Here is a 72089-nt window from a genome sequence, read left to right as displayed (position 1 = left end):
TAATAAATAAAAAAACAATTCAATAATAACCATAAATTATTTTAAACATTAAAAATGACCTTAATTCAAACCACCCTTCCTCTGGCTATGTAAATTTATTCTTCAAAGTTCATTCATTAATTAGTAAGTACGACTTTAGCATAGAAGCATGTGCTCCTTTGCTTCCTATGTACAATATAAATTGCAGCTACTTCCAGCTTTTTAAGAGGGAACAATGATTTCGAGATTTTTATGGAGCATTTGAGATTTGACACAGAAACAGGACCAAACGCTTAAAATTTTAAAACACCATTCTCTTTTCAAAATTGCTTCATTTTTCTTATTTTAGAAATCTAACTCAATGTTCAAATCATGTTCGAAAATTATAGGGCCCAAATACGGTTGGACATAACAAGTGATAAAACTGGTCCAACACATTTTTTAACTTTTTTCCTTCTTTTAAGACAAATGGAAATAAAAAATACAGGTCCAAAAAAAATAAGGCCCTTAAATGGATTGAGTGCAACGGGTTAGATTGTTTTTGTTATCACAATATTTTTCAGTCCGACAAACTAAAAATTAATCCATCGCAAATTTGAGCTCCATTTATTGGGAATAGATTCTCTTTACAAAAAAATTGAGGGTGTAAAGTGTGATCTCTAACTCTTCATTGTTCTCTCTCTCATATTTATTATTAATCCCACTTACAAAATTAATGGTGAGAGATTACACTTTACTCTTTCAATTGTTAAAAAAAATTGAGAGGATCCATTCTCCCATTTAAAGGGACTACACTGACTAATTAGACGGATTTTTCATTCTAAAGATAGGGTTCTGAGCTATTCCCATCATGCCCAACACATGAACAGTATAACTCAACTAATTATCTGTACTTGTTAGAATTTCTACTCAATTAGTTCAAGGTTTGTGCAATTGCTCCACATTTTATTCTTTTATTTTGCCATCACCATAAATGAAAAACACACAATGAGGATCATATTTATAGGAAATCCTTATTTTAAAACTACCACTTCTTATCTTGCCAATTTAACAGTTAGTTTACTTTACTTCCTTTAACTGTTCTTATTTAATTGATTAAACCACACCAACCTACTTGCAGAAATTGTGAGCTATTGCCTATTGATGCAAACCAGGAACAACCTTTTAGTGGCAGAAACCTTCTACTGTCGATCAAATAAAAGGACCAGAGAGACAATTTGTGATGATTATCTGACATACTCTTTTGTCATCAGATGCCAATTTGCATCATGCTCAAAGGGTCCTTCTATAATGGACCAAACATTCTGATATTTAGATAATTCTTTGGAAAATAATTCATGTCCAATTGAACTTGTGTGTACAGTATTAAAGATCTTCCAGATTATTTTGCTAAATGTCTATTTTTTATTTGGGAAAATAATATACCACAACATTAACCAAAAATTATTTATACTTTTGCTTTTACAATTTCACACGAGATAAGTTTAAAGAGTTTAATTTTGATAGACTAATAGTAAAATTATTTTACATGCAATCAATATAAAAAAGGTAATTATTTTTATTGACGTAACATTATAACTTATATAATTAGATACATGTATAAAATTATTTTATATAAATAGTACATTAAAGTTAAATTCAAGTTTCATATATATGTCTAAATTTAACAGGGTTACCCTTCTGGCCTTCTCCTTTCAAATTATTGTCTACAACTAAATCTTCATGCATGATATGCTTTAAGCACAAAATTATTATAAGAAAATAGTGTAAATTGCTTCATAACCAAACAAATAAAATGCATTAAAACAATCAAAAGAGAGAGAGGGAGAGAGAGAAAAAAAAAAAAGAAGAAATAAAGAACACATGATGAAACTTTAGTTTCTTGGAAATTGCATTACACAAGTAGTCAAATATATTACTAGGCTTTTCTACTTGTGTAACACCAAATCTTGGAGAATACTATATAATATATTAATTAATTAATGACCACACAAATTGATGTCCCTCTTGGAAGGTCTGAAATTCAAAGCATTGAGGCTATATATGCAGAGATTGGATCTCTTAGCTTTGATTGAAATCTGATCAGAAGTGGTTCTGTAACCAGGAACATTGCATGAAGAGGTTGAGCTTCCAATCAAAGTTGCCTTGCAATTAGACACAAAAACTTCAGAGTCTTGTGCACATTTCACACCTTCAACAGAAGGGATTTCCAACCTATAAAGACCATACTTGTTTGTTGTTCTGTTTGCTGAGACTGAAACCTGTTCCTCTGTCTTTGATGACACTGCTTTGAACATGCAATCTATTTTCACCTCAGCACCTGCCATTCTCACTTTTATTCTTCTATTCACAGAATTAAAATATATAAAAAAGACAGCCCAATGCACAAACATCCTGCCTTAACCCAGGTTTAAAAAAGGGGCCGCACTCAAAGGGTGTCACAGCCTAACTTGATAATTACATCAATAGCTGTTTTCACTACTTGAACTCGTAACCTTGAGGTCACATAAAGACAATTCTCTTCGGAGAATTAAAATATATACATAAACTAAAAGAAATATATAAAAAAAAAAGGTGTCATATTCACTAATTACTAAATGATGATAATGGTAGTAATTTCTATCAAAGTTTAACCAGATAGTAGTTAATATCTATCTAACAAATACACTACTAATACATTAACATTGTTATTGAAATCATAGTCACACACAAAGGTCACACTAAAATAACTAAATCTTTGCTCTAAGGTTTAGTAAGTCAAAAAGAAAACTGGAAAAAAAGAATGCAAGTGAAAGGTTTTGGTTATACCTGATAAGAAGTAGCTGTGTCTGGAAAAGGTGTTGTTAGAACACATATCACAATAAACAAAACCCATAACACTGATTTGGGAGGTTAGTGACTTCACTGATGACCTTGATTTTCCTGGAAGCTTGGGCCTTGAAGGCTCAACTCCCAAGAACTGTGCAAACAAAGGTAGAAGAATAACCAAGAGTGTTATGGGATTCATGGCACCAAATTTTGGAGAAATTTGATTGACAATTTACAGCACCAGCACCAGCAGCTTATAACTTTGCTTTCAGAGAAAAAAGATAAATAATAAAAAATAAACTTAGCAGATTAGTAAGAACGAATGAAGATGAGAGGGGGCAGGTAGCTAAGGGTGTTAGTGGAGAACCAACATGAAGATGAAGCAAGAAAAGTTGTGAATAATTTTTATCTTTTTCAGAAGAAACAAAGACATGTGAATGTTATTTGGCATGATGTGGAGCTTATGAGTAGGAAAGAGAAAAGGGTAATTAGATTCTCTATTTCTGTTTGTGTTTTTTGGGTGAGATTGTATGTAGTAGCACCTTAAATAGAGAGATGCCAGATGAGTAAAAAACTCCCACAAGTTAGGCTCATAAAAAAGGTGGGCTGTGGAGTTAATGAAAACTGAAAAAGGGGTTATGGATATCACATTTTTCTTCACTTATCTGTTTTGATGCAATAACTTTTTGGTTCAATAACGGTAAGCTTGAACCAACTTTTGTGCACCTGAGGCTTTAGTTTAGCCGTAAATTTTAGTGTTTTTTTTTTTTTTTTGTAGTTCGCCTCATGTGTAGGCAAATTGCATTATACGTTTTTCAGTTTGTCTAGGTATTAGGCGAATTGTATCTTGTACACTTCAATTTGTTTAAATATTAAACGAATTGTATCTTATACACCTTGACATTAGTGAATGGTCATAAATTTCAATAATATATATACAGCAGGTACGAGTGAATTTATTCATATTATTGTCTAAAAATTCTATTTTTTACCTTTTTTACCTTCATCTCTTATTTTTTGTATTTGTAAAATGGCTCAAACACTAGTATTAACAATTCATTATGATGGAAAAATATTAATAGATTATAATAAATGTTATATTTAGTTTTTTCATCCTATATTTATTGATGTTGATGTGCCACCAGATGTGAGATGTTTGGCGATGCTGAATGATCTTGTTCTGCATGTTATTTATTAACAATACAGAAAGTCAGTGAAAAAAATTTATTACAAATATCTAGTAGAAGCAGATAATACTTTTATTATAAAAGGTATTATTTAAATAAATATCAATTAATTAACGATTTTTTTTGCTGTTTGATAATATTATTTCTATTTGTTTATCACAGGTATCGACTACGTGATGATGATGACGTAAAATTAATCAGGGACCGGAAAAATCATTGATGGTAATCAATGGCTAAGAGAATGGCAGAGGCGGGGGGAGGGGTTGAATCATAGCCTCCCTTTTTGCTGAAAATTACTTTATGACTTTTAAAGGAACTTCAGGAGATATTTTTACTTTTTGTCTCATAACAAGTTAAGAGACATTTTTGTTTTGTCTCGTAACAAGTTGAGAGACATTTTCATTTTGTCTCCTGCAAACCAGAAACAGAGAAGAAGCAGAAAGAGAAAATCACACCAAGAAGTATCCTGGTTCAGCTGTTAAGTGCAATGCAGCCTACATCCAATCTCCATCACAACAATGATGGAATTTTACTATCTTTTACAAGATTACAAACACTAATTCTTTCCCTAGGATCTACCCAATCCTATCAGGGACAAACCCAGATTCTACACCCAATCTGAATTTGATTAGGACTCAAAACCTAGCTTTCAACCGCAAAGTGTTAACCCAACTTGTAAGGGAATCCCTACAGCATCATGAAACACAACATACAGATGTACAAAGAAACTCTGAAACATCTATGGATTTTTCTCTAATATTGATCACTGTCTTTTTTCTCTCACTGGCTTTTTCTTACAAACCTCACCATGTTTGCCTTTTTCACCATGAGACTCAGACAGACAATACTAAGAAAAAGAAAACAAAATGAACATCTTTGAAGGAGAAGAACTCAGGAAGCTTGGGTAGCTATGAGAACTCTGTGCTTCCACTTTCTCTCCTTGATCTCAACCCTTAGTCGTTCACTCTTAATATAGAAGGGGAAGCTTCCAAGGTTGAAACCGGTTCAACTAAGCAACTTCTTCTCCAACCAAAAAACAACAGCGGTTCGGATAGAGAGAAGAGAGAGGGAAAACCAAAAACCAACATGCATGTACCTCTCTCAACCTTTTTCATCAAACTTCTTCAATTTGAGCCTTTCATCTTGACTTTGGCCCCAAGAATGAATTCGGACCCTTGATGAACCTCTGACCCAGGACAGCTCCTTACTTTCCATTTTTGCTTCTTCTTACATGTAACTCGGCGGCTAGCTTCTTTCTTTGATGAACAAAAATGGAAATGAACTTTTGCAACTGAGATCTTCTTCTCTGGCAGAGGCAGATTGCTTCTAATTTTGGCTTCGAAAATCTTGAAGCCCTTCTTCAAATCTTGCCTTCAATGGAAAAAATCTTACCATGCCTTTCTTAAGATCTTCCTTCTTCATAGCCTTTTCTTCCATAGACTTCTCTGTTACTTTACTTTTTCTTTTGATAACTTCTTCTTTCTTCCATCTTCTTCTCTGACAAATGATATGATCGAAAACAAAGAGAGAGGAGAGAGAAGAGAGAAAGAAACTTTCGAAGGAAGCAATGAATGAAATTAAAACAAATTTAATTTCCACTTCCATTCCCCTATGCATAAAGTAACGTGTGGGGCTATTAATGCAAATAAATCAAATTGAATTTTATCTTTTTAGTTACCAAGGCATGAACTTAATTGAATTGAAATTTGAAATCCATTAGTCCATGGAGTAGGTAACCGAAGCTAACCCTTGATCCATTCTTTTCTTCTTCTTATTTGATATATGCTTTGTTGGATCAAGAGAAGAATTGTCTTGGGCTGAGCATATGTTTCTTGGCCCAAATATGTTTAGCCATTTGATTTAAATAGATTTGCACAAGGCTCGACTATTTAATCAAATTTGGGCTTGTTTTAATTTGGCCCACTACAAAATCTGCACACTAACAAATATATCAACCAAACCATTGGAACAATTTAATAATAATTCTCTAACTAATATTTTAATAATATTTGATCATCATTTTTATAAGTTTTTCAAACTCAACAATCATTTTTCCATAATTCATATTTTGGAATTGTTGTTTATCTAATTAATCTGTGTGATGGGAGTTCTTCAATTGATGACACTCGGTCAAGTGGGACCGTAAAAAGAAACATTACGGAATTGGACATTGATCTAAACAGGCCACCTGGAATAGCAATGATGGGCCAAATCATGAAGATCGGAATATACAGTCAGAGGACATACGGCAAGCAGATGTTAAAAGTCATGAGGGTTCTACAATTGGAGATCCAATGATTAATCTATATCTAGTTAACCCTGTATCCAATAGTGAGGAGGTAGAAGCTGAAATAGTTAATATACCTAATGATGAAGAGGAGGAGGACGATGTTGAGATGAACTAATTCAGAGACTCGCAACTTGTACTGACCCAGCCTGCTATTTCCCAACCATATGATCATTTGTAAATCCCGCAAAATTAATAAATAATTATCCAATAAATTAATTATTATTCAAAGAAATTAGGAAACTAAATTTTATAGTTTAGAGAAGTAGAAATATTAAAATATGAATTTTAACACTAATTTTAAAAAGTTTGCCCAAAATTGGGCCAACGGGTTAAATCGAATGAACCGGGCTCAAGTGGGCCCAAGGCCACACACTTACCCATGTATATAAGCTTCATTCAGCTCCCTCTCCCCCTTCCATTAAGTGAAACACGCTACATATTGAGGGGAGGAATGAAAAACATAAATCCTCTTCCACTTCAATCTTCTATCGACCATAACTTTCAATCCGGAGTTTCGATTGACGAGCCGTTTATGGCCACGCATTCGATTTGGAGTCCTCTTCATTTCTATTTGAGCAAAGTGGTAAAAAACTTTATAAATTATGTCCAGTTTCTTCCCCCTTTCTGAATTTGTGCTTTAGTATGAATCTTGAGTGATTTTGATTATTTTGGTGGTTTAGGTACAATCTAACACTAGATAATTGTTGGGTTTTGCTCCAATCATCAATGGATAAGGTAAAAAAATTCTAAATCCTTGTGATTTGTCCAATTTAGTGTGCCCTAGTACTAATTTGAGTAAATTGTATGAACTAGCTTAGTTTATGTTGAATTGGAGTTGAAGTGGCAAATTAGAGCTCTTGGGACAAACCTTTAGTGGCTGGAATCATTGGGTGTGACTTGGAGTCTTGAAAGTTTGAATTGTGGCATTTTGAGTTTAGAGAGAAATCAGCCAGGGATAATGTAACGTGAAAACTTAGGCTAGATAACCTAGGATAGGTTGAATTGTGTGTTTGGTGTTTGATATGTTAAGTTGATGTGTATGGTTGGCTTGATGGTTATTGATTTGCAAGATGATATTGCTAGTGCAATAGTAATTTTTAGTATTGATAATGTATTTTGAGGATTATATGTAAGTTGTATTGAATGTGAATTATTGAATTAGAACTTGATGGAAATGGTGATTTGGAGTGTTATGGGATGAATGAGAAGGGTTGAGATATGATTGAACTTAGTTTATTGCAATTTTGGTAAGTTTTGAAAGGTTTTTATTGGAATGTTTTGAAAGTTGAGGTTTGGTAAATTTTGAGAAAAATTTAATTTTTGACCAACTTCAGTGGGTCATAATTTGATTTCTGAATCTCAATTTTGGTCAAACTTATTTTAAATGAAAATTGGATCTGTGAAGTTTATGTCATTCGAAAAACGGAGGAAAAATGTTTAAAACGAAAAAGTTATGCTCGTTCGAAGTTAGGTGTGCAAAACAGAAAATTCTAGACTTAGTAGCTTTTTGCCTTTGCTACTAAGCCCGCATATGCGGACACACATATATGCGGTAGGGTGGTGCATATGCGGGATGGGAAATTTTTCCAAGGATGCGTATGCGACCACATGGATGCGTACGCAGAACCCTATTTTCCTGAAATGTGAATTTCATAGTTTTAAACCATTCATCTAACTTTCTAAACCTTTATAACTCTTGTTTAAAACCTGGTAGGTGGTTTTTGGATAGTAGAGTATGAGTAGGACTGTTGAAGAAGGTAACTTGTTGACGAAGAAAGAGGTAAACTGGTTGATGATGATTAAGGAAGTGCTGAAATATTATATATGCTATGATTGATGGTTGAATACGTAATGTATGATGATTGGATGATTGAAATTTGATGAACATGTGGCTTATGCATGTCAAAACTATCTAAGATATGGGTTTTCCTGGATAGATGCAGTGGCTTGCCACCACTTGCTCTAGGTTGAGACCTGATACTCCATATATTGACCCTGCGTCGTAAGGGTGGCTGGACACTTATACTTTTTCGGATGAGCTCTCCCCCAAGGATATATATGTAATGAATGATTGTGAATGATTATGATTCTTTGAGTTTGGAGTTTGACTCCATGGATATTATTTTGGGCTTGGGGATGCGCGCATGCAGGGACTGTCCACGGTTAGCTACCAGGACATGTCAAATTGACTTTATAACCGACAGATGAGATTCATCAGCCATAGGATAGGCATACATCATATGCATTTATGTGTTTGTTTGGTGTATTTTGTTTTGGAATGCCTAAGTGCTTATATATATGCCTACCTGCTACCTGTTTTACTTGCTGTATCTGTTTTCTATGTGTGACTTTCTTGTATGCATTATCTGTGATTATAACTGAGAGATTCTTCGGGCGGAAGGAGGTGATGTCGAGGGTGGTTCTACCAATGATTGGGAGGTTCGGATGAGTAGGAAATGAGAGTGTTAGATTAGAAGGAAGATCCTTAGCTAGTCGCCTAAATTTCTGGTTTAGTTTGTGTTTTATAAGTTTGAATCAAATGTCGAAAGTTATAGGATCGCCTATGGTTTTCTCGGGACCTTATATGTTAGTTATGTGTGCACCATTACCATGCAGAGAACCCCCGATTCTCATTCCATACGTATTTGTTGTTTTTCAAATACAGGACGTGACATGCCTCGCTGAACGTGATGGGTTTGCTTTATTGGAAATGAAGACTTGTATTTTGGGCTTTTTATATTATGTACTTAGCTATATATGTACCTTCTCCGATTTTGTATAAAAACATGTTTTGTCCCTCTTAAAGGTTGACTTTAGAGAACTAGGATTTGTATTCTGTCTTTTGGATATGGTTGGGTTTTATATATATTTATATGTATATGTATACTTTGGCTGGCCTTTATTTCGTAGGTCGAGTCTGGAGCTCGCTATTTGTATCTTTGGCACTCTATATCATATGTATCCTATGCTTCCTTACACAGTTATCTGTTTCTTTTACGCTTAACGCTTTTTGAGTGTGACATTTTGTTTGGTCTTGGTTTTTACTTAACGTTTTCCTTCAAGGCTCCTAGATATATTATCCTTATTATATTTATATGTATATATTTTGTTTTTAGAGGTCGTAGCGTCTTATCACCTTTGATTTACGACCTAGGCGTAAAGCTCAGCGTGGTAGGGTGTTACATCATCTGACTCACTTTATCATGTTGAATCTGGATCCAATGGACCAAGATTGGTCTTTTGGTCAGGGAGGTCCAGATGATGATCCGATCAATGAGTTATAGTTGGACAACAATTTGAGAATAATGAAGAAGTTCTTATGGCAATAAAGACGTATATCATCAGGAGGGCCCTAGAATATAAGATATTAAAGAATGACCATTTGAAGTATTTAGTTCAGTGCACTCAGTTTGGAGCAGGTTGTCAATGACGCATACGTGTTTCATATCCCAAAGGTAGGAAAAATAGGAGGTGAGGAGATATAATGGTCCTCATTATTGTTTGCAAACATCGACGGGACAAGACCGTAGAAGGTTGGACTCGAAAGTAATAGCTCAAGTGATCTTCACAATGGTAGGTGAAATCCGATCCGACCATTAACATAAGGATTTTGCAAGGATCTGTTGAGATCCACTTTGACTACAAAGTATTTTATAGAAAGGTTTGGCTTGTAAAGTAGAGGGTAATCGTTTCAATATACGGAGATTGGCAGGAATCATACAATGAGCTTCTTAGGTGGGTATTTACAATGCAAATGTACTTACCAGGTGTGTGTTATTACGTTGTCTTTAGTTTTAATCACAAAGTTCATTTAAATCATGTTTTGCTATTCAATCTTAAAGAAACCATCCATTCCAAGTGTTATATCAAAAATATCTTTGATGGGTTAGAATTTGACAAATTTAGACTTCGATCAGCTTCCAAATACATATTGGAATCACTTTGGAAGCGTTTACATATTCAGAGTTCTAAGTGCAGATTAAAACCAACTTTAAAAACAATTACGTACTCTCTCATAATGGAGTTACAACTGTCCAAGTGTGTGGAACAAATCTTCTACCAGCAGTTTTTGAAAGTTATTAGATATAATTATAATTTTTAATTATAGAATTCTCTATAAATAGGAGTTTTATGATCAGAATAAAGGGTTGAAATTATTCTTCAAAAAAAAAAAATCACACACGTTCATATCTCTAGCAACTTTCTGAGTCTATCACGAGTTCTTTTTCTTTAATACAGGTTCGTTCCACATCTTTTATACTTTCTTCTTTATAATTTTTGTAATTTTTTTTATGTAATTTATTCTTCCAGCACGTTTAAGTTCAGTCATTTTATATTCAAAGTTTGTTTTTATTCTCTTTTATTTTAATTTGCAACAAACTTTATGTATTAGTCAAGTTTATTTACTTTTGAAGTATTTCAATTTGCAAGTCAATTTCATTTTGATCTTATTTAAAGAAAAATATAAAAAAATCTTTGCTTTTTTATCATGACAAAAAATAGAAGACTTTGATACATGGTAAAACTGATATCTGCAAAAGAGGAGTAGGTTTTGCTCCCAGATATTAGATATCGAACCAACCCAAATTCTTTCTTACGACAAATAAATTTAAATCTACGAAAAATTTGCATAAGAAATTGGCACGTTCGATGGGATATTTTTTTGTTGATTGCGTCAAAATTATTTTTCTTCGTAGTGTCATGCATAAAATTTTTTATCATTATTGCATGATGTTGCGCAATAATAAAATTATTAACATGGTTGAAGAAGTTCCTAGTGATAATATAGAATCGATTAGTAGGAAAAATTATGTGCCTCCAAGTCGATTTGGAGATGCCCCAGTTGTAGTAATTAACCAACCACCATTCTCTTTTCCTGACATAAGTCGGAATTATCAAGGTGGTTCGACATCAAATAGTATAAGATCGATGACTGCTTTTCGACAATACAGATGAAACCCATTATAATTTGGTAAATTTGCTAACACAATAAATGACTACCATCTTAAATTCTGTTATGGTAGTGATGAGGTTATTTCCCATATTGTTCAACGGGGTCAAAATGCTGATGAGAAAGATGTCCTCAATCGAGTAAGGATAAATATAGGCTTTATGAATCGACCTTGTTTTATGTCTACATTTCCAAACTCAATTCAAATGGATGAGGTGCCAAGAGGGGTAAAGAATCCCAAAATTGCGACGAAATTTGCTGGAGAAGCACGAGAATCAGCTGTCAAGCGTATTGCTCGATACTTGGTCGAACTTGGAAATTTAGCAAATAATAAAGATTTGAAAATGAAGTTTTTCCCTTCTTCTTTAACAAAAAATGCTTTTACATGATTTTCGAATTTAAGGTCCAATTCAATTTTAACATAGGCTCAATTGAAAAATACTTTTCATAGTCAATTTTACAGAGGAAAATTGACAGTAACTTTAATAGATTTGTTTGCTTTAAAAAGAGATGATGATGAATCGATAGATGACTATATAATTCGATTAAAAAATGCTCGCAATCAATGTTATGTATCGATTCCTGAAAGCGAGATCGTCAAAGTAGCCATTAAGATCTTGGCTTTAATATGCGTTGAAAGTTAGTCAATGTGCATATCCCTGACCTTGCTCATCTGGCTGAAAGAGTTCGACAAATTGAAAATATAAAAGAAGAAAAGAGGAAAGAAAGAGAAATAGTTGAGTATGAGTTTGTCGAAAATAATATTCAATGATGATAAGTTTTTATGCTTTTGTCCTTCTAGTTAAAAATATAATACTTGGGGCATTTGTTACATCGAAGATAATTTTTCTTCGATAAATTAAAAGAAAATAGAAAAATATGGTTGAAACCTGGGATCATATTTATCCATTTTATTATCTTTGGTTTTTCAATGATAACATGATACTTCACTAACATTTTGTCATGCACTACATAAAAGTATTTATGAAAGTTTATATAAGGTAACAATAGAAGTTGATTAAACAATTATTTGAAAATGATTGTCAAATTAATCAAGCTATCGAAAAGCAACTTCAACAGAGAGGAACATATGATATTTGATGATGGAAATGGTTATTAGAAAAATAGTTGATGACTTTAATATCCTCAAAAATATTGAATAATATTAAGTATTTATATTTTTTTCTTCTAATCAAAAAATAAATACTTACGGGCATTTATTATGTCAAAAATAATATTTTCAACAAGACATTATTGAACTCTTTGACAGACCAGTGTTTGAGAAGTTTAAACTTTGTAGAGAATGGAGTTGCTATCTTAATTATTCAAGACAAGCTTGACGGTGCCAAGATTTGTAATTTTTTTTTCATTGGAGGAAACTAAGGTCACAAATTGTCCGTCAAACATAGAAACTCGTAATGCTTTTGCCATTACTCCAGTAGTTGATGTGTCCTTGTTATCTAGATTATTTTTTATTAGTTTAATGTTAATGATAATTAATTATACTAGGAGTATATGAGGAATCATAAAATATTTTTTCAAGTTTTTGTTTTAATTCATTTTGAAATTTTTAAAATAATAACAACCAATTTTTTTTTCATTTTCAAGAAAACATATTTTGTAGTTAACCTTATATATTCTTTATGTACTCCTACTTTAATTAATTACCATCAATATTAAACTAATTTCATGTTCTTTTAGCAGAAATTATAAACCATCCAAAATTTTTAAATGTTGAAATCAACATCCACATATGCGTTTAGACCTTATAAAGAAGAGTGAGAGTATAAAGAAGAGTGAGAGAGCAGTAGCGGAAGAAGCGAAGATAGAGAGAGTGATGGATGAAAGAGTGGGTGGACATGAAAATTGATTTCACTAATTTCATTAGGTAGAAAATTAGAAAATTTCAAACAATAATAAAATATCTTGAAACGAGTTCAATTTCTTTAACATTTAAAAAATTTAATTTTAAAAATTACTACTAACATTTTTCAAGCATCTTAGTATTTGAAGGGAATGAAGTTGCTATCTTAATTATCCAAAGCAAGCTTGACAGTGTCAACATTTGCAATTTTCTTCTCATTGGAAGAAACCAAAGTCACAGATTGTCCGTCAATATAGAAACTCTAATGCTTTTGCCATTACTCCAGTAGTTGATGTGTCCTTATTATCTAGATTATTTTTTTATTAATTTAATATTGATAATAATTAATTATACTAGGAATACATGAGGAATTACAAAATTTTTTCAATTTTTTGTTTTAATTCATTTTAAAATTTTTAAAATAATAAGAACTAATTTTTCTCTCACTCTCAGAAAAAAATATTTTGTAGTTAACCTTATGTACTTCTTATATACTCCTACTATAATTAATTACCATTAACATTAAACTAAATAGTCCTGTTTTATATTCTTTTAGCAGAGATTATAAACTATGCAAAATTTTTGAAGGTTGAAATCAACATCCACATATGTGTTTAAATCTCATAAAGGAGAGTGGGAGAGTAACGGTGGAAGAAGCGATTAAGGCAGTATAGGAGTAGGTGGACATGAAAATCGATCTCAGTAATTTCATGACGTAGAAAATTAGAAAACTTTAAACAATAATAAAATATCTTGGAACGAGTTCAATTTCTTTAAAATTTAAAAAATTTAATTTTAGAAAATTACTACTAACATTTTTCAAGCATCCTAGTATTTGTAGGGAGTCAAGTTGCTATCTTAATTATCCAAGGGAAGCTTTACAACGTCAAGATTTGCAATTTCTTTCTCATTATCCAAAGGTCACAAATTGCCCATCAATATCGAAACTTCAGTAGTTGATGTTGTCCTTATTACTTGTTCCTGTCCAGTAATCTGAGCCGAGGTATAACTCCTTCTGGTGTCGAGGGATAACTCCTTCTTCCGTGTGTATGAAGTTTTCTGTCCTAAGAGGACAGACGCCGAGCTATACTTCAGCCGTCGAGGAACAACTCTAACGCTCAAGTCAGAAAGAGTGTTTTAGCTTTCTTTGAAAAAGAAAATAAAAGGGAGAGTTCTCTGTGTACTTATCCTGCTATGTTTACTTGGTTCTATTTACATAAAATTTGTATATGACTTGATTATGGTATGTTCTCCTCATTCTGAGATATGAGGCATAGATACGGTCCGAGAATCTCGCAGAGAATCGTTTGTTGGCCTATTTGAAAAGGTCTTTTTAGGGTTATCAACAAGTAACCGTTCTCTTTTTGAATTTGCTGCACATGGCCGAGTTATAGCACATGCGATGACTTATACAAATGGATCACGATTTGCTCTGTTTTGAATTTGCAAGTGGCCGAACTATAACTTACGTGACCAACTTATAAGGATAGATCAGATCTAATATCCGAATTATAGTTTGTATCTGTCGAGTTATAATGACCAGATCATTACTTATATTTTTTTTATTAGTTTAATATTTATGGTAATTGTTCCGTCCGAGTAATCCAAGCCGATCTTCCTGCAATCCGAGATTTTTGTAATCACAGGTGAGTGGTGCTGCTATTTATCAAGGCGAGGTATAGGTCGGCTGTCTTCAAAACACCGCGGGTGGAACACCTGCAAAAGAATCTCCGACACTCAAGTCAGAAGAGGTATTTTAAACAAATCGCGGATAAAGTAAAAGAAAAAGAAAGAAGTAGTGATGCTGTGTGTTGTGTTTATGTCATCCTCTTGAGTTCTTTTTAAAGTGGAGATTCCTCCCGTTAAGAGGTTGGCCTCCGAGATATTCTCGGCCTCTCCTGGAGTGGTTGTTTTCAGGATCTTTTACCTGGTCTTATCCGACGTTTTAGGAATGTGGGTAACGCCGACTTTACTGCTTTCTGGGCCGAGGTTAATGGTCCATATCATAGCCCCAAGCTTGGTCTTGGTGGGAAGGAAATAGGCCAAGCTTTTGTAATAACCTCGGCCGTTATAGTGTTATCTGTGTGATGTATTTATCTAGCCCCCAAGGTTGGACTGTTTCCGAGTTTACCCTTGGTTTTGAATAGGGAGTTTATTTTGTTGACGTTCCACTTTCAGACGTGGGTCTTGGTTACTGAACCCACTAACATTTAATTGTTAATAAAAAAGCAAAGATCAAATATCTATAGTAGAGAAATTTATTTCCCAATCTTCCCACTAACATTTTTCCTATTGACATGACTTGATTGCACGTTTCTTAATGTTTTTCCACTCGTTGATTTATTTTTCAACGGTAAAGATGCATTATGGTGATTTATTGAAAAAATCAACCATTCCTTATGTCTTAAAAATTGTTGTTGCATAAGAAATGCATTTGTTGATTGTTGAAAATAGAATACCTGTGTTTCTTCTTCTGAAAAAAATGAGTAAGAAAGGTTAGTGTATGCTATTCTCCTTTGTTCAGGCATTTTCTTTTTTTTGTCGTCCCCCGCGCTTTTGCATCTTACTGGTTTTGTTTGGAAAAAATAATGGAGAAACCTCGTATTAAGGTTTCGGAAGATGATCCATATGAGTGGGTTGATCCTAGTGTTAAGTCGTTTGTATCTTGTTTTGATGATACCGAGTCTGTGAAAGTACTAAGGTCAGATGTCTGGTTAGGGAAGGTAGTGGTCTTCGGGTGGAGATTCTGCCATGCGAGAAGGGTGACTCTGTGTGTGAAAGATTATGTGATAGGCCATATTTCTATGTTTATAGCTGTCTTCTGACAGAACTGGGAGTGCGTTTCCCTTTTTCGGAGTTTCAATGCAGTGTATTGTTCTGGCTGAATTGTGCTCCATTGCAGCTGCATCCCAACTCCTGGGGGTTTGTGCGAGCATTTGAAATTCTAATGGTTGTTTTGCAACATCCGTCTTCTTTAAGAATGTTCTTCTCCTTGCTTGTTCCAAGATAAGGGAGTTTGTAGGGGCTTGTGGGTGAACCTGAGTAGCCACCCTGGTAGGTCGTTGTTTGCGCTTTATAAATCATCCTTTAAAGATTTTAAAAGGATGTTTGTTAAGGTTAGAGCTGCTCCGGATTAGTTTCCGTTCTATGTTAACGAGAATTTAGAGGGGAGGTTCCCTATTTGTTGGTGTGCTGAGCCGAACCAAATTTTAGATGTTGAGGATAGGCTCCCTATGGATGAGTTGTTGCTAGAATTTCTAATTACGGAGATGATAGATAAGGAGCTTCTTTCAGTTGTAGAGTTATTGAAATGGGATTCAGACGAGCAGGCTGTGTTAGATTATTTGGGTAAAGATTTGGATTTTGTGTGTTTATACTTTATTGGCATAAATCCTTAATTTATTTGATCTAAGTTGCCTCTGTTTACCATTTTCAGGGGAGAAGGTTCCCACTATCACTACGGCTGGTCTGAAATCGTTTTTTAGTCAGAAAAAAAAAGGCTGAGAAAGAGAGTTTCACAACAAATGTTGACAAGGAAACTATTCATGCTGCGGTTTAGTCTGAGCCGAAGGGGAAGGGAAAAGAAAGAGGGATGTGTTTTCAAAGACTGTTGACCTGAGGGATGAGGATGAAGTTCGGTTTGATTTGGGGGAGTCATCCTATGAGTCTCAGAAGGTCCTCCATGGCTATTTGGTTGAGGATCATGCAAAATCTCTCTAGAGTAAGTTGTTTCCTTTTATGACCTTGGCCGACCAATGTACTCAGTTTCCCAAGGACGTGGAGATGGTTAGTAAGGTCGGCCCTTTGGGAGTTAGCCGATTCTTGCAGGTATGTTTGTTTTGAATTTTGTTTCTTTTCAATATTATCTGTTTATTTTCTGAGTAGTTGTGGTTTTATAGGTTATTAGAGCTCGTCTTGTGTCCATTGGCCGGACACAAGAGCTTATTTTTTAGGCTGAGAAGATGAGCTCTATCACTATTGCTGAATTGACTAAAGAGGCTGGGGAGAAGGATAAGAAAATTAAAAAACTTACCTTATCACTTGAATCCAAGAGTTCTGAATTTAAGAGTCGAAAAGAGGCTCTTGACAAAGAGGTGGATGACCTGAAAATTCAGAATGGTCAATTGCTTGCTCGGGTGGGGGAATTGGAGATGGAGGTCTATGAGTCGTTTGCTCAAGGTTTTGATCGAGCCGTGTCGCAGTTGAAAGCATTGTTTCCTGAGGTTGATGCTGGAAAATTGGATGCTATGAAGATTGTGATTAATGGGAATCTGGTTGATGATGAGGCTCCTGATGAAGAAAAAGATGATGGTTCCAGCATTGGGGAAAGAGATGATTGAACTTTGTAACAAATGTTATTTCACTTTTTTGTCTTTTGGAAAAAACTGTCTGGAATTTGCTGTCGTTTTTGTTTTGTCGATTTGACTTTGGCTTTGTATGTATTGTTTATCCGAGTATGAAGCTCGGTTATATTTTGTAGGAACTATTGACAGTGTAATGGTTATGACCTGATATTTGCTATGATTCGTTTTTCATAGAAAAATGTATTGTTTATTCATGTAAGAGAAAGAATGTTTACAGGAAGCTTGTAGTTGGCATCCGGCCTCATTAAAACCTTCTCTTGAGCAAAAACCCAATGTGGGTGAAAAAACTCATGAGGAGGAAAAAGAGTACCATCACTTGCCGAGCTATATTCGCTAAGAGAAATATTGTTTGATGATGAGACGTTCCATGTTCCTGAGATGGGTTCCCCACTGAGTTTTTGCAGTGAGTAAGCCCCCTTTCTGAATGCTCTGGTGACTCTGTAAGGTCCATCCCATGTGGCTAATAACTTGCCATGTCCAAGTTGTCGTCGAGCTTCTTCTGTCTTTCTTAGTACTAGATCTCCTTCTGTAAATCCTCTGGGGATGACTTTTTTATTGTATCTTCTCTGCACCACCTGCTGCAATGCCCGTTGTTTGAGGGATGCCTCTTCTCTAGATTCTTCAATTACATCAAGCTCGGCCTTCCTTCTATTTTCATTGTTGTCGTCATCTCGTAGCTGGACTCTAAGCGTTGGGTTGGATACCTCTACCGGGATCACTGCTTCTGTTCTGTATACTAATCGGAAGGGAGTTTTCCCTGTGGAGGAGTGTACTGTAGTGTTGTAGGCCCATAGTACTTCTGGGTCTAGCTCTGTCCATTCACCTTTTGCATCGCCCAGTTTTTTCCTCATAGCTTGTAAGAGGACCTAGTTGGCGGCTTCTGCCTGACCATTTGTCTGAGGGTGCTCGACTGAGCTAAAGTGATGTTTGATGTGAAAATTCTGTAAGAATGAAGCAAGCTGAGAATCAGTGAATTGTCTTCCATTATCAAATATGAGTTCACCTGGTATACCATATCTGCAGATTATGTTCTTCCAAAGGAAAGATTGTACCTTGTCTGCTGTGACTCGTGCTAATGGTTGTGCCTCTATCCATTTGGAGAAGTAATCTATGCAAACTAAAAGAAATTTTACCTGACCTGGTGCCTTTGGGAAAGGTCCTAGGATGTCCATTCCCCATTTGTAAAAAGGCCAACTTACTTCCGAGCTATGTAAGACTTTGGCTGGGCTGTGTTTCACCTTTCCATGCTTTTGACAATTGTCACACTTTTGGACCTTGCTTGTGCAATCTCTTTTTATGGTTGGCCAGTAGTACCCAGCCCTGGTCAGCTTTGCTGCGAGTGCTCGGCCACCAATATGGTTACCGCAGACTCCTTCGTGGATCTCGTCTATTGCCAGGTCTGCCTCTTCCTTGCTAAGGCATTTGAGGAGTGGTCTGGAGAATCCGCGCTTGTATAGCTCGGTTCTTAGCATTGTGTAGAAACTAGCCCGTCTCTTGAAGAGTTTTAGATTAGCTTCGCTTGACAGGAGTATTCCGCTGCTGATGTATGTTATTATCGGAGTCCTCCAGTCTTCATCCTGCGAAATGCTCAGTATATGTGTTAGGTTTACGCTAGGGTTTTCTAGCATCAGTTGCGTGAGTTTTGGTATATTTTTTTCTTGTTGTTGCCAATTTGGATAAAATATCAGCTCTACTGTTATTTTCTCTTTGTATGTGAATAATTTCAAATTTTTTGAATTTTATAATGAGTTCCTTCACTAAATGCCAATACCTTTCTAATAGAGCATCTTTTACCTGAAATGTTCCTTTTACCTGTTGTACCACCAGAAGGGAGTCACAATGTACTGTGATTCCAGGAGCATGAAGTCTTAGTGCGAGGGTCATTCCCGCAATAAGAGCTTCGTACTCTGCTTGGTTATTACTAGCTTTGAAGCAGAATCGTATTGATTGTTCTACTGTTATGTTCCTTCCATCATCCAATATAATTCCTGCTCCTGTTCCGTCATTGTTAGAGGCTCCATCCACATTTATAACCCAGTTCTTCGGTTCAGGCTGTTCGCATGGGTTGGTCCACTCTGAGATGAAGTCGGCTAGGATTTGTGATTTCAGTGCTGGTCTTGGTTTGTACTGAATGTCGTATTCTGATAACTCAATAGACCACTTTATTAGTCTTCCCGCTACTTCCGGTCTTGTTAAGATTTGCCGGAGGGGTTGGTCTGTCCGAACTATTATGGTATGACTTTGGAAATAATGTTTGAGCCTTCGAGCAGTGATCACCAAGGCCAGAGCCAATTGTTCCAACTTCGGGTATCTTTTTTCGGCTGGTTGCAAGACTTTGCTGACGAAGTATACTGGCTTTTGTGCTTTTCTTGTTTCAACTACAAGAGCTGAACTTATAGCTTAGTCAGCGACAGATAAATATAAGTATAATGGCTTACCGAACTCTGGTTTCTGTAGTATCTGGGGAGATGTTAACATGACCTTTAATTCTGTAAAAGATTTTTTGCAATCCTCGATCCACTCGAATTGTTTACCTTTTGATATGGTTTGAAAGAAATGGTATGACCTATTTCCTATTGTTGGCAAGAACCGAGACAGGGCTGCAATTCTACCAGTTAGTTTTTGAACTTCCTTCACAGTCCTCGGAGTGGCCATGTTGAGGATGGCGGCGCATTTTTCAGGATTTGCCTCAATTCCTCTGGATGTTAACATGAAGCCTAAAAATTTTCCTCCTTGTATGCCAAAGGTTCACTTTTCGGGATTGAGTTTCATGTTGTATGCTCGGACTTGGTGGAAGACTTCGGTCAGGTCAGTGCAGTGGGAGTTTCCTATTGGGGTCTTGACCACCATGTCGTCGACATAGACCTCCATATTTCGTCCAATCTAAGACTTTGTCCATTAGGCGTTGATACGTTGCACCGACATTCTTAAGGCCAAAAGGCATTACTTTGTAACAAAAATTGTCAAATTCTGTTATGAAGGCTGTCTTATGTTAGTCCTCTGGATGCATTAGGATCTGGTTGTACCCAGAATATGCATCCATGAAGCTCAAGCATTTGAAGCCTGAAGCGTTGTCCACTAGTTTGTCAATACAAGGTAACGGGTATGCATCTTTAAGGCATGCTTTATTGAGATTAGTGAAGTCGACGCACATGTGCCATTTACCTGTGCTTTTTCTTACCATGACGACGTTTGATAACCATATTGTGAATCTTACTTCTTTAATGAAGCCTGCTGCTAATAGCTTTGTTGTCTCCTCAAGGAAAGCTTGTCTCCTTTCTGTTTTGAGGTTGCACTTTTTCTGTGCTATGGGTCAGCAAGTTTGTGGCAAATGATGCTGGGGTCTATTCCGGGCGTTGTCTTGTAAAACTTTTATTAGCCGAGCTCTTTCCTGCCTTGAAAGTGCACCACCAATGTATGTGAATTTGTTAGGGTTATCATAAAATGTTACCTTTTCTAGTTCGTCTGTTGGTTGTGGTCTTTCTAGACAGTCTTCTCTGGGGTCCAACTCGTTAAGGAGAGGGAGCTCTTCCGAGTTGTAGACGGCTTGCACTGGTGCCGAGGTTACTATGTGTGCTACTTGTTGTTTTAGGCTGGCATTATAGCATTGTCGTGCTTCTCTGTGGTCGGCATGTACTGTAGCTATATTGTCTCCCTGCACATGAAACTTAACACACATATGCAAAGTGGAGACTATTGCTCCAAAAGAATTTAATGCTGGTCTACCTAATATAATATTGTATGGGCTTGTGCAATTTACTACGATGTACTGTATATCGATTATTTTTGATTGGGGATGTTCCCCCAACATGGTTTTTAACCACACACTTCCCATTACCGACACCCTTTCTCTTGAGAATCCTATGAGGTCTCCGGAGTAAGGTTGTATAATTTTATCAGACAAGTTCATTTTCTAGAATGTTGAGTAAAACAAAACATCAGCACTACTACCTGGGTCTAGCAAGACCTTTCTTACCAGCAGGTCTCTGACCTGTACTGAGATAACAACGGGATCGTCGAGGTTCGGGCTTGCTGATGTGCAATCTGAGGATGTAAAAGTAATCTCCCCTCTTGGTGTATCTTTCTGGGGCAAGAAGGTCGTCCCTTCGATTGCTAGCATTTCTCGATAACTCCGCTTCCGGGCCGAGCTTGTATTACCTCCACTGGCGAAGCCACCCGAGATGCAATTTATGACTCCTCATGGCTGGCTTGGGTTCGCCCAGTGTCTTTTGTCATTTTCCTCCGCCCCTGGACCAGTTGTTCCCGGTACCTTGTTTTCTCCTCTACTCCTTCTTCCATCAATGTATTTGTCTAAGAGTCCTTGCCTTGCCAATCGTTCCAGTAGGTCTTTTGCCGCAACACAGTCGTATGTCGTGTGGCCGAAGTTCTGATGGAAAGCACAATGTTTTGTCTTGTCAATGAACCTTTGATCTTGATAATTATCGGCCCTGATTGGAGGTTTTATTATCTTTGCATGTAGTATTTCTTTTATAATGTCTTCTCTCTTTGTGTTGAATCGGGTATAGTTATCAAACTTGGGGGTAAGCTTGAAAGGCTTTTTCAGTTCTCTGTTGCTTGTTGACCTGAGGGTTTTGTCTTCCTCCCTTTTGGTTTGATGCTTGTCTGTCTTCCAGGCTTCCCGAAGTTCCTCAACCTCCATTTGTCCTGCGGCCTTTTCTCTGAATTCATCCAATGTTTTTGGTTTTGTTACCGCAATTATTTCTTGGAACTTTCTCGGTCTGAGGCCGCTTTTGAGGTCGTGGAGGTGGACTTCTGGGATCTCCATGGTTGCCTCAGCAAAGCGCGTCATGTATTCTTTTAAGCTCTCATGCTGTCCTTACTTGATGGTGCTTAGATAATCCGATCCGTGCACATATATCCTTGATGCGGCAAAGTAATCAATGAAGGATCTCGCTAGCTGTTCAAAAGAGGAAATCGAACCTGTAGACAACTTAGAAAACCAGAGTAATGCAGGACCATATAAATAAGTAGGGAAAGCTCGGCAAAGTATGGGTTCAGAGGCGCTATTAAAGAACATCATAGATTGAAACTTCCTGATATGAATGCGCGGATCACCGAACCCCTTGTATGGGTCAAGGGTAGTTGGCAGCACGAAGTTTTGTGGCATTTGAAATTTTATGATGTCTTCTGAGAAGGGATTATCCATGGTCAGTTTCTCTTTTGGGGGTACGAGCTTTTGGGTGTCCGTGTCGTTCTGGTTTGAGCCTTTGGGGTCCCCTTTGTCATGTTTTCCAGCTCGGTTGTTAGACGACAGCTCGGCTATTCTTCGAACCTCTGCCTGGAGCTTGACTATCTGAGCCAAAAGCTCTACTTGCGTGGGTTGTTGAACTCCGTTGTCTGCCATCCTTCAAGGTTTGAGTAACCCTGAAAAAAAAAGGAGAGCAAAAAGAACTGGGAAGAAAATATAAGGAGTGTTAGTCTTAGTGGGGCTCCCACTTGTTCGGGTCCCACGGTGGGCACCAAATGTTCCATCCGAGTAATCCGAGCCGACCTTCCTGCAATCTGAGCTTTTGGTAATCACAGGTGAGTGGTGCTGCTATTTATCAAGGCGAGGTATAGGTCGGCTGTCTTCAAAACACCGCGGATGGAACATCTGCAAAAGAATCTCCGACGCTCAAGTCAGAAGAGGTATTTTAAACAAATCGCGGATAAAGTAAAAGAAAAAGAAAGAAGTAGTGATGCTCTGTGTTGTGTTTATGTCATCCTCTTGAGGTCTTTTTAAAGTGGAGATTCCTCCCATTAAGAGGTTGGCCTCCGAGATATTCTCGGCCTCTCCTGGAGTGGTTGTTTTCAGGATCTTTTACCTGGTCTTATCCGACGTTTTAGGAATGTGGGTAACGCCGACTTTACTGCTTTCTGGGCCGAGGTTAATGGTCCATATCAGTAACTAATTATAATATAAGTATATAAGGAGTACATAAGGGGAGAGTGGATTCTCTCCAATGACAAAAAAACTGGATGCTGTGAAGTGTTCAATCTAACACTTCATTGCTTTCTCTTTCTTATTTAATTTTGGTCTCACTTAGAGAATTAAAAGTGAAAGATCACACTTTATTCTCTCAAGTATTTTTTCTACTGGAGAGGATCCATTTACTACATAAAGTTAACTACAAAATATTTTTTAATTTTTTATTTTAATTTATTTTAAAAATTTTTAAAATAATAAGAACCATTTTTTCCCTCCCAAAAAAATATTTTATAGTTAATTTTATATACTCTTTATATACTCCTACTATAATTCATTATCATTAATATCAAGATAATAAAAAAAAATCTAAATAACAGTCCTGTTTATGTTCTTTTAGCAAAGATTATAAACTATTCAAAATTTGTGAAGGTTGAAATCAACATCCACATATGTGTTTAGACCTTATAAAAGAGAGTGGGAGAGTAGTAGTGGAAGAAGCGATGAAGGCAGTGGTAAGAAGAGAGATAGCTAAAAGAGTGAGTGGACATAAAAATTGGTCTCAGTAATTTTATTACGTAAAAAATTAAAAAATTTTAAACAATAATAAAATATGTTGGAATGAGTTCAATTTTTTTAAATTTTAAAATTTTAATTTTTTAAAATTACTACTAACATTATTGTTTTAAAAAATAAAAAATATTGTAAGGTAAAATCCACCCTAGCGATTTATTTATATTAAAAAAAAAAGAAAATGTCCTACAAAACGTCTTTTTGCATAACAATCCACAGTATTATAGAAATTTAACAAAAAAAAGAAACACAATATTTTGGGAAATCACCCATGAAAGCCCAATGTGAAAATAAATGAGCCTATGTACCTTCGCGTGCAAGGCATTAAAGCCACACTACTACTCTCATTGATTGAGTTCATTATCCATCTGTGCATATTACGACTGTTGCTGACATGAAATGAAATGAAAGGGTAAGTGAAGTTATGGCTAAAGGGCATTCATGTCGTTCTCGTGCACTTTCACTTCCGACCAGGGAAAGGGAAAGAGAAAGACACTGCCCCCATTGCATTGGAGGTCTCATTTTAGTTACACAAGGCCGTTTAATAGGTGAATCTAAATTTTAATTTACTCCTATGATCCCTTTCCCTTACAATATACACAACAACATTATTATTAGACTAAACTATTATTTTATTTCTTAATGTTTGAGTTAAATTTTAATTTGGTCTCTAGCTAATATTTTAAATATTTTAATTTAATCTCAAAAAATTTTAAAGGAATTTAATGTTGTCTTAGATTTATTTTTGTATATTAAAAAAAAACATAACCAAAACTATCTTATAACATTTTCTCTTTTTATTCTCCTTTTTATACAAACCCTCAAACATTAGCAATCAATCATCATCGATTTAAACCTAAACAAAATAATTTATATTGGTGATCGTTGAAGGATCGATTTTATTATGTACTAAAGTCAAATGTTATTGCTTTTTTGATATGTTAATTGTTCGTGTGAAATTTAATAATAGGACAAGATTAAACCTATTTAAAATTTTTTTGGACTAAAATAGAACATTTAAAATGTTAAGAATCAAATTAGAATTTACTTCAAATGTTGAGAAGCAATATATATATAATTTAATTTCATGATATATTTAAAATGTATTAATACATTATAGATTATACTATATTGATAAAATTTCATGCATAACACACTTTCTCTCTCTAAATAAAAGAATCATTTTAATAAAAGATTGAAATTTTATTACATGGTGTAATGTATTTAATGATTTAAATTAGCCGTTGGTAAAAGATTTAATTGTTCTTGACTAACGATCTATAACTTAAATGATATAGTGTTTTCATCTTCATTTAGAAATTTCGGATTCGACTCTCATTCCTAACTTAAAAAAAAAATTAATTGTGTTTTGTCCCATTCTTGTAAAGGAAACAGAGAAAGCGAGGGGGCTCTGGAGATTTGTTTGTGGATAAGATTTTGTTAAAATCTCATTGTTGAAAAGCAATTGAAAATAATTTGTGTTCATTTGTTTACTATCGATAGCATTATTTGTGTCATTTATTTATCAAAAGCGTGACATTTAAAGCATGTACAGTATGAAAATAACATCACCCACCCGGTGTTCCACCATTGCAAATATTAAAAAAAAAAAACACACACACACATACAAACAAACAAAGACACAGTTCTTGTTGGGCTATATTAAATGTCGAATTAATTATCATCCACTGTCATTCCGAAAGTGCAATTTTGCTTTTCATTCTTCGGCACTTCTTGAAGTGCAATTTGATAATTCATATGAACTGATCCATGGGCTTTTGTAGCTCTCTGAATGTTGTGATTGATGCTATTAAAAATCATAACAGCTCCATTTCTTAATTTGATAACCATTATGTATGTCAATTTAATTTATTCACTCATATCAGTTGTATGCTTTTCATTTGTCTACGTCAACTTATGATTTCGAGATTGTCATTTTATGTTGTGCAATTTTTTTTTGTAAAACATATGTGTAGGTGATGTACAATTTATTCATTTAATTTAAATAAATTATCAATTAAACATTTTATTAATTAAATTATTAAACTGAAGATTTAATTATATTTTATCACATTTGACAGCATAAATAATTATAAAATTATTTTGTTTATAAGTTGATTAATTATTTTGTTCTATTAACTCATTCACATTCTTGTATTTAAAAACATTTTTTTTAAATAAGTTAAATCTTTTAAGATTCCAAACACTCATTACTATATATTGTCCACAACTCCAGCCTTTAAATTAGTGGAAATATTTAGTAACAAAAAAAAATCAGCTAAAAACAGTCAGAACTTGCCTTATTTAGCATTCATTAATTGTTAAATAAGACAAGTTCTGACTGTTAAATTTTTTCTGTCCTTAAATTAGGCATGTCTTACAAGTAATGTTATCCAACTTATAATGGTCTTATCTTAAAATGATTGATTTTAGTAAAGTTTGTTTAACTGTACAATTTATGGAACAAATACTATTTGCAATATTTATTTGTATATGATCTTAATTGTCATAATATTATTATTTGAGAAACATGCATGTAATTGTATGTTGAAACTTAAATTTTGTAAACAAATATAAGTATTGGTTTATAAAGAAATTTAACTAATAGACAATAAGTTGATGTATTGTAGAAATAAAATAAAGTTAGATTATAAATGAAATATTTATCTATTTATAAATGAAATATATATTTATATACGCGCCCGCTTGCGTACATGTGTGTGTGAATTTTTATTTTATTTGTGGCGGTTAGAACACCAAATCACCGCTATCCTCATCGGTTTCCAACTAAGCATGAAAACACTGTTAAAACTGCCGCTATTCCATGATATAAGTTGCAATTTTTTGTTGCAACTTTCCGCCTCTCTTGTAGTGGTTGTTGTTGTGGTCATCTTAATTTTTAAATTTAAATATAACTAAAAATGCTTTATTATTCTTTTTTATGCAAGACAGGTAAATATAGACTTAAAATTCATTTCTTATAAAATTAATTTCTTATTTTTTAGGTAAATGCATTTATACTTTTAGAAATAAGAATTTTTATGTTATCCTTGACGTTATATGTTAATATAGGATAACATTCATGATCATTATTGCATGAAGTGTTATTACATTTTGCTTGAGAATACAATAAAATAGATGGAAGTTTACTAGTGTATGTCTAAAAAAAGTTAATAAACTATATGAATCATGATAAATCTTTTAATAATAATTATATTAGTATAACATTATCACAACTTTGGTAATTATCTTTTTGAATTCTTAAATATTAAAAATGATTTTATGACATGTTATTATATTATTTTCTAATAAATTAATTAAGTTTATAATGTTTTTATTCTAAAAATATAACAATATTTATTGAAATATAAATCTGTGCATAGCTCTAGTTATTAAACTTGCTGTTAGATTGAAAAACGTACACCTTTTCAGCTATACTCTAATTAATTAAACAAAGAGAATCCACAGGAATGTCACGCATCTATACTTTCTTAGCAACAGATGAGAAGGACCCTCTTGTCTGACTTGCTTAGATTTTTTTTATTGGATAAATTACTACTGTTTCTACAGCTAAAAATTTAGAACGTTAATAAATTTTCTTACAATTGAACGAAATTAGTTTTGTACAATGGTTTCTGTGTAACCTAATAAATGTATATCGAAATATTAATTTCATTTATGGATCAATCTGTTAGTATTTTGTATTTTGATAAGTAAAAATAGTAATTTATTCATTTTTTATATTTACAAAATTAGGAAATTTATCAACTTCCAACCAATTTGGATTTGATCGATTCATCAGCCCACTCCTATGATTTTCGTCCATCAAAACAAACACTTGAGTTTACGCATGCATATATGTTTATAAATTCCCTACAAATAGCAAGCCTTATATATGTACTAAAGATTTTCCTATGATGATCTTCGACAACCTACTAAGAAGAGGTGATCCACGAAGGGTCATGCAAAATCGTTGCCTACTGGATTATAAAGCTTATGTAAATATAAATAATGAAGAGTCTGTCAGTCTACTTTCATTTGTTACTCACTCTTGTAGATGTTTTCTGGTATAAAAAAGTGTTTTTGTTATGTGTGTTTTACATGAATGATTAGCTTTAAGTTTAGAACTAGTTAGACTGCTTATAATTAATACCAGAGTTTGAAGAAATAACATCCTACCTAGTGTGGTGCTTGCTACAACTCGAGCAAAGAATTGTTCTTGGTGGGAATGTTACACTTGTAAGAAAATTTTCTCTAATAGAAAGAGTTAAGAGTGTTGAGGGGAAACACCCAAAAAAAGTCAATATGAGTTGTTTTTTTTTTTTTTTTAGTGATGAAAGGGAGACAATAACACAAAGTTAATTTATTTAATTTAATATTTATAATTTTATATATATAATATTTATAATTATATATTTATTCTATCTAAAATTATTTATTTATTTTAATAATAATTAGAAAATACAAACTATAAAAAATAAATGTATTAAAAAGTGCCAAAAAATGCATTATGACTCTCTATGACTCCCAAGCTATGGCTCCAAATATATATATATATATATATATATATATATATATATATATATATATATATATATATATTTGTAAAATTGGCATTTATGGTTGTTCTTATTAGCTTGAAAAATTCTTGAAAAAATTATTCATTGGTTATTTTTTTTTTGCCCTTTTGTGATATTAAAAAGGCTCTTATAAAATCTATTTGTGGGTAATTGGTTTGTTGATTTTTGAAAAGTTTTACTTTAAGTGCAGATTATATGTAAATTCTACATTAGAATTAAATTAGGATAAATGGTTGTGGTTGTGTTCTTCTATTAATCATATTTAATTCTTTAATTAGGTTCAATATTTTCAATTTCACTCTAAATCAAGTGTTTAACAATTAGCTCATTAGTTTGAGGGAAATGGATATAAGGTCATCACTCTTATTTTTTCACAAATTATAAAACATAAGGTAAAAAAAAATCATATGTAGAGTGATATTATTAAAAATAGAAATGGAATTATTATTTTTTTAATTTGAGAAACATTATTTTTCTTTTTTTGAAAACCCCTAGCTTGCAACATTGATATTGCGTGAATAATTTGATAACGAGTTAATTAAATGTGCAAAAAATTTTAAGAAATTTTGATTTAACCTCATTTTTTAAGACCTACTAAATGGGTCAACTGTATGAATTAAATTCCAGTTAATACTTTTTTGTAATAATTTGTTCCATAGTTTTTGTCCAAAATCAGTATTTTATTATGAGAAAGTCTTAGACCAACACTTTTATTAAAATTTAATCAGCACTTAATCATTAAAAGAAAAGTGAGTAATCTCACACCATTAATGAAATCTCACACCATTAAAAATATCAATAATGACTAATTAACGGTTATAATGACTAACACTCCTCTTTTATTATAGAGTAACTAGTGTATATTTCCGTGCCCTGCACCCTGCACGGGATAATACATAAAATTATATAAAAATTTTAGAAAAATATCCGATAGTTTAATTGAATGATAATTTTGACCACTAAAAAGGAATGTTGGGGTGCAGAACCACTGTTGATATTGTTCGAGCAGGCCCTCGATACTCATAGTAGTAAGGTCCGCCTTATCTCTTACCCGCATGCTCACCTGGAAAAGTAAGGTTTTAGGTTTTCCACAAGGAAGTTAATAGATTGAAGGAAAGATAGCAACACACAATCACGAGCCTATTTTATATAAACCAAAGAAATGAAAGAAATAAGGTAAGGTTTGGTTGGGAGAAAAAAATATGGTAAGAAAGTTCAGAATCAAATTTAAGAGAGAGTTCATACACAAAATTTTTCACCCCATTTTTACCGCCCTGCAAACATACCCTAAGAAAAATTGTTTTTTGATAGAAAACCCTTAACTGAAAGAGTGTGTGTTTGGATTACAGTTTACAAATGGGGGTTTGAATAAAATTGATTTTATAAACTTGATTTTGATGAAAAGTAAGTTTGTGTTAAAGTAATTTATGTTTGGCAATCTTTGCATCAAAATGAATTATAGTAAAATAAATGTTGTTTGGATTATACTACTCAAAATCACTTTTAGATAAAAAATTACTAAAATAGACATCAACTTAAATAATTTTTGTATATTATCTTATCATTTTAATTTAGATAATTGAATAGATCTTATTAATTAATTCTATAATAAAATTAATATTTATACACTAAAATAAAAATAATATATAAAAATTAGCAAAATATATTTTTAATCAAAACTAACAAAATATAAATTTTAGAGAGTACTAGGAATAATAAAAAAATTAAATATTTATCTTGGTAGTAATTGAAATAAATCAAAAAAATTTTATGATATTTTTTATATAGTATATTTTTAGTACTCTTAGTACTCTTTTTTAGTATGCTATAATTTATTATTATTATTATTATTATTATTATTTACAATTAATTTTTTATTTAATTTACTTTACCTAATAGAATCAATAAATCATATTATAAAAAGATAATAAAAATAATACAAAAAATTATAATTATAAAAGTATATAATATCAAATAAATAATTAATAAAAATAAAAATAATAAATAATAAAAAAAGAGTTCATGAAATAAAAAATAATAAAAATTCTATAAATAATATAATAACATGCATAAATGATAAAGTTGGTAAAAAATAAATAAAGATAGAATATTGATGGCTAAAAACCGGTTCAGAAGCTCAAAATTATAGCTTCTTGTAAACGTAATTTTGAAAACAAAATCACTTCTACGTTCATGAATCAAAAATTTGCCAAACTAAAAATTGAAGCTTTCAAAAAGACTAAACACATAATTCTCTTATAACGCGTTTGCCAAACACACCCTAATCTAACAAATTAAAGTCTAGCACAAACATCTTAGTGTTGTCATGTATTTTTGCATGACTTAAGTATCCAACAATTGGCCAAACTAAACGTCTAACCATTCAGGCTTCCACCGTTATCTGGCAAGTCCTAAAGCATCCCCTTCCTTACTTTCCTCCCTAATGCTAATCAAGGAAACTATTAAATGGTCTGTATATTCTAAAGATATTAAGTGTGTGTTTGGATCCTAAACAGGAGTTTGAATAAAATTGATTTTGCAAACTTGATTTTGATGAAAAGTAAGTTTGTGTTAAAGTGATTTATGTTTGGTAATTTTTGCATCAAAATGAATTATAGTAAAATAAATGTTGTTTAGATTCTACAACTCAAAATCACTTTTAGATAAAAAATTATTAAAATAGACATCAACTTAAATAATTTTTGTATATTATCTTATCATTTTAATTTAGATAATTGAATAGATCTTATTAATTAATTCTATAATAAAATTAATATTTATACACTAAAATAAAAATAATATATAAAAATTAGCAAAATATATTTTTAATTAAAACTAACAAAATATAAATTTTAGAGAGTACTAAGAATAATAAAAAAATTAAATATTTATTTTGGTAGTAATTGAAATAAATCAAAAAAAAATTTATGATATTTTTTATATAGTATATTTTTAGTACTCTTAGTACTCTTTTTTAGTATGCTATAATCAATAATGACTAATTAATGACTATAAATCACAAAATTTGTTGGCTCCTAACACTCCTCTTTTATTATAGAGTAATTAGTGTATGTTTCCGTGTCTTCCACGGGGTAATACATAAAATTATAAAAAAAATTTAGAAAAACATCCGATAGTTTAATTGAATGATAATTTTGACCACTATAAAAGAATGTTGGAGTACAGAACCACTGTTGATATTGTTGTTTATTTTACCAGCAATTGAAGTGAACGAAAACATTCAATTAAACTATTGATATTTTTCTAAAGTATTGTGATTTATCATTATTTGAAAAGTGCAGGTCTTGTAGAGTCTGTGGTGCTACTTTTAAAAAAGATAGCTCAACGAAAATTTCACAAAAGTTTCAACAGAAATTTTTTGCATCTTCACTGTCGAGCAAGCCCTCGATACTCATAATGGTAAGGTCCACCATATCTCTTACCCGCATGCTCACCTGGAAAAGTAAGGTTTTAGGTTTTTCACAAGAAAGTTAATAGATTGAAGGAAAGATAACAACACACAATCGGGAACCTATTTTATATAAACCAAAAAAAATGAAAGAAATAAGGTAAGGTTTGGTTGGGAGAAAAAAATATAGTAAGAAAGTTCAGGGATCGAATTTAAGAGAGAGTTCATACACGAAAATTTTTACCCCATTTTTACCGCCCTGCAAACATACCCTAAGGAAAATTGCTTTTTGATAGAAAACCCTTAACTAGTGTGTGTTTGGATTACAGTTTACAAACAGGAGTTTGAATAAAATTGATTTTGTAAACTTGATTTTGATGAAAAGTAAATTTGTGTTAAAGTAATTTATGTTTGGCAATCTTTGTATCAAAATGAATTATGTAAAATAAATGTTGTTTGGATTATACTACTCAAAATCACTTTTAGATAAAAAATTACTAAAATAGACATCAACTTAAATAATTTTTGTATATTATCTTATCATTTTAATTTAGATAATTAAATAGATCTTATTAATTAATTCTATAATAAAATTAATATTTATACACTAAAATAAAAATAATATATAAAAATTGACAAAATATATTTTTAATTAAAACTAACAAAATATAAATTTTAGAGAGTACTAGGAATAATAAAAAAAATTAAATATTTATATTGGTCGTAATTGAAATAAATCAAAAAAATTTTTATGATATTTTTTATATAGTATATTTTTAGTACTCTTAGTACTCTTTTTTAGTATGCTATAATTTATTATTATTATTATTATTATTATTATTATTATTATTATTATTATTATTTACAATTAATTTTTTGTTTAATTTACTTTACCTAATAAAATCAATAAATCATATTATAAAAAATAATAAAAATAATACAAAAAATTATAATTATAAAAGTGTATAATATCAAATAAATAATTAATAAAAATAAAAATAATAAATAATAAAAAAGAGAGTTCATGTAAACAAAAATAATAAGAATTCTATAAATAATATAATAACATGCATAAAGGATAAAGTTGGTAAAAAGTAAATAAAGATGGAGTATTGATGACTAAAAGCCCGTTGGTGAAACGCAGAAGCTCAAAATTGTAGCTTTTTGTAATAGTGGTTTTGAAAGCAAAATCACTTCTGCGTTCATGAATAAAAAATTTGTCAAATAAAAAATTTGCCAAACCAAAAATTAAAATTTTTAAAAAGGCTAAATGCGTACTTCTTCTCTTGTAACGCGTTTGGCAAACATAGCTAGAATAATCCAACAAATTGAAGTCTAACACAAGCATCCTAGTGTTGTCTAACCAATTTATTGGCTAATTAATGGCTACAAATCACATAATTTATTGACTCCTAACACTCCTCTTTTATTATATCTATATAAAATTTAAAAAGAAAATAGAAATACAAAATTTCAAAAGGCAAAAGAAATAAAAAATACACGCATCCGCCATAATCAATTTCCATATAAATATTCCAAATTCAAAGTGGGAGAAACAAAGAGCATAATTAGGAGAGGTAGAGACAGGAATCCAAAATGTCTCTCTTGCTACCTCATCCTTCAGAATAGGTCATCTTAATAATGTATATACGTAGAGACGGAGATAAAAAATTCAAATAATTCTAATTAAACCAATTTGACTTAGCCATATATAATTATTGAAAGATAGTCCAATTATACAGGATCATGTCTGCTGATTCGAACTATCACTTTGAGTAGGCCATTCCATTCAGAAAGTCCATTATATAGAACCAATGCCATAGAGAATCTGTTTAAGAACGTCAAACCAAAACATAAAACAAACTATAACTAACGCTAATAGAGTGTGAGTTTGAGCTTTGCCACATTATTATAAGCAAGATTTTGAAAAACAAATCAATCATTATAATGGTAAAATTAAGAGTCAAAGATTTAAATATTTTAAAAAAATTAATTAGAGTTGAATTTGATATAATAATACAATATATTTAAATATAAAATATATTTTTTTAACACATTTTATTATTTTAAATTGGTTAATCATAAAAAAAAAACGATCGACTAGTTTATCGATTTGGGTAAAGTACTAAATTAGTCATCTACGTTTGGACGTAATTCTGTTTTGTTCCTTAAGGTTTAAAATGTCCTATTTGAATAAAAAAAAGTTTCATTTAGCGTCAATATAGTCCCACCATGAGGTTAAAATTAAATAATTAACGGAATGTCGTACATAATACCAGTATAAGAATAATGTCGACAATCTGAAAAACAAGTATAAGCTCCAGAGGCACAAAATCAACTGTAGATGCATCAATACATTTATTTATCATTCTTCTTATAATTTAAATGAAATATTTTCTATAGAACTAAGGAGAATAATAAATAAATATATTGATGCATTCACGGTTGATCTTGTGCCTTTGGAGCTTGTACTTGTTCTCCAAATTATCAATCTTGTTCTTGTACTGCTGTCAGACATTCCATTAATTGTTTAACTTTGACCTCGCAGTGGGACTACATTGAAACTAAATAAAATCTTTTTGAATTCAAATAGGACACTTTAAACCTTAAGGATCAAAACAGAATTACGTCTAAACATAAGAGACCAATCTAGTACTTTATCCTATCAATTTTTTTATCAGTTTATTGTATTTTAACCAATTTACTTGCAACAAGATTTTACCCTAACCCACTTACTTTAACTCTCCCAACATATCATCGATCTACCTATAATTACTGTTAATGGAATAGCTCCTTGTAAGGAAACTTTTTTAACAGAGGACTATTAACCGAGAAGAGTAATCCTGTATAAAAATGTTATTCATTGATTGAACTATTACAATGTGGAATCTATTTATATACAAGTGCTAAGGTACTAATATCTAAATAACTACGATAACTAATTCTGTTAGTTACTCTTCTTTTAAAATAATTATATGCTATTACCCCCCTAAACTTATAGTGGTTTTTCTGCAAGCCTTAGTTTGCTTTTGAATTTGTCAAAGCTAGCTAATGGCAGCGGCTTTGTGAGTACATCGGCGACTTGTTTAGATAATGGAATGTGCGTGGTAGCAATAGATTCTTTGATTACTTTATTTCGAACAAAGTATAAATCTAACTCAAAGTGTTTAGTTCGATTATGTAAAATTGGATTGTAAACTAACAGCACAGCGGAGACATTGTCACCAAAAATAATTAGGGGAGCAGATCAGGATTGATGTAGTTCAACTAGAAGATTTTGGATCCAAATGAGTTCCATAAACACTGCTACCAAAGCTCTATACTCAGCCTCAGTTGAGCTTCTGCTGACTGTGAGTTGTTTGCTGCATTTTCAGGACTCTAAATTCGAACCATAGTATATGAAAAATTCGATTGTGGACTTGCTATCATCCAGATCGTTGGTCCAATCTAAGTCTAAAAAGGCCAAAAACCTTAAAGTTAGCAATACCTACCAAGTATCTGAGCACTTTTTTTACTGCAAGCCAGTGTTCTTGGCATGGTTGAGACATGAACTGACTTAGATTATTCATCGAAAAGCTAATATCAAGTCGTGTAATGGTTGCATATTGCTCCCAACAATGGAACGATATAGGATTGGATGTTCAAAGGGGGTGCCAGCATTTTATTACAAGAAAAACATTGAGTACCATCAAATTTATCATTGGATTTTCTAAAAAAATCCGCCAGTAACCTATTTATCGTCGGATTTAGCGGCGGAATAAATCCGACAGTATAAACCTCACTGGTAACTATTTACCATCGGATTTTTTTGTCTGTTGCTAATTACCAGCAAATTTAGCGGTGGATATAAACCTTTAATTGCGAAATTCTGGAGCTCGTTATCGTTGGATTTTTTCTCTGATAAATCTGACAGTAATATATTATTATTATTATTAATTAAATTAATAGTTACCGACGGATTTAACCGACGGTAAACTTAAATTTTACTTTTTTAAAAAAAATTATTTAAAAATCCAATATATAATTTTAAATATTTAATTTAATAATTTCTAAACTAACAACTTAATAATTTTTAGTTGATAGTTCACAAACAAGTTTAAATATCAAAGTTTATTATTAAAAAAATTAATTTAGTAAGAAAATCATATTTGAAATGCACCAAACCCTCAATTACCAAAATTGAACAATATTAAATTAGAAATCGAAAGAGCAATATTGATGAGCATTAGAGATTAGGCTATACCTACGAAGCATGGACACTTCGCTGAGTTGCCATGTCTGCGTCTCGGATATATTTCGGACACGACACTCACTGACACTTGTCCGACACGCGTGTCTGTGTGTCCAATTGTGTCTTAATAAAAAATAAAAAAATTTTCTTCGGATACGCCTGGACACACCTAAATACCATCACGTGTCAACGTGTCCAGTCTTATTCTTAACATATATTCTTAAAATAAGTTTTGATATAGTATATATTATTATTTATTAAAACAAAAAATATTTTAAATACTTGATATAATTAAAATAAGACATTAAAAATAATTAAAAAATTTAATTTATATTTTAATATCAATAAAATATCAAAATATCATTACAATTTATCTAAAAAATACTTTATATTTTATATGTATGTGTGTCCCCGTGTCATGTAAAATTTTAAAATTCGCGTGTCGGCGTGTCCCGTGTCGTGTCGTGTCCCGTATCCGTGTCAGTGTCCGTACATCATAGGGCTATACTAATGCTACTACATTACATAAAGAATCAACCATACTAAACTGTTTATGATATTAACATTTAACTAATTTATCGTCCACAACATCAATCATACATTGTCCAATATAATAGCCAAATTAAACACCACTTCATAACCAATAAAAATTTCATTGTCAACTATTATTAATAATCATCTAAGACAATTCTAAAAGTTAAAAAGTAAATAAGTTTCTTAGTTACCCAAGATTTAGTCCTGGTTCTTTAATTAAGTTTGATGGAACTTGACTTGTTAAATTATTATTTTGTAGAAATCTGCAACAGCCAAAAAAAGCCAAATAAAGAACTTAAAACAAAAAATATGTACCGTCACCATTAACATTCAGTCATATATTCACAAATCATACATGAACCAAAACCAAGCAAACACCAAAAGCACCCAAACCATAAAAACTTTGCAGATGTATTCACCAAATCTAAAATCCACAACAACAGCCAAATACAACCATATACAAAATCAATCAATCAACCACATCAAACACTAATTGACATTCAACCATCATTAATCCAAAAACATAACTTAAATCAATAATTAACTCAAAAAATAAATAAGTTAATATTAACTTTGACAATTAACAACAATCAACTAATTAACTCATAAAATAATTAACTTAGATAATAATAAACTTAGAAAATTAATAACAATAAACAATAAATTAATAAATAACTCAGAAAATAAACAAGTTAATATTAACTTAAACAATTAACAACAATCAACTAAAGAATCAAGAACAGAAACTAGAACAACGCAGTTGGAGATCTTACACTTGCAGAACAATAAATAGAAATCAAAAGAATAAACACAGAATCATCAAAACAAAATTCAAAATCAAAATCATAAACAAAATTTCAAACTTAAAATAATCAAAATAAAATTTTAAAAAATCCTAAATCAAAATAGAATTAAAAAAACCCTAAATCTAATACAAACATAGAATAATCAAAACAAAATTAAAAAAACTCCTAAATCAAAATAGAATTAAAAAATCCTAAATCTAAACTAATACATGAACTAATAAATCCAAAAAACAGTTAAATATCTAATACAAACATCCTAATTACAAATTTTCTAATACATAACAAATTAAAATTAGATAAATTAGCGTTTAGGATTTTTTTTAAATAAATTAAAAAATAGTAGGAACAAGGAGAAGGACAACATACCTGAAAGGAGGAAGGAGGCAGCTCCGGCAACACAAGGAGCAATGGCGACAATGATGGCAGTTGTGCCGGCGGCAACAGTGGCGGAGCGACAAAAACGACGATGTTAAAGTGACCAACGCAACGTAAGGAGTCCATACAATCTTTGAACGCTGTTGGTGGTGGCCGACGGTGGTGGAGGGGATGCCGAAGGTGGTTTGTGGGGGAGAGAAAGAAAGGAGAATGTTCGAGACAGAGGGAATAGTTCAGAAATGAGGGGGAGAGGGTTCACGTTTCGAATTTAGGACAGATTACTGCCGAATTTACCGGTGGATAAATTCAATGGTAACGCTTTGCGAATGACCAAAATACAGCATTCCACTAATTCGGATTACTGTCATATTTATCCGCCGGTAAATCCGACAGTAATTATCGCGCCAATTTTTCTTTTTTCTCTTCCAATTTTTACTGGCAAATTTACCGTCGAAAAGCCAAATCCAACGGTAATTTTTTTATCCGACGAATCTATTGCCAAATCTGCTGGTAAATCCGTTGGTAAACCTACCGCTAATATCCAACGCTAAATCAGATAGTAAATCTAATGGTATTCAATTTTTTCTTGTAGTGTTTGCAACTAATTTAAGTGAGCTAACCATAGGTGTTATACTTAGCTTTGATTCGTGATACCATCACAAATAAGAAGATGATTGATATATTTTGTTTGATTTAAAGAAAAATCAGACAGCTTGAATGTCTAGTGGCTTCAATTCCCAAGAAGAAATTGAGCTCACCTAAATCTTTCAATAAAAAAGTAGAATGCAATTTACTAAGAACAATTTGAATTTCAATTTGATTATCTCCTGTAATAAGCATATCATCAATATAAATAAGAATATAAATAATAGAATTAGCGGTAAATCTTGTAAAAAGAGATGGATCAGATTTTGTAACCCAAAAACCAAAAGACTGAAGAGTAGCGATGATATTTAAGTACCATGCCCTTAGGTCTTGTTTAAGGCCATAGATGATTTTGTTAAGTTTCATACAAGCTTGGGATTAGCATGCTTAAAACCTGGGGGCTGTGTTATAAACACAGTTTCATTTAGAGTGCCATTTAAAAAGGCATTATGAAAATTATATTGTGTTATTTTCCAATCTTTTGTTAGTGCAATGGTTAGAATGATCCGAATTGTAATTAGTTTAATAATAAGAGAGAACCTGATTGAAATCTACCCCAACATTTTGAATAAATCCCCTAGCAACTAACCTTGCTTTATGCCTAATAACCTCACCTTTAGCATATTTTTTTCACAGCAAAAATTCATTTACAGCTAACCACTTTTTCATTTTCAGGTAACTCAACTAGAAACCATGTCTTGTGATACAACAAAGATTTATATTCAGTGAGCATAACCTCTCTCTATAGTGGATTAGACAGTGCACTTTGATCACTTTTAGGTAGAACATCAGAAGTAGAAGAATAATAAGTTAAAGATTGTGTTACCTGAAGAACTTTTGGCTTTTTAATACCTGCCTTAGACCTTGTTTGCATGGGATAAACATTTTGAGAAGCACTGTTAGTAGATGATATACTTGATGGAAATGATATGTCAGTGGCACTAGAAAAAACTAGGATAGTGTCTTGTGCAAAAGTTGCTATCACAGGAGGGTGTGAGGTTGTCTGCTGTGAGTGAGAATATCCAGATTTCTTCCTATGATTATGATCTCCAAGGAAAAGTTGAGGAAGGGATTGTAAAAGAGCAATAGATGAAGGTGGAATGATAGCAATATGAGGTAAAAAAATCTAAAGCAGTAGCATGTCTAGTACTAATTTCATCAACATCATTGGAAAAGAAAGTAAAAGATGGAAATTTATTTTCATGAAAAATTACCTCTCGAGACATTATGATTTTTTCATTTTTTGTGAGACACCTATAGCCTTTTTTATTTAATGCATATCCTAAAATAGATAGTATTCTGATCTATATTCCAATTTGCGTGTATTATATGGTCCAGTGTGAGAAAAATATAGACATCCAAATATTCTTAAAAAAATATAATCTGGTTGATGATGATATAGAATTTCAAATGGTGAATTATTTCCTGTTATAGGTGAAGGCATGCGATTAATCAAGTAAACCGAGGTTGCAAAAGCTTCATTCTATAAAATTAAAGGTAAAGCAACAATAGATAATAATGCTAAAGCAGTTTCAACTATATGTCTATTTTTTTTTTTGCGCTGCTAATCCATTCTATTAAGGAGTATGAGGACAAGAAAGCATTTCAGTAAAAGCATTAGAAAAATATTCTCGTGCATTATCTATTTGAAGAGCTTTAATATGATAGCCTAATTATTTTTCCATTGTAGTTTTATACAATTAAATACACTAAAGGCTTGTGATTTATTTGTTTAAAAAATATATATTATTATGTGTCTTGAATATACATCGAATTATGCATAATACCTAACAATAGTATGAGCTGTAATTGGGACTAGTCCCCAAATATTAGAGACGATCAAAGATAAAGGGCAGTTATAGATAGTGTTGGTGAATAAGGTAGTCTATGTAACTTTGCTAAACAACAAGATTCACATATAATAGAATTACAAACAATCTTATTATCACAATGTAAAGCACAATTTGTAATAATAGATTTTACAATTGGTAAATTTAGATGGCCAAATATCTTGTGATAAACATCCAGTGATATAATTTGAGCAACAAAAATATGTGGGTTAAACTAACTAAAAACCGGTTTAAGAATTGAACTTTTTTAAATTTATACATTCCATTAATTGTTGTACCTTGGAGAAGCACTTCCTTGGAAACCTAAGATTTGACAAAACACACATCAGACAAAAAAAAAACATTATTATGTTTAGCAAATTTTGAGAAACTAACAAGATTATGTACAATAAATGGAAGATGCAGTAAATTATACAAATAATATCATTTTTTAGTTAGTCTATGATGCAGAAAAGAGTTGACTATGTGTCTAATTTGAATACCTGAACCATTACCAATATAAACTTTATTTGACCATGATATTCTTGAGCTTGCTACAAATTTAATTGATCTAGAGTGCGGTGATGTGAAGCGTCAGAATCAGCATACCATGAGGAATCTGCAATGGTGGCTGGTGTAGCATTCATTGCCTTAGGGTTATGGAAAGAGGGAGGTGGAGGAGGGGCATTATGCATCGAGGTGTTTTGAGCATTCTATTGAGAATATTGATCATACCTGAAATAACAGTAACTAGCAACATGATCCACCTAGCTTTCCACAAATTTGGCATTGTGGACGATTTGGGTTCCAAGCACCCCTACCTCCACAAGTTGATCTTCCTCCACAGTCTCTTCTACCATAATTTCCCCTATTAGGTGTAGATTATAGATTTCTTGCATAAGCAGTGTCCATATTCGACTAATTGAAAGGTTGATATTGAGTGAAATTGATTTGAACCATTGAAGATTCATGTTTCTTGAATCTCTCCACAATGTCTTCTTAAGCCATCAAAAGAGCTTTAAGGTTTGGAATGGGATAAGATGGATCTTGCAAAATCAATTGCTGAAGCTCTTGTAACTCCACAATAGAGAAAGGCTATGGAGGAGGAATATTCAACATTAATCAAGAAATGCACTTGGAAGCTAGTTGATCATCCTTTGCACTCTGAGCATATATGCTGCAGATGGATTTTCAGGATAAAGAAGAACCCTGATAGCACAATCCATAAATACAAGGCAAGGCTTGTAGCCAAAGGTTTTCACCAAAAACAAGGGATTGACTATGATAAGATCTTCAATCCTGTGGTATGGCTTGCAACAGTTCGAGTTATGCTCAGTGTGACTCTTGCAAGAAGTTAGAAGATTCATCAATTTGATTTTAACAATGCGTTCCTCAATGGGGAACTCCGTGAAAATGTTTACATGCAACAATCAGAAGGTTTTACAACCTCAAACACTCATCAAGTTTGTAAACTTCAGAGGTCACTCTATGGACTTAAGCAAGTCCCTTAATCCTGGTTTACAAAGCTCAACTCTGCACTTCAAAATTTTGGTTTCACAAGCACTCAATTAGATATCTCCTTGTTCACAAATTTTACCTCCTATTCAGGTACATACATCCTAGTGTATATAGATGACATCCTTAATTTTAATTGGTGATTTAGAAACTGAAATTAAAGAACTCATGACTCAACTTTACAGCATCTTTTCCTTGAAGGAGCTAGGTGAAATGAAGTACTTTCTTGGTATTGAAGTAGTAAAAACCCCTGATGGAATAGTGACTCTCAAGCAAACAAAGTACATTAGGAATCTTTTAAGAAGAGCTAGAATGAGCAATGCAAAGCATGTGCCTACCTTTATGACCTCTTCACTGAAGTTGTCTGCCTTTAGAGATGGTCTATTCAGCAATCCTAGTTTGTACAGATCCATAGTAGGTGATCTGCAATCATAATGCCTGAGATCTCCTTTTCCGTGAATAAGGTAGCACAGTTCCTCCATAACCGCCTTAAGTCCCATTGGAAAGCAGTCAAAAGAATTCTTAGGTATTTAGCAGCTAGGCACTACACAATATGGTCTGAGGTTCAGTAAGTTCACAAGCTTCAGAATCTATGACTTTTGTGACTCTAATTGGGTCAGTGATATTGATGATCATAAATCAACAAATGGGTATGGCATCTATCTTGGCTCTACTCTAGTTTCATGGACTAGCAAAAAGCAAACGACAATATCAAAGAGTAGTACATAAATTGAATTTAAAGGAATAGCAGATGTTGTTACTGAAATTGTTTAGCTGCAAAACCAACTCATTGAAATTAGAATTTCATGCTCTACCAAGCCTGTGGTGTACTATGACAATCAAAGTGTAGTTTGTAACACCCTACCACACAAAGCTTTACGATTAAGTCGTAAAACAGAGGAGGTGTGGTATTACGACCTCTAAAATAGAATGTGTACGTATAATAGCAGAAGAATTATAATATGCTAGGAGTCTTGAAGAATAGAGGAAACAAAAATCGCGAAAATAAAAGCGCAACGCTTAAGAAATGAGTTAACTTGCGTGATAAGAAAGCTACAACAGTTAAATGTAAAGTAACCCAACAACAGGAACAAAGAGTTAAAGATACAGAGTGACAAACTCCTAACTCAGCCTGCGAAGTCAAGACTGGCCGGAGAATATATATATATATATATCCAAAACCCAAATGTACATAAAAAAATCCTGTCTCTCCATAAACCTCTAGGAGGTTCAAAAGGAATAAGTTATGCAGAGAGAAAGCTAAGTACATATATATATATATATATATATATATATATATATATATATATATATATATATATATATATCACTGTATAACAAAATAACCCAGAAACCACTTTGCTTCAAGAGCCCAGACGCCTAACGAGATGCCTCTCGACTTGCATCTGAAAAATAACAACATAGTATGGAATGAGAACCGGAGGTTCTCAGTATGCTAAAGGTGCCACACACATAATATATAAGGTCCTGGAAATGCCAGAGGCAATCCTAGAACGCCGACACTCAGATTATAGAGCTTAAAGTGTTAGACAGAAGCCATAAAAGGTGGTTTTCTAAGAGTATCTAAATCTAACTTAACTTAACCTTAAATCTAAGTCCCATACTTCCATTCCTCCATACCTCCATCTCCGTCAGCATTTCACATATAGATAAACAGATAAAGACAAACACAAGAAGGTTACAAATACTGCAGGTAACAAATATACATATAGCATGGCAAGTACACTTAGGCACACCCAGTTAATGCACAAGCAAGTAATTCAAGTAATATGCATATGATGTATACCTGTCCTATGGCTGATGAGGCTCATCTGTCAGTTATCCAGCCAACCCGATAAGTCCGAAAATCTTAGACAGTCCCTCGAAGTGCATCCCCAAGAGTCTATGCATAGCTTTTCTCAAATAATCAATATTGCTCAGTGGAGGGTTACATTCCCAGGAATTTATAGTGCCCGGTCACCCTTACGTCGTAGGGTCAACAGAGTATCGAGTTTTCAATCTGGTACACGTGGTGGCAAGCCACGACACTTTATCCAGGGAATCTCGTATCTCAGATTATTTAAATTCATAAGCCATATGAATAATTCAATTATAATTCATCAACATCAACATCATTCTTAATTGCATCTCATTCATCATCATACATCAATCATACTCAATCATTATCCTTCATTATCACACCTCCCATTCCGTTCATCTATAGTTCCAATTCAAAACATAATTCATTCTTTTCTAAATGAATCAAACTTAAAACATACTCATCTTCTTAATAACTCAAAATCAAACCATATAACCTTTGAATCTAAATCTTTTTAAATAATCATCTAAACAAAATCTCTAATTTTTATTAAATTTCAGCAACATCTCCTCTAAAACTCAGACTTTGCCACCATTTTCGGGTCCAAACCTGCATTCTTTTCAATTCAACATACCCTTCCCCATCATCATGACAATCACCACAACAAATCTACCTCAGATCAACAATTATACTCATACAATATTCAAATCCAACAACCAAAATTCAACTAAGAATCATAGTTCACAAATCCTAGGCTTTTAACACAAAATACCTTATTATCACAACAACCTCCACAATAGTTATACCTCAAATCATTAATTCACCAAATTACCAGTTAATCAACAAGCACCAAACTAACCATGTTCATCAACAGGATACTAAGTATTAAATATACACATGCAATCCAACTTATCCTATGGTCATCTAGCCTAAGTTCTCACAGAACATTATATATTAAATGCAAGAAACCTAAACCATGCCTTGGCCAATTTTCACGTAACGACCAAATCAATTTATTTAAAACCAAGGCAGCTCCTCAAAATTCAACAAACTCTAAGCTCAGCTTCCTCCAAGTTCCAATATTCACAATTCCAAGTTCCAATTATTTATTTTCAACCTAATACACATTTATAACACATATATATCCAATTTAATACTCAAAGCTCAAATTCAATGAAATTAAAATAGAATTATCGTATCTTCACCTTACCCAAGCTTCACATAAGCAAGAGTGAACGTTTTTCTTAAGCTAATTGGATCCTAAAATATCAAAGAGCAAAGAAATTCAATACCTCCACTTAATTTCCCAAAAATTGGGGAAGAAGAGGCTGAGAATAAAAGAATTAGTTACCTATAAAATTGTTTCGGTAGAAATGTAGAGCTCGACGCGGTGGACGCGTGGCCGCAAATGGTGTGGCGATCGGAGCTCGGACGGAGAAATTATGGCAAATTGGATTTACCGTCAACGTATGGGTTTCTCTCCTTTCCACCCCTAGAAAGCTTCCTGCGTCGTTATGAATGTGGGGAGAAAGAAGAGCCCGTGGCTCTCTTTTTAATTGCTGGGCCGGTTGGGCCCACGGGCCCGATTTGGGTCCGGTTCAACCGGTTCGGCCCGTTTGGTCCAATCTTGGGCCGATTTTTTCGAAATTAGTGTCAAAATTCTCGTTTCGATGAGCTCTATCCTAATTTAATATTATTTTTTGCATTTCTAATCTTTCTTATTAAAAACTAATTTATTGACTAATTATCTACTAATTTATCGGGGTTTACATCCTACCCACCTAACAAAGAATTTTGCCCTCAAAATTCAAATTCAGTTACCTGAAAAGAGTTGTGGGTAGTCCCTTCACATATATGATTCAAGATCCCAAGTATGTTCCTCGATACCAGCTCGACTCCAAGATACTTTTACCAATGATACTTCTTTGCCGCGTAATCGTTTAACACTAGTGTCATCAATTCTTACCGGAATTACTGGAAGTGTTAGATCTTCTCTTACTTGGATTGGTTCTGGTTCCAGAACATGACTTGCATCAGGAGTATACTTCCGAAGCTGTGACACATGAAACACGTCGTGCAAATTTAAAAGATACGGTGGTAAGGCAATTCTATAAGCTACTGGCCCAATTCTTTTCAGGATCTTAAACGGTCCAATATAACGGGAATTCAGTTTCTTAGTCTTAATAGCTCTTCCCACTCTAGTGGTTGGTGTAACCTTTAGAAAAACATGCTCTCCTTCTTTAAATTCCAAAGGCTTTCGTCTCTGATCAGCATAGATCTTCTGACGGCTCTAGGCTATAAGCATTAGGCTGCGAATCTTCTTTATCTGCTCAGTAGTTTCAGCTATAATCTCAGGCCCTAATAAACTTTTTTCTCCAGTTTCATACCGATGCTCTCATGGTAGCTATTATATAAGCAAATTCCACTAACAGCATATACCGATCCCAGCTTGTCGGCTGGTCCAAAACACAAGCCCTTAGCATATCTTCCAAGGTCTGAATAGTTCTCTCTGACTATCCATCTGTCTAAGGGTGATACGCGGTACTCAAACTTAACTAAGTCCCAAATGCACGCTGAAAAGCTCCCCAGAACCTTGATGTAAAACGAGGATCTCTGTCAGATATAATGGTAGAAGGCACGCCATGTAACCTGACAATCTCTTTGATATACATTCGAGCTAATTCTTCCATTGTGCAACTTATTCGGATAGGGAGAAAGTGAGCTGATTTTGTCAGTCAATCCACAACCACCCAAATAGTATCACAACCAGACCGGGTTCTAGGCAAACCTATCATAAAATCTATTGCGATACTCTCCCATTTCCATTGTGGAATCTCTAGGAGTTGAAGGGTTCCTGATGGTTTCTAATGCTCAATCTTAACCATCTGACATGTTAAACATTTAGATACATACAATGCCACATCATTCTTCATCCCTGGCCACCAGAACATCGCTTTCATATCCTGATACATTTTGGTGCTTCCTGAATGAAATTGAAAACCCGCTCTTATGAGCTTCTTTCAAGATACTCTGTCGCAGGTCTCCAACATTCGGCACAACAATCCGGTTCTTGAACCTCCACAAACCATCCTGACCTTCAGACATTTTCCACTATTTTTCCTGTTCAACTGCTGGCAATACCTTACGTAACGCTTCATTATCTCGATGTGCCTTCAGAAGTTCTGATTTAAAATCATTTGAAATTTGCAACTGACTTAGACATATAATTGCAGATTCTTTTCTAACCCCCAAATTCAAACCTTGAAATGCCTTTAGTAACTCTTCTTCCCGTAGCATCCTCCAAGCTGCATATAAAGACTTCTGACTCAAGGCGTCTGCCACAATGTTCGCTTTTCCTGGATGATAATTCGCTTCAAAATCATAATCCTTCAGAAGCTCCATCCATCTCCTCTGACGTATATTCAACTCTTTCTGCTAAAAAAGATACTTCAAACTCTTATGGTCTGAGAAAACGTGGAACTTGACACCATAGAGATAGTGTCTCCAAATCTTTAGAGCAAACACAACAGTAGCAAGTTCCAAATCATGTGTCAGATAGTTCATCTCATGCGACCTTAACTGCCTGAGGCGTATGCTACAGCATTCCGATACTGCATCAGAACGCACCCCAAACCCTTCAGTGATGCATCACAATACACTTCAAATGGTTCACTTGGTTCAGGCAATATCAATACGGGTGCAGTAGTCAACTTGTGCTTCAATGCTTGAAAACTCTCCTCACACTCCGACATCCAGACAAAAGGCGTATCCTTCCGAGTCAGCTTAGTTAAAAGTAAGGCGAGCTGTGAAAATCTCTTAATGAATCTCCGATAATACCCCGCCAAACCTAGGAAACTCCTGATCTCTGTTACTGAAGTTGGTCACTCCCAATTCATTACTGCTTCCACCTTAGCAGGATCCACAGCTATCCCTGCTTACTCACCACGTGACCGAGAAACTTCACCTCACTCTTCCAGAACTCGCATTTAGATAACTTAGCGTACAACTTTCTGTCCCTCAGAATTTACAGCACAGTTCGCAAGTGATCAACATGCTCCTCCTCAGTCTTAGAATAAACAAGAATATCATCAATGAAGACAATAACAAACTTGTCCAGGTACGACCGAAAAATTCTGTTCATATAATCCATGAATACTGCTGGAGCATTAGTTAACCCGAAAGACATCACTGTATACTCATAATGACCATAACGTGTCCTGAAAGCAGTTTTCGGAATATCTTCATCTCTAACCCTTATCTGATGATATCCGGATCGCAGATCAATCTTAGAAAACACACCAGCACCCTGTAACTGATCCATTAGGTCGTTGATTCTAGATAGTGGATATTTATTCTTCACAGTGATCTTATTCAATTGCCGATAATCAACACACAAACGCATGCTTCCATCCTTCTTCGTTACCAGTAACACTGGCGCTCCCCCCGGAGAAATACTTGGTCGGATAAAATGCTTACCCAACAGATCTTCCAGCCGAGCTTTTAGTTCAGTCATTTCTAAAGGTGACATCCTGTAAGGAGTAATCGAAATCAGACCGGCTCCAGGCACCAACTCAATTGCAAATTCAACATCTCAGTTAGGTGGAAATTCATTAATATCATCCGAAAATACATCTGGAAATTCACATACAACCGGAATCTGCTCTAAACTCTGATCATCACCTGATACTCCCGCAGTTAACAACATAATACCCTAACATTCAGTTTCAGAACAATTTACTATCATAGAGTTCAAATAGTAGCTGTTGACCACAACCGGCGCTTCTGACCCTTCAGGCATAAACTGTACTAATTTCTCAGAACAATCAAGCAAAACATGATTCTTGCATTGGATAACCAATCTAATCCCAACATGAGATCAAGACCAGTCATCGGAAAACAAATTAAATCATGCACAAATTCACGTTGTTGTACTCGAAAGGGAACTTGTGGACATCCTATCCTAGTCACCATAGCTTCATGAGTAGCATTATACACTTTCAAATCAGAACCTAAAACCACCATTCTCAATCCTAACTCATTAGCCTTTTCAAATGCAATAAATGAATGAGTTACTCCTGAATCAAATAAAGCATTTAAGATTTTACCAATCATTTCACAATTACCTCTAATCAGTGTCTCAGATCCCTAGCACCTACTGTAGAAGTGGTATACACTCTTCCTGGCTGCTGTACTCTACCAGTCTCATACTTCTTCTTCTCCGGATAATTATTGGCCAAATGCCCGGGCTATCCACAGAAATAGCATACCCCAAGTTCTAACCTGCACGAAACTCTAGGATGATACTTTCCACACCTCTGGCAATTCAGATCCTGTTGTGGTTGCTTTCCAACCTTTCTTCCCTGATTAACATTAGTATTCGGCCTTCTGTAATTACTCTGGCCCTGAGTTTGCTGCGGAACAAAGCCTTCATGCTTGAAATTCCTACCTCTCGAAGCAAAGTTCCTCCCTGAAGGCCTCTGAAAAGGCACATAATCTTCAGCCACCCTACTCTTATCCACCAATTCAGAAAAAACTCCGATCTCCATTGGGGTAACGAAACTCAGAATATCGCTCCGAAGACCTCCCTCATATTTAATACACTTTCATTCAGCAAAATCTTCAGGCGCACCTTGACAGATACGAGAAAAGCAACATAACTCCTCAAACTTGCTAGTATACTTAGCAACAGTCATCTGCCCCTGCTTTAACCGCATCAATTCAAGTTCCTTGGCATTTCTGGCTGAATTAGGAAAACATTTCTTATAGAACTTTGTCCAGAAAACCTCCCAAGAATCACAGCGCCATTTGACTGCAGGATACGTCGTGTCCCCTACCACCAATACTGAGCCTCATCTTGCAGCTGATAAGTTCCAAACTCAACCCATTGCTCCTCAGGAACCTGTTGAGCCTGTAATGCCCGTTCCATAGCCTGAATCCAATTATTTGCATTAGTGGGATTTGAGGTTCCCCTAAAAGTCGAAGGGTGAACTTTCAGAAATGTAGCAAGTGTCATAGGACTGTCCTCATCATTATTGTTCCCATGATTACCCTGATTTATCTGATTACCCAGTGCCTCGGCTATCGCCTGCATAGCTGCAGCCATATTTCCCAGGGTAGCCATAAAGTCTACTGGATCATTCGCTGCCGGGCCAGGAGTAACGGTGCCTATCCTACCTCTACCTCGCCCGCGACCGCGTCCGCGAGTCGACATCTGGTCCCTATACACACCAAACAAGTGATATTAAGTTGATCAGTCTCAATATCACATGTCTAATGCTTTAAGTTCCAAATGCATGCTCACAAACGTTTATGCCATATATATCCTAATAGCACATAAACACATATACAGAGAATGCACAAAAGCACAATCAGTCCGTCTTTCAGGCTCTATAGGAATGAACTGCTCTGATACCATAATGTAACACCCTACCAAACAAAACTTTATGCTTAAGTTGTAAAATAGATGTGGTGTGGTATTAAGACCTCTAAAATAGAATGTGTACGTATAATAGCAGAAGAATTATAATATGCTAGGATCCTTGAAGAATAGAGGAAACAAAAATTGCGAAAATAAAAGCGCAACGCTCAAGAAACGAGTTAACTTGCGTGATAAGAAAGCTACAACAGTTAAATGTAAAGTAACCCAACAACAGGAACAGAGAGTCAAAGATACAGAGTAACAAGCTCCTAACTCATCCTGCGAAGTCAAGACTGGCCGGAGAATATACACACACACACACACACACACACACACACACACATATATATATATATACATATCCAAAACCCAAATGTACATAAACAAAAATCCTATCTCTCCATAAACTTCTAGGAGGTTCAAAAGGAATAAGTTATGCAGAGAGAAAGCTAAGTACACACACACACACACACACACACACACACACACACACACACACAAGCCTCTCCATAAAATGTGGTTTTCTAAGAGTATCTAAACCTAACTTAACTTAACCTTAAATCTAAGTCCCATACTTCCATTCCTCAATACCTCCATCCCCCTCAGCATTTCACAGACAGATAAACAGATAAAGACAAACACAAGAAGGTTACAAATATTGTAGGTAACAAATATACATATAGCATGGCAAGTACACTTAGGCACACCCAGTTAATGCACAAGCAAGTAATTCAAGTAATATGCATATCATGTATGCATGTCCTATGGCTGATGAGGTTTATCTGTCGGTTATCTAACCAACTCGACAAGTCCGAAAACCTTAGACTGTCCATCGATGTGCATCCCCAAGAGTCTATGCATAGCTTTTCTCAAATAATCAATATTGCTCAGTGGGGGGTTACATTCCCAGGAATTTATAGTGCCCGGTCACCCTTACGTCGTAGGGTCAACAGAGTATCGAGTTTTCAACCTGGTATACGTGGTGGCAAACCACGACACTTTATCCAGGGAATCTCGTATCTCAGATTATTTAAATTCATAAGCCATATAAATAATTCAATTATAATTCATCAACATCCACATCATTCTATTGCATCTCATTCATCATCATACATCAATCATACTCAATCATTATCCTTCATTATCACACCTCCCATTCCGTTCATCAATAGTTCCAATTCAAAACATAATTCATTCTTTTCTAAATGAATCAAACTTAAAACATACTCATCTTCTTAATAACTCAAAATCAAACCATATAACCTTTGAATCTAAATCTTTTTAAATAATCATCTAAACAAAATCTCTAATTTTTATAAAATTTCGACAGCATCTCCTCTAAAACTCGGACTTTGCCACCTTTTTCGGGTCCAAACCTCCATTCTTTTCAATTCAACATACCCTTCCTCATCATCATGACAATTACCACAATAAATCTACCTCAGATCAACAATTATACTCATACAATATTCAAATCCAACAACCAAAATTCAACTAAGAATCATAGTTCACAAATCCTAGGCTTTTAACACAAAATACCTCATTATCACAACAACCTCTACAATAGTTATACCTCAAATCATTAATTCACCAAATCACCAGTTAATCAACAAGCACCAAACCAACTATGTTCATCAACAGGATACTAAGTATTAAATATACACATGCAATCCAACTTATACTATGGTTATCTAGCATAAGTTTTCATAGAACATTATATATTAAATGTAAGAAATCTAAACCATACCTTGGCCGATTTCCACGTAACGATCAAATCAATTTATTTAAAACCAAGGCAGCTCCTCAAAATTCAACAAACTTTAAGCTCAGCTTCCTCCAAGTTCTAATATTCAAAATTCCAAACTCCAATTATTTATTTTCAACCTAATACACATTTATAACACATATATATCTAATTTAATACTCAAAGATCAAATTCAATGAAATTAAAATAGAATTATCGTATCCTCACCTTACCCAAGCTTCACATAAGCAAGAGTGAACGTTTTCCTTAAGCTAATTGGATCCTAAAACATCAAAGAGCAAAGAAATTCAATACCTCCACTTAATTTTCCAAAAATTGGAGAAGAAGAGGTTGAGAATAAAAGAATGAGTTATCTATGAAATTGTTTCGATAGAAATGTAGAGCTCAACGCGGTGGACGTGTGGCCACAAACGGTGCGGCAATCGGAGCTCAGACGGAGAAGTTACGGCAAATTGGATTTACCATCAACGTATGGGTTTCCCTCCTTTCCTCTCCTGGAAAGCTTCCTGCGCCGTTATGAATGTGGGGAGAAAGAAGAACTCGTGGCTCTCTTTTTAATTGCTGGGCCGGTTGGGCCCACGAATTCGGTTTGGGTCCAGTTTAATCGGTTCGGTTTGTTCGGTTCAATCTTAGACCGATTTTTTTGAAATTAGTGTCAAAATTCTCGTTTCGATGAGTTCTATTCTAATTTAATATTATTTTTTACATTTCTAATCTTCCTTATTAAAAACTAATTTATTGACTAATTATCTACTAATTTATCAGGGTTTACACAATTCTTCTCTTTGCCAACCTAATTCTTCATAACAAGTCTAAACACTTTGCCCTTAATCAATCCTTTGTTTGAAACTGTGTAACCAGAGGAAATTTTTTTAACATATTCCAACTCAAGATCAATTAACTGACATATTAACTAAATCTCTCTCAGTTATAGCTTTTTTTAAAACTTAGAAGCTTATTTAAAAGTCTTTGATGCAAAGTCATAGGAGGCCCTTATTTTGAGGGAGCATGTCAGTGTAGTATATATAAAGCTTTCTCTAATTAGTAAGTAGTTATACCAGCTCAAGTTTAGTTAGTTATATCTTCAACTAATTTGTATCATCACATCCTTTGTACAACACTCAGCTGCTATAAATATCAGCATTTACCCATATGTAACTAACTTTTTACAATTATAATGTAGTTTTTTTCTCTCTTTCTTTTTTTTGTTCTCTCTGCTCATTTTCTCTCTCCCTTTATACTTTGATTTCTTCTTCTTTACCAGGCTACTGATACTTTTTAGGGTTTTGTGGTTGCCCGTAATTGTTACTAATTATGGGTTTAGGATGGGTTTTTGAACCTCAAAAAATGCTAAATCACGAGTTTAAATAAATTTTATGGTATCCAAAAACAATAGTAAATCGTTTTTCTTGATAGGAATTATGAAAAATGTAAACCTTGCTTAGTCCCACCATTTACATTATAATAAAGAGGACAAATATATAGTGCAACTTTATTTAGGATATTTGTGCAAAATTGTTTCTAAGATGATATATTTGTATAAATTACCCTATATTTATGTTATGAAATAGAAGTATATCATGGAATAAAAGCCGACAAAAGTAATTAAATTCAAATAAATAAATTAGAAGATGACGGTTTGGATTTTTTCACTTTACAAATTAACAAAGAAAGTTTAATGAAAAATCAATATTTTGTTAGTTAATATTAACTTATTTTTTTATGTTAATAATATCTAATATCTTTTTTATTCTCACCATTTAGAATATTTAAGATTTAGATTTTAGGTTTAAGATTTAGATAAAATTTAGAATTTTAATGTTTATTTAAGATTTAAGATTTAGATTTTAAAATTTAAGATTTATAATTTAAAGTCTAGAATATTTAGAGTGAGTGTTCATAATGGGTGGCCTAGCAATAATGGGTGAAGTTGTTATGTTGTTAAGAATGGTGATGAGAGGACAAAGAAAAAAGAGGTAAAAATAAAGATGGTACATATAAGAATTAAAAAAAATTAAAAAATGTTTAAATTTGTAAAGTTTGTTGATGGAATGTTTGATTTCTAGTGGGATTTATTAATAAATATATGGTCTTCCCTTTCTAGGTGGCATCACAGCATCATCACTCAGTCACCGAAAACACACCCTAGCTTGCTGAATATGATGTTCATAAAATATTTAACTAATGTTATCATTCATTTCTTGTTTTGTACAATCCTCTAGTTCACGTTTATTTTAATTTCTTGGAAATTAAGTCAAACTTACATTTTATATTGATGGTTTAACTTACATATATACAAGGTACCTGTGTTTTAAAGTTTGAAACAGTGAAAAAAAAAAAGCCCTAAACGATAAACCAAATTCCATACCATGAAACAACTGGTAAGAACGATGCTATATGAACTCTTTAGACCTTATGAGGATAGCCAAAAACCTCCGGAGCATGATGCATGGGAACTCATCAAACTTTCATGCTGATTTGGTAGTATATCGTGAGAGTAACCAACAAGTCTTGACATTTTTATTTGATAGATTCAGCAAGTTCTATGAAGAGAGTAAAATTTTTCCAACAAAAGATTCTATATACATGTCTCAATGTATATATACATATAACGAATGCATGATCCATTGTCCCAATTTTATGTTAGGTTTTGTTAGGTAGGTAATGACTTTTGTAAACAATGTGAACAATATAATGAACTTTAAAATTGGTCCAATAAAATAAAAACACACTACACCCCTAAAGAAAGCACAAGTGAAAAAAGAAAATTACCATATATATATATATATATATATAAGTGTATTGTTCACTAAACTCATTATCTCCCTACACTTTTTTTTTATGTTTCATGCCATTAAAGATAAAATATATATATATATATATATATATATATATATATATATATATATATATATATATATATATGAAAAATAGCAAATATAAAATAGATCTACCAAAATATAATATGTAGTTATGTACAATATAATAAGAACCAAATTAAATTGATTAGCCAGTTTGTTAGAAAATATGCATGTAGGCATGTAGTAGTATCTCCATAGAAGTAAGACAATAACAAAGAAAAGAAAATCAAGATTATTATTATTGTTGTACTGAAAAGTCCAAATATAAAAGAAATTATGATAAAGAGAAGGAGCCGAAAAAGGGGGAAAGGGTTAGGGACAAGCGCTTCATTCCTTTGGCAAATCCAAAGGAGCAGGGCGGCCCACACCGACGTTATATTCGACGACGTGTACTATGTCCCTTTTCTTGTCCTTTCTCTATTTCCTACCCTTCCTTAGCTTCCTTCAACAATCAAGAATTTGTCAACACACATCAATATTTTATTTTTCTTGCCCAATCTTTTCATCGCCAACTTTAATTCCTTCTGTATTTGCAAAAATAACACAATGCAACTCAAAATTTTATTCAAATCATGATACGTTAGTGAAAATATTTGAGAAAAAATTGAAAATCATTTTCTTAGAAATAATATTTATTTCTCAACTATTTTTAATTAATGTCAATTAATTTTTTTGAAATTATTTTATTTTTCTTAAATTCTAGACGTTAAATCATAAATTCTTAACCCTAAATTTAAATTCTAAATTCTAAATTCTAAATCTTAAATTCTCTAAGAATTTAAATTTTTTAAAATAAAAAATTGGCTAATGTTAATAAATTAAAATTAATTCTCTATATTTTTTCTTTTTAATTAACAACAACTAATATTCCTCTTTTTCTTTAAATTTTCCTTTTTATTCTCTTATTTTTATTCTTCTACTAGTTTGTTGGCTGATTGATGGTTAAAAAAAAGTTTAATTATTCTAACAAAACCATTTATGTAATTGTCAATGACTTATTAGTCAAGTGACAAAAACAATTAGGGAAGAAGTATTTATGGTCCACACCCATAATTGGGATATTCGCCAAAGCTATATAAATATAAAATAATGTAATTATCTACTATTTTAAAAATTATGAAAATATAAAGTCATAGTTTTTAATTTAAATAACCAGACTACAAAGGATTACCTACAATTTTTTGTGAGTAATCACAATAGGAAAACATAACAAAAAAGAAAAAAAGAAAAAAGCAAAACACTTGCTATACCACCTACAACTTTTTTTTTTTACCTTTTTAACATTGTAATTTTTTTTAATACTATGTAATAATTAAACTCAATAAGTTATTTGCCTCTGTCAATTTATTCTTGTATAATATAATTATATTTCAAAATCAATTTATTTATATAATATAATATCAAATATTTTGGTTAAAAAATTACAGTTTTAATGACAAGGAAATATATAGTTGTTTAATGTTTGAAATATAAAATATTTTTATAATTATTTACACAAACTAATATATATAATTTCAAGAAGTTGCTTATTATTATTATTATTATTATTATTGTTATTCTTATTATTATTATTGTTATTATTGTTATTGTTATTAGAGAGAGGATATTGCCGCATTTTTTTCTGGCTAATCACATACACACCTATTTTGTTGTTATTTCTAAAATGTCCCTCATTAATATTTTGTTGATCACTTTGTCTATTGCCGCTCTATTTGATTTACCTTATTTTTATTCTATTTTAATAACAATCATACTAGATGTATAATAAAATTAACTACTAAAATTAACTATTAATATAAAATATATATTAAAATGTAAAATATACATTAAAATTAAGTTAAATAACATATGTATACATTTATGTGTATTTGTATATAAATAAAAAGTAACTGATTTTAATAATTTATTTTAATGTACAAATATTATTTTTATTTTAATCATGTATTACTTTGTTACCTTTTCTTGCTAACTTTGATCTTATATTATATGTTGTAATTTGGAATTTATCTTATTTAACTAGGAGTTGTTTAATTTATACAGTTTAGAGGAAGATGGAATAACGACTTCTTCTACATTCCTACTTGAGATCAATGAACATAAAAATGAGAAATAAAAAATTTGCAAGACAAATATACTATGCCCATGCAAATTATTTGTCAACTACTACATATTACATATTTGCAACTCTAATTATAGAAGGTTTATTTCTTATATCAATGATTAATCTTATTAGATGCATATTTATTTATTAATTATTTTATATGGTATTTTCATTGCCTTTAAATAATTGGTATATTATAATTTTCATATGCTTTGCTTCCGGTTCTGACTGATAAAGCATGATGGACTCATATAACTTTATATTATTTTCTTAAAAAATAGTCATATTTAAGGTAACTATTTGTATGTGATTATCTATTTTGTTTTATGATAAAATAATCCATATTTTTGTTTATATCATTCATGTATTATACTATATATTTTTGGTATACATCGCTCGGTTTCCAAATAGTACTTTTCTCTTGGAGTTACAACATAAAATATAACTTATTATTATTGAACAAATATATATTATATGAGGACTATGCCATCATTGTTTCTGTTTTGCCAAATGAGTATTATGTTTTTATTTGATCCTAATTGACGATAGTTATTCAAATTTAATCAAAATACAAACTTTTGAGCTAATTTTTGTATATTTTTATTTATTAGTATTTAGTATTAATTAGTATAACTTTTTAAATGTGAGGTTGGCAGTAGAAAATTTCCATTATTCCTTTTAGTAATTTTAAGATAAATTAAAATAAATTAGAGAGAATATAATGTGGCATTAACCACAAGTAAAGGATGTGACAATAACCTCTCTTCTATGAACTTAATTGAAACATCTTTTTATATTACTAGATGAGTATATAACTCACATATAAAATGTATTGAATATTCTATCAAAAATTATGTATCTTCTTTGAATATGACAAAAATATAATATCACAAAATAATTCTCTTACTCTTATAATTATGTATTTTAATTGCAAGTTCCAATTAACCAAGATGCCTTGATGGATCTTCCTTCCATTCATTTTTATTATTTTTTTCTCTTTGTAATATCTTTTAATTCGATAAGTTAAGGATTAATTATCATAAATCAAAATTTTATTTAAAAATTTATTGTGGATAATAAATTTTTATATATAAGACAAAATTTAAATTTAAGACACTTATTTAAGCCCATTAATAAACTAATTAACTAACAACTATCTCGGCACAAGTTGGTTTCCTTTCATTTTTATTAATAAATTGGCTAATGGATTCCCTATGATTCCCATAGTTCCCTATGTGAGTAACCTTGTAAAAAGGTGGGCCGGCCCATAGAAAGTAGACCCTCCCAAATGTTTGTCCTTTATTGCCACCTCAACTATTCCAAAGCCTTTTGGCTATAACAGTTAAAACAGGTTAGCAAAATGACAAGAATGAAGCCTCAAAAGAACCAGCTAGCATTATTGTGCCAAGACATGAAATGGAGCTTTATTCAAAAACAAACCTCCAATCACAAAAGGATTTGGAATTAGGTTTTGTCTCTTGTGTTCCCACTCCACTGCCTTTCATGCAAAATCTGTAATACTAAGTAGCTGACAAAACTCACCTCAACAATAAGAAGGGAGAAAATAGAGTCTTTGCTCTTTCCATATACCAACCAAACTCCATAGCCCATAGGAATAGCACACTACAGAGATCATCATATCTTAAAACATTCTCCTGTTGAGAACTTTACATTGAAAAAAACCCTAAACCCTAAATCAAAACCACGAAATAACCAAGAAAAAGAGCAAAGGGCAAAGTAGAAGCAAAAAATGATCAATTCACTATGTGGAAGCTCAGTGTCTCTCAAAAGTGAGAATTCAAGCACAAAGCTACAGCCCACTTCTTCAAATGACTCAGTTTTACAATCAAATAAGAAAAACAATGCTACACAATCCTCTGTTGATTTATTAGAACAGAATAATAACAGTACCCTAACACCACCAAGCTTAAACCTTCCAGGACTCAAATTTGACCTTGATGGAGATGTTGAAGTCCAATCACCAGATAGTTCAATGTGGGAATCCTTTTTCTCTGATCAGTTAGATACTGATTTCATGATGTGTTCCCCAGTGAGGAATGTCCCTTCCCCACAACAAGCCTCAACTTACAATTGCAATTACAATTACGCTCATTCAGTGCAAGCACAAAGCTTTTCCGGCTGCTCTCCGCCGCGGTTTTTGGCCCAAATCGGCGCCTATAATAGTAGCGGTGGAGGCGGCGGAGGAAAAGGGAAAGGGCTTAGTCCACTCCACAGGGTGTTCAACTCACCAAACAATCAGTACATGCAGCATGTTGAGAATCTTTCACTGCCTGCAATTGAGGAGTTCTTGGAAGAGTTTCAACAAGGGGAATACTCATCGATAACCGCCGCAAATAACAGCAGCAAAGTTGGTGACGGTTCTGATATTGTTGGAAGTTCTTCTGAATGCTTTGAGTTGGGGAATTTGATTCCTTCGGCGAGTGAAGAGTCGTCGGTGCAAGAGAATGAGATCTACCATCACATGGGTTCCATGGTCAGTGCATCGCTTTCCCAAGCGTTGCAACAAGAACGATATCATGAGAAGCAACAGAAGCAACAAGTACAACAACAACAGCATCCACACTCACATCAACACCATCAAAATTTGATGGTTCCTATTCCACTTGGACTAGAACAGGTAGTAGTATAATAAATTTTTATTCAATTCCTCATCCTTCACCTACAATCTTTAAATTTTCTTAGTTAATTTCACTTAATTCATTGTCAAATTATCTTTATCATACATGTCTACTGGTTTGTATTTAATTCAAGAAAAAAATTAATTATGATCTTTCTAAACATGAAGTTATTATTTTCAATTTTAGTATTGTGGTTGTCCCTTGAATTGTGTGTTATGATGCATAGGAACAAGAGAGTGGGTTGCAACTGGTGCACCTGCTTCTAGCATGTGCAGAGGCAGTGGCCAAAGAGGAATACATGCTGGCAAGGAGGTACCTCCAACACCTCAACAGAGTCGTAACACCCCTTGGCGACTCCATGCAACGCGTCGCTTCATGCTTCACTGAGTCTCTAACCGCAAGGCTAGCCACAACATCCACCTCCAATAATGCCAACCCCACACCTTCCTCCACTTTCCCACACTCAAACTCCATGGAAATCCTCAAGATCTACCAGATCGTCTACCAGGCCTGTCCCTATATCAAATTCGCCCACTTCACTGCCAACCAGGCCATCTTCGAGGCCTTCGAGGGCGAAGAGCGGGTCCACGTCATAGACCTCGACATACTCCAGGGATATCAGTGGCCCGCCTTCATGCAGGCCCTGGCCGCCCGATCTAGTGGTGCTCCATTTCTGCGGATCACCGGGGTCGGGCCTAGCATCGAGTCTGTCAAGGAGACAGGCCGATGCCTCACAGAATTGGCCCACTCGCTACGCATCCCTTTCGAATTCCACCCCGTCGGGGAACAACTGGAGAATCTAAAGCCTCACATGTTCAACCGCCGAGTCGGCGAAGCGCTGGCCGTTAATACCGTTAATCAGCTCCACCGTGTCCCCGGTAACGCCCTCGGCAACTTACTCACCATGATAAGGGACCAAGCACCGAGCATAGTGACTCTAGTCGAGCAAGAAGCTAGCCATAACGGGCCTTATTTTCTTGGGAGGTTCTTGGAGGCATTGCATTATTATTCTGCGATTTTCGATTCCTTGGACGCGACGTTTCCACCGGAATCGGCGCAGAGGGCGAAGGTGGAGCAGTACATCTTCGCGCCGGAGATAAGGAACATCGTGGCGTGCGAGGGGCAAGAAAGGGTGGAGAGGCATGAGAGGCTCGAAAAGTGGAGGAAGATCATGGAAGGGAAAGGGTTCAAAGGGGTTCCACTGAGTCCGAACGCGGTGACTCAGTCGAAGATCTTGCTGGGTCTGTATTCTTGCGATGGATATCGGCTTACTGAGGACAAGGGTTGCTTGCTTCTTGGCTGGCAGGATAGGGCCATAATTGCTGCATCGGCTTGGCGCTGCTAACTTCTAATAAACCAATGCATGTTGCTTTCATATTTCATCTATCTCATCAATACTTTCATATGTACACAACTGCACACACAACATTTTGTCATAGCTGCACGGGATGCCGGAAGAAGGGAAAATAGGTGCCCATATCATATCTATTCATAAATTATATGAGTCAAGATAGTATTTAGATACTTAACATTTTTCCTATAAATAGGTAGATGTTCATCATGATATGGTGGTTTTTGCATGCATGGATGGGTTGAATACTTGAATGTTAAAGAAGAAATGAAAAGTCTTTCTATTCTGTTAGAGGAAAGGAGAATTGTTTAGCTACTGTTTTTTTAATGTTTGACATCTTAAAATTATTATAAAAATTTATTTGAAAGATAATAAACAAATCAGAATAAAATAATTTTATAAATAATAGAGTAATATTAGATAAATATTATAAATAATAAGTCTGTAGTTATTATTAGGGTCGCCGCCAGTCTCATCTTCCACTTCCTCTGCCTCTCCCGCCGTGACGTCAGTTTCGGTAGGGAATTCAACCTCTTTTCCGCTATTACTAACTACCAACTTTTTTCTCTTTTTGTTTCTTGTATATTTTTTTTTAGTGTTTGCTACCGTACGATCATAAATTCATACGTACCGATACGTTTAAAATATAGACAAAACACAATAAGACATGTGGAATTTATTTTTTACGTCAGCATTTAATTTTTTCTTTTTTAAATAAATAGTATATCACTACTTTTACTAAAACACTCTTTTAATTAAATAAAAATAAAAAACATTTATTTATTTAATTTTATAAAAAGACTTAAACATTTTTCCTTTATTTGATTAAACAAAAAGGTGGATACTACAATGAAGATGGCAAAAATATCTTCTCATGAAGATGCTTTGGTTAAAAGTGTGGTTTATTTATTTAGCCACACTTTAAACAAAAACAACACTTTTATAAATATCAAAATCTAACCATACAATCCATCATCCAAAGGTCAAAAAGAAATATACTCATATGAAGACAATTATGCCATCTTCATTGTAGTATCCACCAAACAAAAATATCCTTTTAAATTAATCAAATTTTAGAATTCAATTAATTATAATTTTATAATTTCAAATAATTAAAACAACAAAACAAAAACATATTAAAAAAATAAAAAATTAAAATTATTCTCCTATGTTAAACATATTAAAAAAAACAAAAAATTAAGATTATTCTTAGTCCCAATCGACATCAACAAGCCCTTGATCCAACAACACCCTCATTTTCATTTCCATTGCATCATTCAAAAGCTCCAACCCAAACATTGGAACAACCTTAACTTTCACGAATACCTGTCCATACATGGCGCCACCACCACCATCATCATTGATCCCCCACACCTCGTTCAGAAACTCCAAAACCGCGTTTCAATGCTTGATTCCGCGTCCCACTTGCCACTTTCGCTCCAAAGCGCCACCGTTGGTGTTCCGTACCAAGTGGTAGTTGATGATGAGAAGAAAACTAAGAACTCAGTGGAGGAAATGGTAATGGGTTCGAATTTGAGGTTTCCAGTTATCGCAAAGCCATTATATGCTGATGGAACCATGAAATCTCACGAGCTTTGCTTGGTTTTCGACGCCCAAGGGCTCCGAGAAACGTTGAACAAGAACGCCGGCGGCGGCGCTGCCACCACGGTGGTGCTTCAAGAGTTCGTGAACCATGGTGGCGCTGTGTTCAAGGTTTATGTTGCTGGGGAACATGTAAGGTGCGTTAAGAGAACGTCCTTGCCTAACATACTAAGAACAATTTTGGTTTTTTTATTTTTTTATTATGTTTAACACAGATAAAGAATAATTTTGATTTTTTATTTTTTTAATATGTTTTTGCTTTGTTATTTTAATTATTTGAAATTATAAAATTAAAAATAATTAAATTCTAAAATTTGATTAATTTAAAAAGGTATTTTTGTCTAATCAAATAAAGAAAATATGTTTAAGTCTTTTTATAAAAGTAAATAAATAAATATTTTTTATTTTTATTTAATTAAAAAGGTGTTTTAGTAAAGTGGTAATATACTATTTATTTAAAAAAAAAAATTAAATGCTGACGTGGAAAATAAATTCTACATGTCTTATTGTTATTTGTCTATATTTTAAACGTATCAGTAAGTATGAATTTATCATCGTACCGTAGCAAACACCTTTTTTTTTTTCACTACTAAATCAGAAAGCAAATGGGATATATGAAATGATCATTTTATACTATCTTGACTCGTGTTCTTATTGATTTTTAATGCTAAAAAGTAAAACTGTGATACTCGTTTTTATTAGTCCACTGTAGCATCGTCATTATATTGTGTTTGATCAGCATATTTTATGTCGAGTTTTGCGAATATATTTTGTTCAAATTAAGAATTAATGTTGTTAATTTCATTGCTTGTTTCAGTTCAATAGAATCATTTTCATGTATCCAAGCAGGAGTACGTATTCCTCATCTGACGTCCCATAAATTTATCCACGTTCTGCTAGAATTTTATTATGCTGCCTCTATGGTTATATCTTTCTTTGTCTTTTTTCGTCAAAGTCTTTTTCATCTTCTTCTACTATCTTCTCTTAATTTCTTTCCTACTTAGTTCTCTAATTTTCGTTTTCTCTCCCAATTCATTCCTCTTTTAATTCTTTCCATTTTCTAATTCACTCAATCCATATATCTTATTTTCGTCTGTAATCATTAAATACCAATTATGATTTTCGCTACACCATGAGCAACAAATCAGAGACTCTCATATAATTAATAGTGATCAGGAGGATGATTTGATCGTTTTAGCTTATGAAGATGTTTCTGAAAGAATTCAAGCCTGTACACGGAAGGAGCTCTCTATGCAATATGGAATAAACCAGAAGGATTTAGAGTAGTCGAAAATCCAGGAATCAGTTTCAATTTTTCTTTGAGAATGACTCTGATGTGACTCAAATTGAGAGGGTTCGCCTTGGTTATTCAAGAGTTTTGTTATTCATGTTCGCAGATGGAAGTAGTCAATAAACATGGAGGATAATCACATCTCTTCTTTTCCTGTATGGGCACAATTGTGGGGATTGCCTGAACAATACAAAACGCTTGAGGTTGTTCGAAAATTGGGTGGGAGACTTGGTCAAATTGAAGATGTTGCTCTATTTGAAGTTAGAGGCAAAGATACATGCATAGTGAAGCCTAAAGTGGAACTGAACAATGATAAAAGAGTGAGGGATACACTGAAATTGCTTGATCCTAATCAGAAAATGCTGGAAATTGGAGTACACTATGAACGTATAGGTGTGTTCTGTACTTATTGTGCAAAATTAGGGCATAAATCTAAGAACTGCCAATTTTTTATTGATGATTCTGCCCAAAACAATATCAAGGAAGATAGAGTTGGTGAATGGCTTAAGGCAGATCAAGTCGGTAGGCGTTTAACTGAAAAGAGAGCTTCCTTCAATCCTAACCAACCTCGAGATGGTTCTATTCCAGCTCAACCGAAGAAAAAATCTCCACCTGCTTGGCTTTTTGATAGTTTCTCAAAAAATGAGTGTGCAAGATGATTAGAAAAAATAAAATAATGAAAATATTGCTGCCAATTCGGATTCTAGAGCAGAAAATGAGGGTGAATAAGAAAACACAGGTACGGCTACTGATATTAATTCTTCTTCTAATGCTTTATTGTAGATATCATATCCCATGAATAATGTCCAACACAATAACAATGTCATATCCAAGCTTAAAAAGGAGAACAAAAAGCCAAACCTGAAACAACTTGCCAGAAAGTCTGTCATAGATTTCAAACGAATGAGTGGAGGTAATGGTACTAAAGATATTTCAAAGAAAATTTGTCTCAATGATATTGTCTCTGATGCTATGACGGTGGAGGGTGCCAGCCTTCAAGTGGCACCCAAAGCAATATGAAACTGCTCTCGTGGAATTGTCGGGGTTTGGGGAGAGCCTGACAATCCACAATCTTAAAGGGATTTGCAAATCCTACTCTCCCGAGGTTGGTTTTATCTGTGAAACAAAAAATCAATCTCGACAAGTTGAAGGAAAACTAAGATCTTGTGGTTTCAAGGAATGGTTTATTGTGGATTCGGATGGATTATCAAGGAATTTGGCAATGGCATGGAGGGATGGTTGCACTGTTCAGATTTTACAGCATGGTAGATTCTTCATTGTGGCATCAGTTCTGATAGCTGGTTCTAATGATCCCTATGGTGTTCTAGTTGTTTATCTCAGTTCAAATGATCAACATAGAATGGCTCAGTTTGCTGAATTAACTTCAGTCACCCAACAGTTCAATGGTAAGGTTGTGTTAATGGGTGAATTTAATGTCATTTCTAATCAATTGGAGAAAGCAGATGGGGGGTGCTAAATCTCCTTCTTCTATTGAAACCTTTAATAGTTTAATTGATGATAATTCCCTGATTAATATTGGTATGGTCGGAAGACCATTCACTTGGTCGAATAGACGAAGGAGTGATGAGTTGATACAGGAAAGACTGGACCGATTCCTGGTAGGAGTTGATTGGCAGCAACTCTATCCCAATGCAACGATTCTTAGACTGTCAGAATTAGGGTCGGATCACTCCCCTCTTCTCTTAGACTCTAATCCGAGAACTGGGAGATCTAGACGCCGATTCAAATTCCAAGAAAGATGGTGTTCCAATGATGAAATAAGGAAGATTGTTAGAGAGGTTTGGCACGAACAGCTTGATGGTTCAGCCATGTATATCCTAGCTCAAAAAATAAAGCGTTGTCAGCATAAGATTGTCAGATGGCAACAAGAACACAGATCTAATTCGAAGGTGGAGATTGATTTACTAAAGTCTGAATTAGAGGAACTTTATTTAGCAGGAATTCATGGAGACGACATCATTTCAGAAATAGAGGACAAACTTGAAAAAGCATTGCAAAATGAGAAATCTTATTGGAAAGATAAGTCTAGAGTCAAATGGCTCAAATTTGGTGATCAGAATACAACTTTCTTCCATCATAAATTTAGAAATCGAAACCGAAGGAATAAAATTTGGCAACTAACTGGCAGTGATGGTGAAGTGGCTACTTCAAATGCTAGTATTGCTTCTGTGGCTGAATATTATTTCAAGGACATCTTTTCCTCTACTTGTCATGAGAATCTTGAACCTCTGTTTACTGATTTTGAACCTAAGGTTACAGCTCACATGAATCGTAGGCTTCAAAGACCAGTGAATATGGAAGCAGTGAAATGTGTAACATTTAGCATTCATCCTCAAAGTGCTCTAGAAGATGATGGTATGATAGCAAAATTTTTTCAAAACTTTTGGAATATACTTAGAGGTGATGTGTTTCGAGCAGTAAAGAGCTTCTTTTCAGGGGGTAGAATTTTGAAGGGTTTTAACCACACTCAGATTTGTCTTATTCCCAAGATTTCTGATGCTAAAGATATGACTCAGGTAAGACCAATAAGCCTATCATCAGTCTTTTACAAGATTATCTCCAAAGTATTTGTACATAGACTTCAGAGTATGATGAATAGATTAATTAGCCCTACGCAGAGTGCTTTTATTAAAGGCAGATTAATCTCTGATAATATCCTAATTGCTCACGAATTTATGCATTATTTGAAGAAAAAAAAGGGGACTCGAAAATGAAATGGCGCTAAAATTAGATATGAGTAAGGCATATGATAGGGTGGAATGGCACTTTCTTTGGTTTATATTGGAGAAGTTTGGTTTTGACTCCCAGTGGATCATGTGGATTCGAGAATTAGTGATAACTGTTTCTTATTTTGTTATTGTGGAAGGACAACCCTATGGTTTCTTCAAACCAAACAGAGGTCATCGACAAGGAGATCCTCTATCTCCCTATCTTTTTCTTTTCTATGCAGAAGGTCTCTCCTTCTTGCTACACAAGGCAGAACAAAACAGATTAATTCAGGGTCTTCAGATACATAGGCGATGTCCCAAGGCCAACCACCTCCTCTTTGTTGATGATTCCATCTTATTCTGTAAGGCTAATCCTGAAGCATGTTCAAATATCCTGCATTTATTGAATTCTTATGAAAGCATCAGTGGCCAGAGGGTAAATCTTAATAAATCTGCTGTATTCTTTAGCCACAACACTCCCTCCACTACTCGTACACTACTGGCTAACTCTATGAATATTAATCATATTTGGGCTCAGGATAAATACCTTGGTTTGCCTTCTACAGTCTTTAAATAAAAAAAGGCTTCTTTTAGTATGATCAAAGAAAAGGTTCGAAAAAGAATCCAAGGGTGGAAGCGCAATCTTCTATCGTCAGGTGGTAGACACGTATTGCTTAAGGCAGTGGGAGAAGTTATTCCTATTTATACATTGTCTTACTTCAAGTTGCCTGATGGTTTAATTTTAGAAATTCACTCTCTACTTTCTCAATTCTGATGGGGACAAAAAGGTTCTGAAAGGCGGATGGCTTGGATTAGCTGGGACACTATGACTCGCCCACAAAGAGAAGGAGGCCTTTGATTTAAAGATCTCAGAATCCAAAATCTGGCATTTTTAGGCAAACAGTTTTGGCGACTCGTAACACAGCCTACTTCCCTATTATCCAAAATCCTAAGAGGTAAATACTTTAGCAATGGTAATGCTATAACGGTAGAAATTGGAGTCTTACCTTCTTGGGGATAGAGGAGCATACTAGCAGGCCGAAAGATTGTTGAAAAAGGGCTTAATTGGGCTGTGGGTACTGGAGAGAATATCCGAACTTTTGAGGATCCTTGGCTGCCTCTTCCGTATCCTTTAATGATTTCTGACATGCCAAATAAACAGACTATTTCTGAGTTGGTTCTGAGAGTTAAAAATCTAATTACTGAAGATGGGTATTGAAATCAGAATCTCATTCTAGAATTATTTCCCCAAGACGTTGCAAACAGGATTTTGTCAGTTAAAATTCAATAGAGTAGCGACAAATTGCAATGGGATTTGAACAAATCCAAGCAATATGATACAGCTTCAGGTTACAGAATTGACTATTTATTTTACCATCCGCCTCTGGAGATTTGCCCTAATTATATGTAGCAGAAAAAGCCGTGGATTGATCTATGGAAGTTGAACTTACCTCACAAAATCAAGCTATTTATCTGGAAAGCTCTCCATGGTCGGCTTCCGGTGCTTGCTCAGATTCATCACTGCATTCCATCTATATCACCAATATGCCCCTGCTGTCATAAAGCAACAGAAACAGTCACTCATTGTTTGATCAATTGCTCTAGAATTAAAGATATATGGTCTCAGAGTTATCTTCGTGACTGTCTTCCCCCTCAGAGTCCTAACGACTTTTGGACATGGTGGACTGCATCAACAGAGATGCTTAACCCATTGAAGAATGCTGACCGTAATCCTCAATTGCTTGCCATCATTTGCTGGAACTGTTGGAAAGCTCGCAACCAGTTGATTTTTGAAGGTTCTACTTCAATGCCGTCTGCCATTCTAGCAAGCTATGTCAAGTTGCTTCGTGAAATCCAAAGAACTCCCAGTTTAGGTCGTCATCTCCATGAGGCAAACTCTTAGTTGCATTCAATTTGATCTATCATTCTTTCTTCTTTAAAATTTTTCTTCGTTTTTCAACCACGCACCGTTGGACGAATACCTTCAATATAGTGTTTTTGAGAAATTCCCACATTTTATTATACTATCCTGCTTTTTGACATATTTATATTTCATTTTTCAATAATTAATAAAATATAACCTACTATCTTTAGAAAAAAAAATCATTTTCATATTATAAATTTTTCTTAAAAGAAAAATAGAATATCAGAGGTTATGTTTACGGTGAGATGGGATCCGGGGCAAGGATACACTCAGTATTTGGGTATGGAAGAAAATTAAAATAAATTGTGAATAATGCGGCTGGAAACTAGGCGAGATTTGTATGTTTAAAGGAAAAAAACTCGCTAAAATTTTATGTAAAATTGATGGTCATTATATAATAATTTAATTAAATTTATTAAATTATCTAATAATTGATATGAAAATATATGTATATAAATTTTCACTATATGAGCCTGTTAATTAATTTAGATTGGTTAGATAATGAACTCATTCATTTAGTTAAGTAAGTATTGTGTGCGTAGTAATTCATTAGTTGATGCAAACTCACATATTAGTCATTGTTTTCAAGGAAAATATTATGAGACACCTAAAAATGTTCCGCCAAAAAAGTGGAGATAAGCTAGTTTTTTTTTTTTTTTTGGGGTAATGTTTAAGAAAGACCTGGTTGTGCAAAATGGAGACCAAGAGCAATGACATAATGTAGACTATACAGACAACACCCATTTCTTTTGGGCTACGCATAAGTTAATATTTTTGGAAGGCACGCATTAGTTTTAGATAAGTTATGCATTCTATTCATAACGGGCTCATATGTTACAAAAGCCCATCCTATTTTCTGAGCGCTGGATAACTTAAGTTATAGCTCCTGTAATGTCCAAAAAAAAAAGTTATAGCTCATGTAAAAAATATAGTGATACCCGGAAAATGATTTTGTAACCTTTTTGTTTTGAAGAATGTTATCTAAATTATTTTTTTGAATAATTTTTTTGCACATTTTTCATTTTTAATATTAAAAGTAATTAATAAAAATTTTGTCTTTTATATATCATACAAGAAAAATAAACAAAAGAGATATGCACAAAAAATAATGCAAACGTTGCTTTTGTAACACCCTCACTATCAGAAATCACGTTTCCGGCTATGCTATTCTGATAGCAAGAAGTATTACGACTACTTTACATACTAAATATTAAAATAGGAGCCTGTGACTCGACAGTCGACACTATATCGCTGATTCCTTTGAAAACCGGAAATAAATACTTTATCTTAAGAAAAATACAAGCAGGCATATATTCATATACAAGATTTCTTCCATAATATCTCATAATATAATAAATATATAAAACATACAACTCCTATCCCTCTTACAAACTTGTAATAACAAAGACGAGGAAAAAAAATAATCTAATTAACACAACAACATATAAACCAAACGCAATATAACTCTTCTTAACGCTTCTTCATCCGGTTTCTGAAAAGGTAAAGCTGTAGGGGGTGAGAACCTAACCACACGGTCTCACCACAGAGTTTTAAAGTTGTCATAACAAGATATTCAATAAGAAAACTATTTTCAAGCTCAGTGATTATCAATGCCTTATGAATCTTTTAAAAATCCGAAACCTTTCCTTTCTTATAAGAAAATCTCAATCATTAACCAACCACGCAATCAAACAACACAATCATTAATTCAGTATCAAAGTTCATTCTCAAATGTAGTACACCAGGACAAACACAGGCAAGACAGACAAGGAAAGCACAAGTAGGTAGCAGTTACAACAAATAGTTCAAGTAGCAGTTAAGGACAGTTTAGCAATTAGGCAAACCAAAACAAGTTCAAACCCAAACAAAGCATACAAATGCATATGATGCATGCCTGTCCTATGGCTGATGAGGCTCATCTGTCGGTTATCCAGCCAACCCGACAAGTCTAAATTGTCTTTAGACTGTCCCCCGACGTGCATCCCCAAGAGTCTATGCATAGCTTTTTCTCAAATAATCAATATTGCTCAACGGGGGTAACATTCTTGGGAATTTATATAGTGCCCGGTCACACTTACGTCGTAGAGTCAATAGAGTATCGAGTTTTCAACCTGGTACACGTGGTGGCAAGCCACGGCACTTAATCCAGGGAACCTCGTATCTCAGATATTTCAAACCGGTTTTTATCCACAACCATACACCACTCATGCAATCAAGCACCCAATAATTCAGTCCAACAAACCATCACATCCATAAGACAAATATAATCACAGAAGTAAATCTTTTTGAATCAATATCTATTTATCACAACTCTGTAATGTAAAATAGATTTTAAGAAAAATCCTACCTCGACACGCGAAACCATAATCCAAACGCGTCAACTGAACTCGTTTCTCTCAGCCCAAAATCAACGGCAACTGAAGCCTCTACTCCGCTTGCTTTCCCAAAAGCAAAAACAGCCTCAATCGCTACATGTAAGCTCGGCTATTGATCCTTAACACATCAATATCGCAAAGACTTTAATACACATAACAGGACACTAACGCGGAGGTTTTTCGAAACGTAAATATTTACTATAAAAGAACACAGAGCAGCAACGATTTCAGCACCGGTTGGGCGGCTCCAATGGTGGCGCAGGACAGAAAAACTTGCAGTGACCATGTGATCATATATCCTGACACAGATAATCTCAGCAACCACCCTCACGGTAAAAACTAACTTAATAGACAAAGAAGCTGAAGCAAGCTTAGCGCTTACCACACAGATACAGACTTCAATGTGGGGTTCCAGGCGGCAGCGGTGTTGTCCGGCGACAGAGGCACGGCCAGAAGCTTCTGCAACGCCGGATCTGACATGGATGGCGCCAGCGACATGAGTGGCGACTGTGCGCAGCGGCTGGACGGGCGCGGTCCTCCCTTCCTCGCGGATCTCTCTCCTCTGCTTCACCCATGGACGACGGCAATGCTGACTCCCTTCAGTGATGACGACGGTGCTGACAACTATAGCAACGGCGACAGGCTTCACAGCGGGGACGACGACGGCGACAGGAACCCGCAAAAACGACGACGAACGCGAGGTCAGTGGCTCTCACCCGCAACGGCGGTGACGGCGTCTGGAGGTGGCGGCGCGACGGTAGCTGGGTGTCCTAGTGGCAGTGAGCTTTCCCCCTCCTCGGCGCTCTTTTCCTCCCTCTAGATCTCCCTCTTCTCTCTTCCCTTTCACCCTATTCTTTCTTCTCTGTCTCTGTTTATCCCTCTCTCCCTCAACGTTTTCTTTCTTTTCTTTCCTTTTTTTTTGTTGCTATATGCTGGGTCTGTTTGGAAGGAAGGGAAAGCTGAAAGGGGTAAGACGGCTGAAGGAAAAGGGAAAATTAGGGTTAGAGTGATATTTTGGGGATTTAGAGTTTTGGTAAAAATTAGGTATAGGGATAGTTTGGTAATTTTAATAAAATTGGAGCATAAAGTATTAATATTTGAAAAACTAATTCAATCTCTAAAATTACTTCTATTTATGGTATAAAAATACTAATTGATTCTCAATAAATTACTCCAATTGAAAATACACGGTAATATGATTAATTTTCTTTATCTTTAACTTTTAGTATTAAATGATATAAATTAAATTATCTAAAACCAAATCATATAAAATTCTTATTATTTCATAACTACCTATTTTATAATTTAAATATAAAAAATAATTCAATAATTATAAAATTAGGTAAAA

General features: G+C 33.7%; 5 protein-coding genes across 5 annotated transcripts; 3 read left to right on the top strand and 2 right to left on the bottom strand.

Moving 5' to 3' along the window:
• Positions 1 to 1730: 1730 nt before the first annotated feature.
• LOC112755051 (uncharacterized) lies at positions 1731 to 3133 on the bottom strand. The gene is made up of 2 exons (XM_025802940.2): positions 2788 to 3133; positions 1731 to 2299 (listed from the first exon to the last, which is right to left on the bottom strand). The coding sequence occupies exons 1-2, from the start codon at positions 2984 to 2986 to the stop codon at positions 1959 to 1961; spliced, it is 540 nt and encodes a 179-aa protein (XP_025658725.1). The 5' UTR covers positions 2987 to 3133; the 3' UTR covers positions 1731 to 1958.
• Positions 3134 to 17634: 14501 nt separating this feature from the next.
• Positions 17635 to 18294, bottom strand: LOC140180246 (uncharacterized). The gene has a single exon (XM_072220698.1). The coding sequence runs from the start codon at positions 18292 to 18294 to the stop codon at positions 17635 to 17637; it is 660 nt and encodes a 219-aa protein (XP_072076799.1).
• Positions 18295 to 58444: 40150 nt separating this feature from the next.
• On the top strand, positions 58445 to 60955 carry LOC112755050 (GRAS family protein RAM1). The gene is made up of 2 exons (XM_025802939.3): positions 58445 to 59468; positions 59696 to 60955. The coding sequence occupies exons 1-2, from the start codon at positions 58581 to 58583 to the stop codon at positions 60812 to 60814; spliced, it is 2007 nt and encodes a 668-aa protein (XP_025658724.1). The 5' UTR covers positions 58445 to 58580; the 3' UTR covers positions 60815 to 60955.
• A 1269-nt stretch (positions 60956 to 62224) lies between these two features.
• On the top strand, positions 62225 to 63829 carry LOC140180245 (inositol-tetrakisphosphate 1-kinase 2-like). Its single transcript, XM_072220697.1, has 2 exons — positions 62225 to 62559; positions 63820 to 63829. The coding sequence occupies exons 1-2, from the start codon at positions 62225 to 62227 to the stop codon at positions 63827 to 63829; spliced, it is 345 nt and encodes a 114-aa protein (XP_072076798.1).
• Positions 63830 to 64935: 1106 nt separating this feature from the next.
• On the top strand, positions 64936 to 71561 carry LOC140180244 (uncharacterized). The gene is made up of 3 exons (XM_072220696.1): positions 64936 to 65124; positions 65177 to 66250; positions 71157 to 71561. Exons 1-3 carry the CDS (start codon positions 64936 to 64938, stop codon positions 71559 to 71561), a joined length of 1668 nt encoding a protein of 555 aa, XP_072076797.1.
• The last annotated feature ends 528 nt before the right edge of the window (positions 71562 to 72089 follow it).

This window comes from Arachis hypogaea, chromosome 16, assembly GCF_003086295.3.
Source record: "Arachis hypogaea cultivar Tifrunner chromosome 16, arahy.Tifrunner.gnm2.J5K5, whole genome shotgun sequence".
Classification (NCBI taxonomy): domain Eukaryota; kingdom Viridiplantae; phylum Streptophyta; class Magnoliopsida; order Fabales; family Fabaceae; genus Arachis; species Arachis hypogaea.
The sequence above is the reverse complement of the archived record's forward strand: the minus strand, read 5'-3'. Positions and strand labels throughout refer to the sequence as shown.

Bases quoted from the DNA above. Each gene is read 5' to 3' on its own strand.
- LOC140180244 (XM_072220696.1), top strand. From the start codon at position 64,936: ATGGCATGGAGGGATGGTTGCACTGTTCAGATTTTACAGCATGGTAGA. The intron at 65,125-65,176 runs GTTGTGTTAATG...TGGAGAAAGCAG, and splicing joins CCCAACAGTTCAATGGTAAG to ATGGGGGGTGCTAAATCTCC. The intron at 66,251-71,156 runs GTAAGACCAATA...GTGGGGTTCCAG, and splicing joins ATGCTAAAGATATGACTCAG to GCGGCAGCGGTGTTGTCCGG.
- LOC112755051 (XM_025802940.2), bottom strand. From the start codon at position 2,986: ATGAATCCCATAACACTCTTGGTTATTCTTCTACCTTTGTTTGCACAG. The intron at 2,300-2,787 runs GTATAACCAAAA...TGAGAATGGCAG, and splicing joins ACACAGCTACTTCTTATCAG to GTGCTGAGGTGAAAATAGAT.
- LOC112755050 (XM_025802939.3), top strand. From the start codon at position 58,581: ATGATCAATTCACTATGTGGAAGCTCAGTGTCTCTCAAAAGTGAGAAT. The intron at 59,469-59,695 runs GTAGTAGTATAA...TATGATGCATAG, and splicing joins TTCCACTTGGACTAGAACAG to GAACAAGAGAGTGGGTTGCA.
- LOC140180246 (XM_072220698.1), bottom strand. From the start codon at position 18,294: ATGAGGAAAAAACTGGGCGATGCAAAAGGTGAATGGACAGAGCTAGAC.
- LOC140180245 (XM_072220697.1), top strand. From the start codon at position 62,225: ATGCTTGATTCCGCGTCCCACTTGCCACTTTCGCTCCAAAGCGCCACC.